Genomic DNA, 72,089 nt, shown 5'->3' on the forward strand with positions numbered 1-72,089 from the left:
GACCAAGAAAGCCTTAGAATGTATGATTTCCAATTTATTTCATTTTATAACAGTGCCATCTACTGGTGAAAACAAGGCATGCCAGGGGAACAGGGATGCCATTGCTGCTTTCTACATGTACTTTCTGAGGGAATAGATTTTGAGATGTCCGTCTATGCAAACTGAAGTGAACTAGTCTGTCTGTAGCAGCTTTTGGCACTGGTCTGTTATGATCTGTCAGAAATACGTAACTGAGCACCATCAACTGAGTGCCATCAAGCAGAGGCTTCTGAGAATGTACGCAGGGAAAACCCTACAAAAGAAAAATATAGTCCCCACCATTTGCATGGTTAGTCATACTTCTTCAGTTCTATGCCAGTGGATTGCTAGCTTGCCCTTCCAGCTTCTTATATGTTAAAAGAATATTACCTTTATCCACTCCACCTAGCACTGGAACAGACTTGACCTGGATAGTCTATGGCAGAGGGATCTTCCAAAAAAGCAACAGTATCACTAGCAGGCTTTATCACAAAGAGGGAACAAAATAGGATTTTAAACTATTATGAGAATTGCTATGCATATATAACCCAGGGTGAAGGGTTAGATACCTGCCCAAAGGGGCTTACAATTTAGGTATTGACACAGACAACAAGGTAGGGGAAGAGAATATAGAGCCATGAGACAACGTGAAGCATATGCAATTGTTTCAGTTATAGCCATAGCTAAGGGCAATTGATAGATTGTGGTCCACTTCCAAGCAGAGGCCACTCAGGACTCTTAAGAATAAAGGGAGCATTGAAAAGTTTTTACCAAATTTTTGACAGACTGGGGAGACAGGAAATCAAGCAAGATATAGTTCATTCTCTGAGGAACACATTCTTTAATCCCACCCTTTCCCTTGTCAGCTCAGGATGGCATGGCTCACTCAGCCCATCTCATTTTATTCTTCACACAAAGTCTGTCGAGATGGGCTGAGTAATGACAATGAGACCAAAGTTAATGAGTTTAATGAGTGGGGGCAATCTGAACCCAAGTCTCCCTGACCTCACCCCACACAGCAGCTCCAGTGTCCCAGGCCCCCAGTATAAAGCCAAGCCTTGCTCTTTATGCTTCCAGGCAAAGCTGAGATGAGGCACCTCTTCTCTGCAATATGTCTGTTGCCATCTTTAGAGTCCTGGATGTGCAGATGTGCGCATTTCAGGGTCTCTCTCATACTTCTCCATCAGGTCTCCTCTCACACAGGTTCTCCCAATTCTGTCAGGACTTAGACATAAAGGCTTCTCATCCACATTTTCCAATGAACTGTTTCCCTCCTGGGTTTCTTCTTCTCACATAAACTGAAACCTTCTCCCTCAGAATCCCTTGCCAGTTTCCAAGCAACAGTTGACAGCTGCTAAGCAACAGCTTGAGAAAATAACTGGGAGAGGGGATGTCTCCGCAGACACGAGTACTGTAAATGGCAGCTTGCTTCAGCAAGGGGTCTCCTGTCAAATATAGCACTGTACCCACCCACCCACACCCTAAAATGATTGCAGGGAACAATTCATGCCCAGAATTATGAACTGAAATTCACCAATATTTCAGCAATTAGTTTGTTTTACTCCCTTTCTAGCCTCTTTGCAAACATGCATGGGATTTAAGTTGGACTTTGAGACTGAGGAAGAAAGTTGTGTCCTGAACATGTACTTTAGATCCAGATTTCACTCTGGGATCACTACATTCAAGAAAGTTGCCACCCTACACGATATACCCAATGAGCTTCTTAAACCAAGGGGCTCACTTTCCTTGGTCCAAAAGTGACTGCATATCCAGTCACTATTTTCTCCTTGTTGCATTGGGGATGCATTGGGATACGAGTGTGTTAATATGGGCAGACTTGCTCCAGTACTGCAGCTTCGTACACTGTGTTCCAAAATGGTCTAGAGCAGGGGTGTCAAACTCATTTCATCCTGGGGGCCACACTGGATTCATGGCACATGCTGAGGGCCGAACTCCAACTTTGGCACACGGAAGTTACCTGAACACAGGAAGTGGTGTCACTTGTGACATCACTTCCTGTTTTTTAAAAAAAGCTGAGGCTTCCCCCACTCTCTGCTACCTCACCCCACACCAGACCCCATTCTACCACCAACCGCCCCCTGCCTCACCCCACACCAGACACTTCTACCATCCCCTGCCTCACCCCACACTAGACCCCATTCTACCACCAACCATCCCCTGCCTCACCCCACACCAGACCCCATTCTACCATCCCCTGCCTCACCCCACACTAGACTCCATTCTACCACCAACCATCCCCTGCCTCACCCCACACCAGACCCCATTCTACCACCAAGCATCCCCTGCCCGCCAGCCAGCCAAGCCTCCCAGTCGCCCCCCAGCCCCCACCTACCTTCCACTAGTCAGGGCCAGAGAAGCCATGCTCAGCGTCTCCCGCTCCCAGACTCCCTCTGGCCATGACCAAAGCCCGGGAGAGCTCTGGCCATGGCTGGAGGGAGAACTGAAGGCTGGAGATGCCGCGCGCAGGTGCTCCAGCTCTCAGTCACCCTTCTGGCCGCAGGCAAGCCCTGCTCGCGCCTGGAGGGAGGATGGAGGACCGGGGACGCTGTGCACAGCTGCTCCAGCACTCAGTCACCACTTCCAGCCGTGGGCGAGGCCTGCTGTGCGGCTGCTCCAGTCCTCGGAACTCTCTCCAGCTGCGGGTGAGCCCTGCTCGCGCCCGGAGGAAGGACCGAGGACTGGGGTCACTGCGCGCGGGTGCTCCAGCCCTCAGTTGCCCCTTCCAGCCACGGGCGAGGCCGGCTCGCAGCCGACCAAGGGCCAGGGATGCTGCGCATGGCTGCTCCAGCCCTGGGAACTCTCTTCGGCTGCAGAGCTATGCTCGCGGTTGGAGTGAGCAGGGGTGGGACAGCCCCAGAACTCCACCAAAGCTCAGGGGCCGCCCAAAATGGCTCTGCAGGCCGGATCCGGCCCGCGGGCCTTATCTTTGACACCCCTGGTCTAGAGTACTTGCGGCTTACAAACAAGCTAGCCACATGAATGTAGGGAAAAGGCAACTTTAAAAAATGTCAGGTTATATGGTAGATTTCCATATGTTTGTGATCAGACAGCTTGTTATTCTTGCTCAGTTTCCAGAACCTTACCACTGTTGTGATCTTTTTCAAAGCTTTTTCAAGAATCAAGAGAGCTCAAAATCCAGTCACATTCTTTTCAGTTAAAAAAAAAAGATTTGATTCCTGAAGAACATGGAGCCTGGGACTGTTGATACAAGCAGCACAACAGGTGCAGGTCCGAGACTGCTTATCCGTGGATTTGGAACCCATGACTTTATATAACCGTGGGTTCTGAACCTGCCGGTTTAGCTGGACTTGGTCCCTCTGACCGTGACTGGAGCAGTGCTCTGGTCGCATCTGGAGGGCTTTCTAAGGGCCAGGAAAGCTGTCTGCAGCCTTCCCAACCCTTAGAAGGCCTTCCAGAGGCCTTAGAACGCCTTCCAATGGTTAGGAAAGCTTCCCCAGCCCTCAGAAGGCTCTCTGGATGCGACTGGAGCACAATTCTGGTTACGTTCGTGTGAATATGGGGCGCCTGACCCACGGATTTCAATATCTGTGGATTCTGGCATCCGCGGGCTTCTGGGAATGGAACCGCCATGGTTGCCAAGGCATTACTGTTATACAAAAATAGTTGCAGGAAATAGATGGAGATGGTCCTATCTGATCATAAATACTCTCATCTTTTCCTTCAAACATGAAGGGGTTTTTTTGTTGGAGGGGTGAGTGTAACTTAGATACGATTTTGTTATAAATGTCTTTAGGTATAATGGTGAAGATTCAGGTATGAATGGCTGGGTAGGAAGGAACTAGATTAGCCACATTCTGTGGCTTGAACAGCTGATGCCTTCATCTATTAGATTTCTGTAAAAGCTCCTCCTTCAAACCTTAAAAAAAATCCCAAAATGCTAAATGGCATTCTTAATTTTTAGGAAGAAGCAGAAATAAGTTCAGGAGAATGAAGACCACAAATGCATTAAAAAACCATTACAACAGAAACAGGATTTTATTTTAGCCGGGTAAGTGAACAGTTAGTACCAATTTTTTTTTAAGTTTTCAAGATAAAGAAATCAAGTACTGTGTTCCAAACAAAGAAACCAATTTATCAGAGAACCTTTGTTCCCCTAAACTTATACTGTCCCTTTGATGGACTCCATACATGATGTGATAGCAGAACTGTCCTTCCAATACCAGTCCACAAAGTAGAGAATAATTTAGCAAAAAAAAAAAAACTACTCTTTGCAGAGTCCTTAATTTTCTAGTTGACCAATGTATTAATTTACTTCCAAAAATTGAGTTATGCATTTTAATACCACTCAGCCACATATTCCTTGTGACAAATACCAATAAGAATTTTAAAAAGTTAGTACATACATACATGCGCACGCACTCCTGAAATTAAAATTGTCATCATTTTTATTTTAAAGAAGTCATTCATACGGTATCACAGCTGTGTTGTACAAGTTCCATTTGTGATTAACCTATCATAACAAACTTTCTTTAAAAATCTAGTTTTCACAACTGCAAATAAAGTGGAAAAATCTGTGTCTGGATTGTACCACATGATTGGAAAAAATGCTCCTATATTTTTTAAGAAAAAGTCCCCATGTATGCAATTTTTCCACTTCTGGAGATTGCTTGTTTTGTTTGGAGAAGCTTTCCATCACGTGAGCCCACCTGCAGTCAGAAGTGGTGCAATTCAGAAACAGAGGCAATATCCAGAAACAGGCTTATCACTTCTTCTGCCATTTTTGTTAGAACCATAATCTTTCCCCACTCAGTAATTAAACATTTTAAGCTCACAGATCTGCAGATAAGTTTCGGATATGCAAGGAACCGCTAACTTGATGTAGGAGTTTCTAGAAGATGCTGGTGTATCAGGAAAGCTTTGGATCTCCTAAGCCAGTTTGTCACATGCGCCAACACACTTCTTACTATTGCAAGTTTGAGTAGTCATAGATAATCAGTTTGGGGAAAATGGGAACATAGCATAATGAAAAGGAAGGCAACAAGATTTCATTACTTTAGTGCTCACACTAAATGCCAGTTTGGCAGTTTCATTTGAAACCAACAGCAAATCATGAAACGTCATGAAAAAGATTTTTTTAAAAAAATCTCCTAGAGCAATTACTAAATGAAGAATTACCACACTAGATCAGTAAACCCCAGAAGAAAAATATTAATAATAATATTAATAATAATAATATTAATAACAATAATAATAATAATAATAATAATAAAACCAGTGTCTCACATCTTAGGTCCTTTTTCCACACCGTATCCACTTTTTAAGACACAATCCATAAAATATGCCGTTTGGCAACATTGCACATTTTTTGTCTTTAAAAAGTTGTATATAGATAAAAATGCCTTTTTTTGAAGATTCCTTGTATGAATTCTGAAGCTGACTTCCAACTCTACAGTTTAAAAAAATCAACTAAAAGGAGTTTGAATTATTATTTACAAATCCAGCAGGTAGAACTTCCATCATGGCTTCTTTCCCATTCTTCTAGCAGCTGTCACTCTCACAGCAGCTTTCATAGGTTTCCAGCTCTTGGGGTCTTCCTCATTAATCATCTGCCATTTTAAGCAATTCTAGAAGGGCCCCTACAGCGCCAAAGTAGCCCTTCAAAATAATTGCAAACAGGAAAAGTTAGTCATTTGAGTTCAGCAACAGTCAAAATGTTCAACAACTTCGACAGATAAGGATACCGAGCACAGAATGGGTTGTTCCTGTTAAGTTCAGCACTTAATTAAAAAAAGAACAATAACTAAGAGATCAGTAAATGATTAAGTACTTCACCTACTCTACACGTACATAGAGTAGTACAGAATTACCAGAACATCTCTTTGATCACATCCCTACATTTGGATGCCGTAAGGATCTTGATCTTCCCCTGGGGGCTGGGGATAAGAATAGGCCCTCAGTTTGGCTGTACTTGTCGTAAGAGGCAACTAAACAGCCACCGGGTAGATGGGACTCGTCAGCCTGGGAAGGCAGCTCATCTGAGGGAAGGAAAACTCTGATCCCAAACCTCCACTGCCTTGTGGCTACATCCAGTTATGGAAAAGGCTTCAGGAGTCAACCTCGAGGCAAAATCCGGAGCCGGAGTCCCTGAGGCAGTTCATGGCTGAACACAGTCACGTTCTGGCAACTCCTGTGACGCCGCTGGAACCAACCGTATTGGCCTCTGTCTTTCCATTGGACCATTTCAGCGACGTGGAGAGGGGGGATTTGCTGCATGGGTAACAGCCTATCCTCCACACCTACTTTACCCAGGCTTCACACACTGGAGAGGACACTCTGTTCCAGAACCACCATTCAGAGCGTGACACCATAGTCTTCTGAGACTGAAGGATGCCAACAAAGGATCTTGATACAGTAGACTTTATTTGGTAGATTAGTTTGAACCCTCTAAACCAGTGTTTCTCAAACTGTGGGTTGGGACCCACTAGGTGGGTCGTGAGACAATTTCAGGTGGGTCCCCATTCATTTCAATCTTTTATTTTTAATATACTAGACTTGATGCTACCATGATATACGACTACATTTGGGGAAATGTTATAGACCTGTACTTTTAACAAACTACTATGTATATTCTTTTAACAATGATAGTAAAGGAAACTTACTCCTGGGTAAGCGTGGGTAGGATTGCAGCCTAGGATAGTTAAAAATTTCCCTGCTTGATGATGTCACTTCCGGTCATGACATCACTTCCAGTGGGTCCCGACAGATTCTCATTCTGTCCTGGTGCTAAATGTATGAGAACCACTGCTCTAAACATCACAATATGAATAGGTAGTGAACTTGCCTGCATTTCACTTCCACAGAAGCGAAAGCAATTACTCCACCTCCAGATTATTTTGGAGAAGGCTGTATTCCATTTTACAAGCCCTACGTAAGTAGAGAAAGGCTTCTGGAAATCGCATCAGTAGCCAGAAAGGTATCTAGCTAAATACTAATATGCCATAATATACCCTAAGGAGTTTTCAGAATTAAGACATATGCTTAACTTTCTGCTCTAGATTGCTTATTATTGTTGTCTCAGCTGCTCCAGGGTCATCGCATAGATTTCAGTTGTCAACATGGAAAGTACTTCAAATCACAGCACATGAAGATTATTACTAAGTGATGAACTGTTTGTCATGCCTCATCATTATTATTTATTTGATTTATACTCTGCCTTTCTCCCCGAAGGGCACCCAAGGCAGTTAACACTCAATTCATGATCCATTAAAAAAACAATATAAAAGTAAGTGATGTAGTGCTCTCTACCTTAACCTACATGGCAAGTTGTTATAGACAAATGATCTACCATGTAGTGGGTTTAGAATGATCTACTACATTTAAAATGATCTGAAATGGCCTCCAAATCACAGCTGGAATACAGATAAACTAAAATCAGAGCTGAATTCTCTTCCTTCCTAGAGAGAACAGTGGTGGACTTCCCCAGCCCCCCTGCCCCAGTAGGGCAGTCCCAGTGGTGGACTTCCCCCTGCCCCCGGCCCCCTGCCCCGGTCCATGATGGTGCCCCCGCGTGCTGTTGCTGCCCCCTGTGTAGAAATCAGCCTCCCCACTCACCTGAGACTCACGGAACCTCGCAAAACCTTTGCCTGTGTCGGGGAAACCTCTTGAAGGTTCCCCAACGCTATTAAGTGTGCTTCCAGGAAACAAGAAGCACAGTATTCAACCCTGTTAGGAGCCTCAGAGAGGCTTCCATGGGGTCCTAGAGGTTCATGCCTGGGACATTTTCCCCGTAGACTGAATGGGAGGTTCACAACTGAGAGAGAATCTTGTATTTTCATTATCTCTGACTACTAAATATTTGCCATTGTTAAAATGGTCCTCTATTTTTTAATCCCACAATACAAAAAAATCATCTATGTAATCTTTTTCTTCAAAACAAATTACAAAAAAAATCTCTTCCTGGAACATCTCATTCTCTCTTATACAGTTTTGTCAGTCAGTCAGTCAGTCAGTCAGTCAGTCAGTCTGTTATATCCTGCCTTTCCAAAAGCTCAAGGCGGTTTACAAAACATAATGCATGAAACACAGCATAAAATGATGATAAAAACCAGTTAAAATATAGATCATTTAAAACCAGCACAGCAGTAATACAGTAATTCTAAAAACCCATAGGTGGTGACAGGTTAAAAAAAGCAATACACAACCAACTAAAAACATGTGAATACACAATAAAAACCAGTTACATAAGACAACCAGGAGTATTCACCCTTACCCATCCCCAAAAGCTGATGTGAATAAAAATGTTTTTAAGCCTCGCCAGAAGCTCTCTATTGAAGGGGAAGATTTTAGATGTTCTGGTAGTGAGTTCAATAAAAGTGGTACCACACATGAAAAGGCCCTGCCTCTTGCTACCACACCCCTCACTTCTCCAGGCAGCAGCACTCTCAACAGAGCTTCCTCTGATGACCTAAGAAAGTGAACAGAATGATATAGGAGTAGGCGGTCCCTCAGATACCATAGTCCCAGGCCATAAAGGACTTTAAAGGCAAGTACCAGCACCCTGAATTGGGCCCAGAAACAAATGGGCAGCCAATGAAGCCACTGGAACACGTTAGTTCAGCTGAGTCAAGCTTCCTGGCCTGGAAACGGACCTTGAGCCAGTCACTATCTCTTGGTCTCACCTACCTCACAGGGCTGTTGTGAGGACAAAAGGAAGGGAAAACAAAAGGAAGGGAAGAATTATGTACACAACCCTGAGCTCCTTGGAGGAAGGGAGGTATAAAAATGTGAAAAATAAATTCAAATGAATTATCTCATTCTGTACTTGAGTTTTGATGTTTCTTGTCACACATGCTTTGGAAGTTGGAGAAGATTTTTGTGCAACCCATGTGGGAATGCACTAGTAGATTAGGAATTCTGATTTTTAAAGGGCAAAGTTAATATTGTGTCTTCTTTTCAATAAACTTTACCTCGTGTTCCAGAAAGAGAGCTTTGAGTTGTCCCTTTGACCAATAGTCCAAGGCATATGCTAGCAATTTCATGGAGACCATGTTGATTCTCAAGAAGTTTCCTACAAACACCACCCTGTCAATGTTCTGCAAAATTTAAGTAAAACAAGTCAATATTTATACCATTAACTAAGTGCCATTTTCAATCAACTTTTTCCATTGCATTCACAGCTACAGTGTTCATTCAGCCCTGACTCTCAATTTTTTTTTTAAAAGAGCATCAGAAAGACAACCCAAAACTCTTATTTAGAGAGGATAATACCCTGAGGTAACATACTTCTGTAAACGAATTTCTGGAAATATGAAGGAATTATATAGTACTACTACCCTTCTATATATTATTTTCAATAGGAGTGTCATTTTTACTTTGCTTTACCTTTAACCTAGAGGTGTATTTCCTAAGCAGTCATTATTGTACCATCATATTACAGACTTTAAAATATATCCACACAAATTACTAGCCTTAAAGATGTTCACAGGTGGAACTTCGTAATTTGCGAGGGTTCCGTTCCTGGAACCCATGTGAATACCAAACTTTGTGTGAAACCAAGTCACGAGAAATTCGGGGTCCACCCAGCTCTGAACATGACCAGAGCCTTGCTCCGGTCGTGTCGGGAGCTGTTCTGAGGCCTGTGGAGGTCATGCGCAGCCTCCATGGGCCTCAAAATAACCTCCGGAGGTCCTAGAAGGGCACTTCTGGTTTTTCGGCAAAAAACAGAAGTGTCTTTCTAGGACCTCCGGAGGCCTTTCTGAGGCCCGTTAAGGCTGTGCGAGGCCTCCATGGGCCTCAGAAAGGCCCCTTCTAGCTCCCCTGCCAGACTATTTTAGCGGGTGTCTCCTGGTTCTAGTATTATGTGAGAGGAAAAAGATATTCCCTATATCAACTATCTATAACGTGCATTATTTTATGTTTCAGTCATGCCCCCTTCAGGTGCCTTTAGTCTTTTCTAAAGAGCCCCCAAAACCTTTCCTCATAACAGAGAGGCTCAGCCCACTAATCAGCTTGCTTTCTTCAGCACCTTTTCCAGTTCCACTACATCTTTTTTGAAATGTGGCAACCAGAACTGGACACAATACTCTTTCATGAATCTGCACTACTACTTAACAAATTTATCTAGGAACAAACATCATTTCATAATTGTTTTTAAACCAATCTGGTCTTGAACCAGGAAGACAGCTTCTTTGTTTTGTTCAGCCTGCATAATTTCCATCAGCATTTAACATGACTGGACTTAACTACCTTTGGAAACAACATGCACACAAGATGTTCAAGATCATACTATTTATAGCAGTAAAAAAACACTTTATTTCAATAGTGCAGTTTTAGCCTCAAAGCTAGCAATCTAATTAACACCCCTGAAGTTGGTGATTTAAAAAAAAAAGTTAATGCTTATTAATCACTGAAAGTTATTTTTACCTACATATCTTCAAGGTGCCAGCATGATAAGGGCCAATGCTAATCAAACATATCTGAATTCCGCCTTGCCTGATAACACAGTGTTCCCCTCCCACCCAATCTTGTTCTCAGTAAAATAAGGAAGCACTCAGAGTACTCAGCATTTACACAGCACTTTTCAGAAGTGTTCATTGCACCTCACACACAATATATCAGCAGGATTTAACAATCCTGTAAATGGGGCTAGAATTATCCTCATCAACCCCACCACAACCACCACGCAGATGAGAAGTTGAGGATAAGAAACAATGGTTGCCAAAGGCCAGGTAACAAATCCAAGATAGGACAGATTGGAGCCGGGACTTTCAGGGTCATAGTTTATGCTCTTCACTATGTACTACACCAGCTTCTCAACACATTTGTTAGGCTAACTGAAATAGAAATTTCTATTTCAAGATTACGTACTTTAAGGATTCCAACCACAGTATAAGCACAGCTAAGTGCTCCTTGATAGTCAAAAGATACACTTCAGTCATATTTTTTCATCTTTTGGAGGGGGAAGGGTAGGAGAAGGGGACAGTTTCTGCCACTTCCTTTGCTTAATAGAGGCAGAATCTCAGTGAAGGAGGATTCTCTGAAGGCAATTAGTGGTACTGGATATCTGTTCTTCTTGGTTCTCCTTTCATGGGAGGCCCCTGCAGCCATCATAGAACAGACTGTGGTTTTGTGTGCGAGTCCTAAACAATCCTCCAATATCATGATTTAGAAGACTGGAAACAAGCAGCAAGTTCACATACTCCCTTTCACACGTTGCTTCACTTTCAGTTTAGCACTAAACACCGTCTGTAACAACATCCAGACTGGTAGACAAACGGTTAGCTCTTGCTCACCAAATCACAACTGGAAACCACAGCCCGGGTTTCCAATTCTGGTTTGGGGGGGCAAGCAGTTAACTACAATTTGCTGATTCAGACAAATCATAGCAAACTGTTGTTAGCACCAAACTGCCAACTGAAAATTCAACCACACGTCTGAGGGGAAGATGATGTGTGTGTGAGCCTTCAGCTCATTCCTAATCTTCCAAACTATGGTTTGGAAGATGGTCTGAATTTAGCCATAATCTTCTGAATTAAAGTCCTCTACAAACTGTGGCTGTGCTCAGAGGACAATCATGATGCAGGTGCAAGTATTTTTTGCTGTCAGAGATAATAACAGAAGCTGCAGTTTGTTGGAAGAAGAGCATTATCAAAATACATCCAGAAACATAACTATTAGTATGTATTCATGTCTTCCTTTCTGAGTTTATGCACACAATTCAATCAACTTAAAAAAAAAAAAACTTTATCACGTCATTAGCAGTGGTGAGTCTCTTCCTATGAAAGGCAGCCTATGATGCTCATGGCAGTTAATTCTCTATGCTTTGATAGCCCTGTACAATGCTGCTTGAACTCCATGCCACAAGGCAACACTGTAAAGAAGCTGAAAGCAAAGAGGACAAAACTATTCATGAGTGAAGAGGCTTTCAATGATAAACCTATGCAAACATTAAGTTTACAACATTCAGGAAAATTAGAAAGCATTCTTGGTCACCAGCGCATTGAAACAAGTATTACAGTTGTTTGGAATCCTGCCCTTTCACCGAACTTCTAAAGCAAAACTAGGTCATGGCAGACAGATAGTTGCTACAGGAAAAACAACCTGCCCCACATCTTGTCCTCCTCTTTCTCCTGACAACGTCTAATAGAAAATGCACAACATGGAGTCCTCTGCAGGCAGCAGCCAATGAAGTGGAGAGAGAAAGGGAAACACACAGCATGGCAACTGTATATCACATGTTGTATTACTAGTTCTTACCAGCGGAAAGCAGGAGGTGGAGAAAACTGCTCTGCAGCAGCCACACATCTCCCACAAAATCTGGTTCTGGTCTCATGTTTAAGCCTCTTATACAGCCTGTGAAACAGATTAGGCTGATGGTGACATGTCCCAAACTACCCACTAATTTTAATGGCTAAACATGGGTTTGAATCTGGTTTTCCCCATGTTCAAGTCTGCAATAGACTGCACTAGCACCTTTTGTAGATGGGGAATTAATAATATACACCTTCAAGCTGCCTGTCAGTGGCCAGCTATAAATGTAATTAAAGCTGTAAATTTTTCTTGTGTGCTATGGCTCAAACATAGCTCAAACAGCCCAATCCTAACCCACTTTCCAGCACCAGAGTAGACACAATGCAGCCCCAAGGTAACTGAACAAATGTAAAAGAACAATTGAGAAGGCCTCCATGACTGCCAACCCCACCACAGAATGCAGCATGTGCCTGGGGCCATAGTTGCATTGGCCCTAGAAAGTTGGTTAGGATTGGGCTGTAAGAGGCATATAGTTCCTCTTCTTGTGGTAGGTGGCCCTGCACCATTTAATGCAGAAATGAATTTAATTAACACCCAAAGATTCCAAAACACTGGATTGGATGACCAACAGTACAGCATAAAGTGATGAAGACACATTCAATCCAATGAGCCAAACATAAAAAGTAATACTATGAAACCCACCAAATGAGTACAGTCTATAGACTCACAATGTTAATACTGGTGGCTTAAGAGATAAGGGTAAATCAGATGGCAACTTTGACAAGAAAGCCCTGAACAAAAACAAGAATCAACAGTGGAGACTCAAGTATAAGATGTTTAGGAGCATGTGGTTTCATACATGGGTAAAATCTCTTGCAAGCAAATGAACAGAGCACATTGAGAATAATCAGCTGTTCACTTTAATCATACAAAAAGAGAATCCACAATACAACTTCAAGATATAAATAAACATACTCTTACCTCATTCAGTGCACACATCCGAGCAATGGAGCCAATGTTGTTGGTGATGGTGACTAAAGTTGCTCTTGCTAGATCCTCTTTACTGATGGAATCTCTCTTTTCCTTGGTCATCATGTGGGCAAAGCTGCATGAAAATACCAGAAGTTGTGATCTTTGTTATGTTTTTCACAAAGGCCAAAGTTTCTAAAAATATGTTTGTAAACAGTTTGTCTGGGATGTATTGTGTGCAAAGTGCTTGATTCAGGTGCTAGATGCAAGGGAGCTTGCTGCGAAATGCTTGATGCAAGACAAGAACACAAACTGGCAGCCCAATCTTAACCAACTTTCCAGCACTGATGCAGCTTCAATGCACCCCTTAGGTAAGGGAACAAACATTCCCTTACCTTGAGGAGGCCTCTGTGACTGCCTACCAACTGCAAAATGCTGTGTGTTGGCACAGCTGCATCAGTGCTGAAAAATAAGTTAGGACTGTGTTGACACAAACCTTCGGTAGTTCACAGTGAGCTAACGTAACTTCTCAACAGAACTATTGCATTTTAAATTGAAAGTTCTTCTTTATGTTGTGTTTACCAGTGAACAAGTATTCTATAAATGGTTCCTATGACACCTGATAGAGAAACATGTTTATTTTGTAATGGAGTGGTGTTGGATATTATACATATACACAATAGTGATGGGAAACCTTTTTTCAAAAGGTAAGATTAAGAGATAAAAGCAACTTGTCCTGAGAGCAGAGATACAACATGTATATATTCACTAACTGAAGTTAATAATACTTAGACCAGGGACATCAAACTTGTTTCATACAGAGGGCTGAAGTTAGCATTTATGGTGCCTCCAAAGGGCTGGAAGTGATATCATTAAGCAGGAAGTGACATCATTAAGCAGATGATGGCCAGAAATAAGCACTTTGTTCTCACTTTGTAACTCATTAGCTGCAAATGACAGAACAGAGAAGGTACAAATCTAGCTCATATTTTCAAGATATAAGAGAACCCAATTACCAAGCTGGGTGAGCCAAATTGTAATGGGGGGCAGATAAATTGCTCCTGGGGGCCACATTCAGCCTGCAGGTCTTATGTTTGACACCCCTGACTTAGGGCCCAATCCTATCCAGTTTTCTAGTGCCAGTGCAGCCATGCCAATGGGTGTGTGCTGCATCCTATGGTAGGGAGGCAGTCAGAGGCCTCCTCAAGGTATGGGAAAATTTGTTCCCTTATCTCGAGGCTGCATTGCAGCTGCACCAGAGCTGGAAAGTTGGATAGGACTGGGCCCTTAGACATTAAGGTCCTACACAAATATAACACTGAATTATAGTTTGTCTGCTGTACCCATTATGCTGACTAAATTAAACACAAGCATATGCAATCTAAACTTCAATGATCATTTATTTTCAGGAAAAATGGTGCAGGGGCTGCAATCTAGAGCAGAGAAGGGGAGTGGGTACTTAACCACTTTCCTACCCACCACATCTGCACTCTAAGAAAACACCCTTCACTAACAGTCGAATCATAACCTGCACCAGCACAGCCAGGCTGCATTAACTGGCATAAATCCAGGAAGCTAGGTGTTACACCAGGAGGGCCAGGAAGGGGTTAGGATATGGTGGAGGATTGTACCCCCCACCTGGGCCTGATCCACTCTCCCATTCTGCCTTCCTCTGCCTGGGCACCTTCTCTCCCCACTACATTTTCAGTTCAAATTTTCAGCCTCCTGAAGAAAACAGAGCGGTTGGGGTTTACTTGCATGTAATGCCCTAAATGCCTAAGCCCTGAAAGACTGCTGTAACCCAAATGTGATACCGTGGTCTGAAATGGTTTTGCAAACTATGGTTACATGCTAAGGCAGTTTCCAATGCCTCTAGTCCAGTGCTTCTCAAACTTTTTAGAGGTCTTAGAAGTTGCTGCCTGGTTTATAAATGCCAAGGGGTACAGCTATAATGGTGATTGGGCAGCAGTGCTCTCCCCCCAACTAGCAGCTTGTTTAATTCTCGATGCACATAGCCTAAACTGCCCTGTCTGTTTCATGAACCACCAAAAACTAGGTCACAGCCCACTGGTGGATCTTGGACCCACAGTTTGGAAATCACTGCTCTAGTCGTTTTGCATGGGTTCACAGGTGACTCTTTCACAGGGCAGGGTGTGCTCAGCAAGCTAAACCATGGTTTTACTATATGTCTGGAACCTTACCAAAGTTTAAACAAAATATGGTTAGTGCTAACAATGGTTTAAGTATTATTTCTCTACTATGCCTAGAGACCTATAAATGTAGTGAGTTATGCCTGGGCCTAACTCTGGCAAGTTGAAAAATGACTTTCAAGATACATGTGATGATTCAGAGCCCAGAACTTTCCAGCATCGATGCAGCTGCAATGCAGCCATGAGGTAAGGGAACATTTGTTCCCTTACCACTGCATCCACTGCAAAATGCAGTGTGTGCCCCATTAGCTCAGCTACATCAGTGCTGAAAATTTGGATAGGATTTGACCCTCAGTTGACTAATTCATGCAGTATCTCTGCTTTCAGGATGATTTTTCAAATCTCATCTTGCAAAAAAGATACTTTTGAGCCCACTGGTCTTATATGCACATATGCACATTCCTCCCCAAAATTTCCATATGTCCATTGCATATGAAAGGAAGTAAAGGACGTTCTTGGCAAAGTAATATCTTACCTGTGACCGTTCATATCACATATATTTGATAGCTTTTAAGGCACCACAGGACACTCACAAAACACATGGTAAGAGACTACCATAGACTACAACCCTAACTGCAGACAACGTCACAAGTTGCAATGTACCTGGATGCTACAGCAGATCCTTGAAGGCCAAACCGTTCATAATCTCCTCCATAGATATCTTTCACCAGTTTATCTACGTTGGTGCTATCTCCTTTAGCTGCCATTTCCAGAGCTTCTTCAAAAGTCTCACAGCCAGTCAACAAACAACACAGGCCCAGGAATGTACCACCACCAAGACTAGGAAGAGGGGAGAAATTATTTCACTCACCACCTTACAACTGCCCAGATTCTCTGAACAAGCCTTAAGTTCCTCTGCATTGCAGCTCCACTACAAATGGATAAAGGTGTGAGTGTGTAGCTCCATCCTGATGTACTCAAATGTGATAGCCAGGGTGATACTCAAGTCATTACTTGGCTGCTTGGAGTTATGCCAGTGAAGACCTTCTATGGTCACACTATAAGCCAGTTCATACAGCCATTCAGTTACCAGTTTTATTTGTGTGGTGAAGGAGCAGGCAGAAATATATGTATGTTATAGACTCAATTTTTGCCATTCTTTCCCTCAATAAAGATAACTATTGTGCAAATCAGGCTAAATTTGCAGATCCACACTTTCACATGTCAGTGTGTGCAATGAATTTGAATATCCATGGGTTCCTGTGAGATGGGCGACCCGTAGCTCTCAGACCCAACCAGAGCTCTGGTCAGCTCCAGAGGCCCATCTGAGAGCCAAAAACAACAACTTCTGGTTTTCAGCTGAAGTACAAGTGGGGCCGCTGTATCGGCTGATCCTGTATCTACGAATCTGGCTCAAAATGGGTCTTGCACTGAGCCAGATTCAGGCCCCACCCGGACCCTCCGAAGCTGAGCTCCAGTCCCTCTAGAGAGCTCACTGAAGTCTGGACAGGTAGCCCACATCCGCCTGCTGCCTCTTTGGGCTTCAGAATGGCGTGTAGAGATAAAAGACACCACTTCTGGTTTCCCAAGGAAAACCAGAAGTGGTATTTTTTCACCTCTGCAGGCCATTCTGAAGCCCAAAGAGGCAGCAGGTGGACAAGTACTGCCTGTCCGGGCTTCAGAAAGTCCTCCAGAGGGGATCGAAGCACAGCTCCAGTCCCCTTGGGAGGGCATAAGGGGTCAAAAAAGGAAAATTCACTTATTCATGACTTTCAGTATCTGTGGCGGGTCCAAGAGCGGATCCCCCGAGGCCCCACCCGTAGTGGTTTTCAGCCCTCAGAAGCACAGCTGCAGGAGTCATGGTTTTCAGCCCTCAGAAGGGCCTCCAGACCCAACCGGAGAGTCCAGGTGGCCCAAAATCCATGCAATCAAACATCCGCAGATTTCAGTATCCATGGGGGTTCCAGAAACGGGACCCATGGGACAATGAGGGCCGACCATCTCTATAATGAAGACACAAATGTTATGCATAAATAAGTGGGGCACATTATTAGCATGACAAGGGGGAAAAGTTGCAAAATGAGAAAGAAATAAACATTACTTGAAATATCCCAAGTAACAAACAATATATCTAAATAAAACTGCTGAATGTGTTTTATTCAGTCTATTTGCTTAAGAGAAACACCTCAATAAGTAAAAATGAGCTTCCAAATTGACTATGCTCCCTGAATAGTGGCTGAAGTAAGTATTGTCAAGTATGGAGCAACACTGTAACATTTAGCAGCACTAGAGAAGTACCACAATTAGCTAGCAGTTTGAAAATATTGTCCTCTGAAATGTAGATTGTATTGAGACAACAGTGCCAAAGAAGGTATGGCCAGTGCCTAATTTCTTTTTTTTTTTTAAAGTCTGGATATCCTGTGGTATGTTCTGAAAGGAAACCCTAATCCTTAACTTTGGTGGTATAAAAGAGGATGCAGTTGAACATTGGAGTGGGAATACTCTGTACCTATTCAGATGGACTTGTGTGTACAGTACCTGCCAGATGTGTGTTTTCCCCCCCCCATCTCCTTACACTACTTTGCATAGAGCTAGCTAATTAAAAATTCAGTCTAATAGACCCTAAAGAAAGATTGTTTCAAATCAATTAGTCAGTGCTGGCCATTGGATTACATTCCCTCTCATCATAATAAAAACTAGTAAATGTTTCACTTGCTTAATAAAACAAGCCTGTGGCTTCCACAGGCAGAAAAAGATACACATCTTTTATGCCTCTGTCAAAGTACTTTAATACAGAGTTTATAAAATAAGGCAAAGTAATACGTTGTTGGTATTGCTAAGCAAAATAACATGATCTTGACTATTTTTAGACACAGATCTCCAGTGGTGTCACTAGGATTTGCATCAACCTGTGCAGGAGGCCAGTGCGTCACACACCCCCATGGACCTCCTCCCATGCAGTGGGTGGGGCAACAACCTGGATGGTGGATGTGGTGATGTACCATCGCTCCGCCCCACAGGTTTTTTTTGGCTATACCTTTTGGTAGAACATAGATATTTCAACACAGTTTGTTTCATTGCATTCTGAATGAAATTACACACCGATTTATATATAACATGATGGTATAAATCCTACAAACTGTGATTTTAGCTATTTTGGTCACTAGTGGTGTCACCCACCTCCCAAGGGTGTCACCTTACTAACACCTTATTCCATGCCTTGTCATAATAACATCTCATTGACTGTTTGAACAATCAGTCTCATTGGTCCATTCTGAACTAAAGAAATGTATGTTGTTACATAAGACACTTGCATTTTTGTTTTCTGTTTTTTTGGCCATAACTTTTGATAGAATGGAGATATTTCATTCTGGTTTTTTTATTGCATTCTGCTGTAAATCACGCATCAAATGGTATATAACGATGGTATTTTCCTAGAAACTGCTATTTTGGTCACTAGTGGTGTCACACACACACCCCCGCACGCATCACCCGGTGCAGCCCATACACCCCTAGTGACACCATTGCAGATCTCTAAGGTCAGCTTACCCACTTGTAGTGACTGACAATTCTATATGTTCTATATGCTAAGTGAGGTAGTCACCTTTTTAGTCACTCCCTAAAAGCTTTCCTTTTCCCTACAACTCATGCATATTAGCCAGTGTGATTCAGTGGATTAGGTTGGAAAAAAACCAGGGTTCAAATCCCAGAGTCAGCCATGGCCCCTATAGACCTTGACTTCCTATTTCAGAGGCCCTTTTCTCTTTGACTCACATCTCCTTGGGAAGGTTAAAACAGATTTTATTGGATTTTAAAGCAGTCCACTGCAACAGGGATTCAGAGGCTCTGATCCAGACAGGATGGCATTTTATCTCTGCAGAGAGAAGTGGTTTTTTTCAGATAGTATATTCACCTGGTCCCCGTAACTCTCTTATAGTTGTCCTTGGAATAGACCGCTAAGATGCTGACCCCGGAGCCTATGTTAACCAGCAACATAGGATACGGATTATCAAGGCAATAAGGCTTTTTCTGGCATCGTTCAGGATCAGAGGGGTTTTCAAAATAATAGCACTCTGGCTGGCCATTGAAACCAACGGAATCCACATAAAGCAGGCCCTGGATCAAGCAGTCCAACTCATCTAGCTTATGGAGCTGTAGGTCAGCAATCTGGAAGAGAAGTTAATAAATGAACACTCATTGATACAACATGAAAACCTAAGAGGGGTCAACATGTTCTGCTGGAGTACTTTGTACTGTTCGAGTTGCACAAGTCATTGCTAAAGTAATAAAAAGCTATTTGCGCAGGAAGTTTCAAGTCAAACTTGTTTACAGCCTGACAACAAACATATCACAAAGTCACCATGTGCTATGCATGTGAGGTTCAGGTCAAGGTCTTCAAAAGACTCTTCACTGCTGCTCTGTTTAGGATCAATAATCCTGGCATTATAATTTTTCAGAGAACTAATGGCATGCTGACGACCCACGTGCACCAGTTCACCACTGGCACATAGTGTTGAAAACATGTCATAAGGCACACCTGTGACATGTACTGCCCAACCAATGCAGGTGCTGGTTCAGCGAAGGCCCATGCTGAGCCAGCATCAGGCAGAGCACAGGTGACTGCGGCCTGGAGCTCCATGTGGCAAAGAAGTAAGTGGGGGCGTGGGGGTAGGTGTTCCGGGGCAGGGGAAGGTGTGGGGGGGAGGGAGTGGGGTGGGAAGGGGTGGGACCAGTGGAGCTCAGTTCTTGGTCCTCTTGGCCAGACACGGAACTCAATTACTCTGTGCTGGCTTAATAGCCGGTGCAGAGTTGAGTAACCCCATTGTAGGGCTACTAACCTTATGCGGGGTAAGGGGACAAATGTCCCCTTCTCCTGAGGAGCCTCTGACAACTGCCCAGTGTGCTCAGGATGCTGCAGTAGTCATTTTGGCACACCATGGCAGCCCAGGATTGGGCTGTAAAAGTGTTCTGAAAGCAAGATGACAGTTCCCGGTGTGTATGCTCATCCCACTCTACTTCTGGTCAAATAGGTTTTTATATTATTTCAAAATTCTGTAGAGCCCGTTTGAATAGCAAGGATAGTGAGATCAATGAAACATATATAAAATAACTATGGAAAGCTATTCCATCTTGAAACCAATTTAAGATCCAAACAAAAGTATTCGTTTCAAAACAAGACTGCAAAGTCCTGCAGGAAATTTCTAGCATGTAGCTGTTGATAATTTAATTATCAACATGTATACAACTGGCAGCACTTCAATACTGAAGAAAGGCTTAAAGTATGACCTTAGACCTGCATAATGCCTAGAAACAGGTCGTACCAGTCCAAGAGAAGAAGAGGTACAAAACTGATAACGCAAGAAGTGTTCAAGTTGCAATGAACTCTTCTATGAGGCAGAACTGAAAAAACTGCACTTCAAAACGTAAGGTGTGCTGGCACATTAGTTAACAACAGCTAAGTTTTAAGAGATCATAATTCAGTTGAGTTACAAGATAGAGTGCCGGTAACATAGATACTGCCAACTTCCTCACAAGAAAAGGGTTTCCAATCCTTTCCTTCCTAGTACGACTACCATGAGACTGGGTCTTGTTCTCTCCTCATGCACCTGAGCACTGCATTTTCGCTTTCTCCTGTCTTCACTTATATATGCCAGTCAAGAGTTGAGCAACTGGAGGTATGCAAGGAGAGAATTCGATCTTCTTTGTTGTTCATGTGAGATGCAGGAATAAGCAGTTTACTGACACAAGAGATAGCAGCTGAGGTATATAATAAGGGGCCTTCTTGGGAATAGAATTTTGCTGAGAAGCAGATAGATGGACTCTGGGGACTGGACTGAATCCCTGGGTTAAAAGTGTATTCATAGCTGTAAAGCTACACAGCTACACCCATATAAAGTGCACTAATGAAACAGTTGAATGAGAGTCAACCTCTCATTTCTCAATTCATTGTATTGCAACACAAATCTTACTAAAACTAATCATTTGGGAGAAGGAACAGATGTATTGCCAGACAAGTTCTCTTTAGATGGCTGCGTGACACATTTGTTTGTATATGTATGTGGTACTACATGCCAATAGAGCATGATGTAGACTAGTCTTGTGGTATTTTAAATGGACAGGTGGCAAGAGGTTTCAGATTCCACAGGGCTCAAGGATGGCCAACATTTTGGTTCATCAGAACAATTCCCATACAAGCTGGATTACTTGGGAGAAGCCTTCCTTTGCCAAAATTCCATGCCTGGCCACTGCTTGCTTAGCAGATTTCTACTGTAAACAAAGGCACATCCTAAGAGCTTCTTGACTGAGAGGGGCGGGGAAACATAGGACATAATCTACACAAAGGAAAAGTCCCTATCCCTAGCTGCTTTCACCAATGCCATGATCAAATCCAATCAAGAGGTGCATGCTGAATAAGATCATGGCCTGCAGAGTAAGTCAAGCATTTGTTTTTCACCCCCTGTAGGGTGTTTTTCAACCTCTGTAGGGTGAAAAACAATAGAAATGCTCATTCCAAACCAGGGATGAGCCATCAAGGGCCATCAAGACACAAAAGAAAGGTCCTCAAGGGGTTCACCCCACAAGAGTCTCTATGCTTCCCTATGAGAATTTAAAATATTAAAAACTGGATCATAGGCTCCTTGTGTTCTTCGTCCAACCATCAACTTTGCTGTAGTCACTCATGAACTTGCCAATAATGTGTCAAGCACTCTCTACCATCTATCCAAAAAACCAGTGTGTCAATGAACATCCAGGATAGGTATCAGACAGTCTTCTGGTCCATCACCCTCTAGGCAGCATCTCAGAGAACCCCTTCCCCACGGAAAGCAACCATGGCAACCATACTTTGCTTCCCTCCTCCAAACTGGCTGCAGCTCAGAATGCCCCTAGCCCATCTGAGTTTGCTTTTCAAACCTTTTTTCTGCCTTGCTCCCTAAGATTGCCAAGTCTGGGCACCTAGGCCCATGATCTCTGCAACGCATCAAACTGCCTCAGCAGATACAGATACGTGGTGGTTTTTCTTCATTTTTTGTTGCTAGGAAATATTGTCTTCCTAAAAAACACAACATTTTAAAGAACAATTATTGTGAAAACCTATTGCTTTGACACAATTCCTAGCCTCCCTTCTGGCAAAAGGCACAACTTCAAACATAAAGAATGTGTGTGCAATTACATCTTCTTTCTCTCCAAATAAGTTATGAAAGAAGAGTTTAAAAAAACAAATTCTAATAACAATTCAACAATTCTGTGCCTTCCATTTGGCATTAAGACAACTTATAATCTTACAAAATGCTTATGATGCTGGTGGTATGGCAAGGCAAGGTGTGTAAGGTGGTACCTATGCACTGTGAGTAAGATTTCCCTAGAAAGCAGAGGAAGGCATAAGGGCTTGGCACGACCCCAATTAACCACTACCTGAGAGCATAAGATGACCTATCTTCCTGTACATCTGTGAATAAAACAAATGTTACAAAGAAACTATTGTATATGGGTCCAGTGATCTCTCCTCCAAATGAAGCCAGAACCTAGGTAGTACTGCATCCCTTGAACTTCTCACTGCTCAGGGAAGGAGGGCATGGTCAGGTAATATAGAAGAATCCTTGGGCAGGTTAATAGCTCAGCGGTAGATCACATACCTTACATGTAAATAGAGCAGATTCAATCCCTGGTACTTCCAGTTAAAAGGAAGTAGGTGATGGGATACACTGCAGTCCAAGGCCCAGGAGAACTACTGCCAGAATAGATAATACTGGGCTAGAAAGACTCATGGTAGGCAGTTTTGTATGATCAATTCTACAATATTTATTGAAAATGACTTATAAAACAGTTCACGGCCTTCTCATACTTCTCTCCTATGAAGCCAGACATACAACTGCCTTAAAATGCAACAATTCATGTGTCATGAAACTAAGCTTTAAAAATCAACAGCATCAACATAATTTTCTACTGCATGCTTTAGACCTAGCCTAGCTTTATGTTTCATTTACAACAATACTGGATAAAGGTGCATTTATGCAGATCTTAACAAGATTTAACCAATACCACACCATAGCAGGACCCAGGTACAGCTTGACCTTCCATACTGCCACTCTTAACAGACTATTTTTTAAAATCCATTTATACCCTGCCATTCCCCCATGATGTGGGCGCCTGAAGCGGCAGGTTTGCTATCAAAACGGAAAGGCTTCAGATAGTAGACATAGTAAAACTATTGTTTTAGTTCTCTGTGTTTTAGTATCCATGTTATAAAAGCAAGTAAATCAACTGTCAAGAAAAAACCCAAAACTTTAGAAGAAGTGGTGAAAGAGGGCCATAAACAAAGTTAACAATGAAGCTAGAAGACTAAAGTTCAGGACTCCCAGAATCCTGCCCCAAGGACTTCAAAATCTTCAACTAGGGCAGAACTTTTACAATCCACGGGAGGATAAACACAAGAGGAAGCAAGAGGATAAGACTGTGATTGCAGGATTGGTCTGTGATTGCAGAAGCAAAGGACGGGCATTCTGGTCCCATCATCTGCTATAAAACCAGTGCACCACCACCAGCCTGGCAAAGGAAGAGCAGCATGTTCCAAAATGGATGTAAATATCTATTAATAACTTGCCTCTGTTTTGACCTCAACAAGTTGATTACCCTCCTCTATCTTTCCTGTTGTTTCCTTCTCCAATATATTGTAGGCCTGGGAGTAGATTCAGTTCAAGTACACATATACGTATCTGCAGATCCTAAATCCATGGCTTCACTTATCCGCAGATCGGGTCTGGGCCTCCCCAGCGTGTGCACACCCGCACGATGCCCCTCTGGAAGCAAGGGGAGCAAAGCCCCTAGAGGGCTTTCCTGGGCCTCCCAATAACTTATAAGACATTAAAAACGTCACTTTCCGTTTCTCTGGGAAACCAGAGTTGCTTTTAAAAAAACAAAAACAAAAAACCTTTAGAGCTCATTCCAAGCTCAGCAGATGCCCTTGGGCTCTGCTGAGCTCAGAGGTCCCTCCAGGGGCGAGGTGGCCTCCCAGGACAGGTATTCACCCATATCCATGGTTTCAGGTATCCGTGGGGGGTTCCAGAACAGAACCCCTGCAGATAAGGGGGCACAACTGTGGTTGAAATATGGATTACATTACACAGTTCAATGGAAGGCAATATAAAATGTGCTTCTCAATAGGAGGATGAGCAGATAGGACCTGTGGCCCCCAGCAGAGTAGCAATGTTTGTATTAAAGAAATGAGTAATTTTCTGCAGACCTTAACATGAGAATAGGCTGCCACAGTTTGACAACAGAGGACCAAACATGCCCCATACTTTCTGTAGCAACAACAAATGTAACTGTTCTGTCGACATTAATCCAGGCCTGAAAAACCTGTGAACCACCAAGCCCACAAAACCCACCTGCGTTTCCTTGTGACTGTGAAAACAAGCAGTTGCCTTGTTGGCAGGCTATAGCTGGTGGCAGCATTCAATGAGGTGTGTGTTAAAAGTTGCTGAGTCCTGCATTTGTGCAATGCCAGTAGATTGGACAACCAACATTCAGATCAGAAGGAAAAAAGTGCTTGGTATGACCCACTGGTTAACATGATACTGCAAGAACAGATCAACTGGCCTCTCCTCTCTCACTATAGCCTACTATAGACAGCTCTTCTCAGTTAATTATTTAAGCTTAAAAACAGGTTTGCTGGTTTGGGGAGACAAAAATAGACAATGACATCATCACTCTGGCTCACACACACTCTCCTCTCCTCGACTGGGCAGTACTACTGTAGGGAGAAACAGCTTCCTAACCAGAGCTATGTGTAATTTCAACATACCGTTCGAAAATCTTCTTCAAATTTGTACGCTCCTCCTCCTGTGGCACAAAGTGTGGTGTGCAAGCTTGAGAAGTTCTTTTCGCTGCCCATCTGTATGAACCTGTGCATAGCACAGCTCGGAAACCGGATGAAGTGAAGGTTCCCTTTGCGTCCACACATGGTCAAGTTTTTCAGTTCAAGGTGGACATCTCGAATTCCAGTTTTACCATAAGCTGTATTGGAAGTCAAATACTTCCTGATGCTTTTGAGGTTCTCCACTTCCTCCTGCTCCTCTTCAGCAGTAATGTCTTTTGGTTCAAAGTACACAAGTTTAACGAGCGTTCCACCAATATCCATGCCAAACCATGGGAATGCTGGAGGTGGGGAGGGGAGGGAACAAACAGAAAACATATGAATGGCTTACTATATGAATGTCTAAAACATGTTACACTTACAAACACTTTTGAAGATGTAGTTTAACTAACAGCCCAATGATAACTAACTTTCCAGCGCCAACACAGAGGTGCCAGTGGGGTGTGCAATGCATCCTGGGGTGGGGTGGAAGCAGCCTTGGAGGCCACCTCAGTTCCCTTGAAGCTGCACTGCAGCTGCATCAGTGCTGGAAAGTTGATAATGACTGGGTTCTAAGGCCATAAAATTAGACTGGTCATCTTCAGTCTTCATTTGAAAGGGCAACATACCTGTCAAGCTAAAAACCCAAATTAGAAAAAGACTCTTTCTTCATTTTAAGTGATGTTTCATGTGGGTGCCATTTCAGTAGGGATGACCAATTAAATAGTGAGACCAGTTTCCCAGGAAGGGGTGAAGTTCCACTTAGATTAATGGTTAAAAAGCAAGGTAATTTTCATTGACTTTTTTCAGTTTCTCCTAAAAGCAATAACAATGTTTATCAACTTAGGTCAAACAGTTAAAAAAAATTAGGGAAGGTTAAGCAAATGTATTTGAATTTACCACTGAATACATGCATATCCAGTGTATAGTTGATTTAACTGTGTCTAACAATAGTAAATCAGTGTAGAACTAATGAGTTAGCCAGAAATAAAAGATATCCCTAGGTTTCTGACATCCCTCCCTGCTGTCATGACCGCCTTCTGTCACATCTACAGGGCTGTGTCAACAAAGTTTGGTTGTTTCCATTCCTCATGACATATGTGTCTTCCTTTTCCATGTCATCTCTCACCCGATCAAAATTTAGATTATAAACTTCATCTTTCTTTTCTGTTAATGTTCCACTGTGAAGTGCCAACACACCCATGAACTAAAATTAAATAAGGCATGTCATGGTATATATGGGGCTTTTCTCAGAAATGCCAGCAATGGGAAACAGTCCCAGTAGCAGTTTCCACTTTAATTTTGTACGAGATGCTCCCATGCTCCTGTCCATGGAAGAAAGGCAATAGGAATGTTTTATGTTATGTGAGAAAGCAAGCAGGGATCTGTGTTCTAAGATGCAGCCCACTCACTATTCCCATTAAAAAATGACGATGCCAACACCACCTTCACAGCTCATGAAACTGTTTTCCCACACCTGCCTTAAATCATGTGTTCTCTCGGAGCACAGATATACAAGTTACACATTTCTTCTTAGAAAACCACCTCAAATCATGGCACAGATCTTACACAAATCTTGATCTTCACATATTATGACTACAATCTTTTATTTGATTCTTACCATTAGTGGATAGAATGAGCGAGGAAAAAAGAAAAAGATGGGGACAAGTTAGCAACACTTCCTGGATTAATCTCTTTCTCTGTGCCCCTCCTCTGGAAAACAACACTCCAAAAATAGTTCCTCTGCTTCTATTTTTGGAACCAACACAACTGCTGCATGGGTGTGAGGAACATCACAGTCCAGAACAGTTGCTCCTAATTTGGCAGGAAACTGAATGGAAATTCAAGCCTCTTATTAGAAGACAAAAATGCCACCGGTACTGTACAGTCCATTCGTATTATTTACTCCCCAGCTGACTTATGAATAGCTATTCAAATGAACTATGATTATTCACTACTCTACCTTAAAACTGAGGGCTATTAAACAATCTATGCAGAAGTTTGTGGCAAGTACACACCCATGCTACTACCCCACAAAATGGCATAGATTTTTAAATGGTGCTCACCACTGATCTGTATACCACAAAAGCATAGATTCCAGGTGGTGGCCACACAGCACACAAATGCTACATGCACCGACCAGGACACAGGAGCATAATGACCTTTCAGCAGTAAATGCACTGCAGCGCATGGAGCAGTGCCACTATGGGGCACTTTTCAGCAGCTTCCACATAGGATGTGGACCCCATTGTTTAAGACCACACATCCTACACCCACTAGTAAGTCCCATTGAACACTGTCAGATTGACTTCTGAGTAAACCTACATACAACCGCAAAGCAACTCAGTCCAGAACAATAAAGCAGTCTGAGCTGCAAAGTATTCATAACCGTCCACTGTGATAGAGATGTAATCTTTTTGCACCATTTGAAGGCAACAACAGAATGGTTTTTCCTTCTTTGTGAGCAAAAAACCGAAGTCTGGCGAAAAACTGAACTCTGCAATTTTAAGCAGGTCATTATGGAGTGCATTCTTCACCTCCCCCCCCCCCCAAAAAAAAGCTCCTTGAAAACTTGTGAAGAGTTCTGGTTGCTCCCAAATCCATTTGCTTTTACAACTGAAAAGATAAGCACCTGATCTCTTGCATCTTTAATTTCCAAGGATCCAACTGCCCTTTCCAGTCCTACTTAAAGAAGCACAGCAGAATTTGTCAACGCACTGAAGAGTGTCGCAAAGCCTTCCCTCCCTTTGCAACACAAAATTCATAGAACAAATACACCCAGCCAGCTTGATTTGTCAACCAAAGACAACATTATCTACGGAAGATAAACCAAGCTGACCGAAACTTCCAGCTACTAAGCATATAATATATGCCACACTTTAGTACACAAAGATCACGAATTACCTTTTCTCATTAAAGAAACAACATGTAGGGACTCCATTTACCATCATAGCAATCACATTTCCACATTAAATTATACTTTTACTTGTTGTAAAGAAGCAGGGAGTGGGAAACTAATCCAGATTCCTTTAAGCATGTTAAACTGGTAATTTTTTTTTTAAGTAAGATTTCACCTATTCCACATAAAGATCAAAAGATCTAGCCATGTGGTCTGAATGGAATCCAGGCTTTGAGCTTAAAAAAAAAGCTCATCAAAGGACAATTTTATAGCCATGGGTTCCTTGCTACTCCCATTTTTGTATGCCCTCCCATACTTGCAACAAACCCTCTGCCATAAGAGGTCCTCCAGAAAAAGCCCCTGCACAGTTTCCCTATCATAAACAACCTATACTGACCAGCTAAAGAATGCCGCCATCGCCTCATAGCCTCACACTGTCAGCGACTGATCACTTGGCTGACCTGTCAGCTCCAAATCTTTGAGGTTCTACAGCATTTACACAAAGCCACCTCTTCACACACTAAAAAGGTACTTTGCTCTATTCCAGTTGCTATTTGTGAAACAGCATCTCCGTACTGTGCAGGACACTAGGAGACAACATGCCGCAGAGAAATGTCAAGAGTAAAGAGCTCATGTCAAGAGCTCATGTGGAGCTCTGAAAAGCAATGTCCTGATAGGCCAGGTGGGTAACATCACCAGTCGAGTGGCTTGCATCTTTACATTGTAAATAAAACCCCAGCAAGTTTCAGGGCAGTACCAACAAGACATTTTTCAATACGCAGACTGAATGCTGTGAAAGCAAGCAGTCCATATCATGTTGTAGCTCACAACACTAATCTCATTATTGACTTACACAAATCCTGTTTTAAGCTACAGAGAACTAATTACATGTCTTTGTCAAGGCAGATGAAACTCGCACTAGTAGTGAACGTACTACACCTACCTAATTATTTGTAGATGGCAGATTATTATATTACAAAACATATTGTTACAAAACAGTAGGGCCTACTTGTAACACAGAGGAAAAGAGTTTTTCTGGCAATGGTTATTCACTAAATGTACAGTGCTAAATGTACAACCAGCATAAGTTAGTGGCATGTAACTACTGTACTAATCAAAATGGCACAACAAAAAGCCAGAATGCCTGAGGTTATGCTCTAACTTGTAGAAATCCATGGCCATAGTTGAGAGATCCATATGCAATCTGGAGGGTGTAACCTTCCACACTTGTCCTTCATTATTCCTCCACCACCCCCATACAATGATGTTTAAATACAGAGGAATTTCAAAACATAGCTTCACTGTTTATTGGGAAAAATGAGAAGGAAAAGAAGTAGGGGACATTTGCTGGAATGAAATATACAAACACACCCAGCTGTGCCCATGTAGCTTTTGTATTCAAAAACCCCAGTTGTCCAGGCACAGTAGGGATTTTCTCAATCATAACCCTGAAGTGAAATGACATCACATTATGAATACACTGCAAAAATGAAAGAAATTTACTCCTTTGTATTTCAAAGGTAACAGCCATAGGATCCACAGCTCTCCAATGAAAACAATCTAGCAAGTCAAGGACCATTGGATGCTTCTTATAAGAAGTGATGAGATGGAAGCAAAAGTGAATTGCACTTCCTTTCCCCACACAGAAGGGGAAATTATTAGGAAGAATATTTATACATTGCTCTTCAATTTTAAAAAAAAATTCATAACGTTTTACGTAGCAAACTAAATAAATGGAGGCCTTTCCCAAAATCTAGAAAAGATGCAGAACAAACACTAGCAATACCCACTGGAATTAATGGTATGCTGGGGTGTAAATACGGCTTTTATTAAGAATCTGCTTTTTTGCTACAGGTGGAAAATGTACATGAGTCTCCTCTGGAAAGTACTGGAAGAGGAAACTCAAGTGACCTGCCACTTACTTAGACTATTTCAAGCAGTTCCAAGAGTTTAGTAGGACACCCCCTCCCATGACTTGTGGGTTTGTTTTCATTGATGGCTGATGTGTTCTATATGCTGCTGTGTGTTCTTTGATTTGGGGTTAACGGAATAAATGACCTGCACTTCTCTTTGCCGCCCCCCTTTCTGAGGCCTGAGATGGACTGCAGGTTACTTGCAAACTTCAACAACAACAAAAAAATGCTGTTAAGTACTATACAGCTTTCAATCATTAATCCAACACAAAGGAATGTGAACTGTGGAGAGGAAGTCATATGACTGACCTATCAAGGGCACAAGAGTTTTAAAATCCGCATGGGGGCAGCAGAGAAATAATAGTACACAAACAAGAAAGAAAGATGGTACTGAAGTCAAGCTAATTGGTTCATGCTGTGTCTATGCCACAGATCTCCATTGTCACATCTGAGTACAGCTTGTTAGCCCATCTTGATCCAATCACTAAATGAGCTGTTTTCCTCCACTGATATCAGGTGGAGGAATACAAGGGGTAACATAAATTGAAGCCAACATGACTACAAATTAGGCTTAAAGGATCTCCTTTATTTGCTTACAACTTTTAGAGAATAAACTCAGGGTTATTTCTGCTTCTCAATGACTTCCCTGTTTGAATCTTTCTATACATCAGATTTCACAACTGAAGAAAACAAGTAAGACAACTTTTTTTTTCTAAGTACGTCTTTTAACAGGAGTAGTACTTGATAAGATGCTAAAAGAAATTGGCACAACCACTGGCACTGCAGTTTGTTCAGACTCCACTTGTTCACCTCTACAGAAAAAAAAGCAGTTTGTACAATTCACATGGGAATGAATAAGACAAAAATATTACAGATGATCAGGATAGGAAGCCAATTAACTCCCTTTCAGAAGAGCTGCTGAAATCTCACCCAAAAACCACCTACTTAACTAGATTTTATAATACTTAATGCAAAGCAGGCAACATACTATCACTGCAATTTTAAAATACGTTGAGTAATTTTAGCAACCAATAACTAGTTTATGATATGCTTTTCTTCCAATATTCAAAAAAGTATCAGATTCATTGGAACCTAAACATTATGGTTTGCTACCATTATTTTAAACACTTTTATATTCCCACTTTGGGTGCTTTCACAACCAATGTAGAGATAGACTAGGCTGATGGATAGTACATCCTCAAGCTACATGGCTAAGACCAGGCTGACCACTCCATTGTAGATGCATGTATTCTACATCCACTATTATACTACAGTTGCTAACAGTTACTGCAAAGCTAGACATCACTTCACAAGCCACAGGCTAAGTTATCCAGCACAGTACCCCAAGCATAGTCATTCTCTATTGTGTTTTGCTTTTTGAATCTCCATCTCTTATCATAGAAATAAGACTAAAACAGCAGGCAGCAATTTTTATGGCCCACTCTTCACAACAAAAGGCATGTATCCATTATTAACAGGCTTGGCTTGGTTGAGCTCCAAAGCATGCTTTTTGGGTGCTCAAAAAAAGCCCTCCTGTCCACCCTGAGCTTCTTACTGGTGTTTGTTGCTTCATATCTGGCCTCCCAACCCAGAAGTACCTGCATGACATCAACACCAGCTACTTCCGTGGTACTTCCAATAGGTAGACTATGCAAAGTGATATGGCAGGGGTCAAACATTGAGAAATGCTGGTTTAGAGTAATGCCCTATCTGGCATTAAATACACTAAATCAAATCAAGGGCCCGGTTTGGTAAGTTATATCCTGGCCTAGTTCTGATTGAGGTGGTCAGTCAATGTCTTGGTTATACCTCAGGTGGGATCTCACATGATAAGAAGCTTTCTCATGCAAAAAAAATTTTTTTTAATTCTACAAAGAGCAAAACAACATCTAGTTCTCTACATATAGTAGTTTGTTTTTTTTAAAGTGGAGAAGGTGCAAGTTCCCACCTGCAATGTGAAGTGATATAGCCAGACACAGGTTTACCATCTCAATGAGAACTAGGTCTAAGCAAACAGAAGTTATCTAAAAGATTACAAGGGTTAGGTAACCTGATACTAACAGCTGGACTATCTAGGGGAAAGTTCATTTATGGATAATGTGAGGTTACCTTTAACACAGCTTCCAATTGGTTGCCCTATAATATAAAACACTAAAAATATAGTGTTTTATATTATATTATAGTGTTTATAGAAATATAAACACTAAAAATTGTGCCTGCTTTAATGAAGAATGTGCTTCTTTTGATATATACAAACACTGGAAAATACCAAAAGAGATTTAAGGATTCTAATCCATCCACTTTAGTGGCTGTGCATGCACAACAAATAGTTTGCTATACAGGAAGTAATTAACGAGGCCTACAAGATGTTGCATATCAGCTGCCAACATGGGCTCTGCCCTACTGTAGAACCCTACAAAGTCAGTTTCAGCACCGTATCATAGTAAAAACATGCTTGCGGGTTTATACTGAATTTGATATGAACATGTATGCTTATGATACAGAAAAACATTATACATATTACAGAACCTAAACATTTGAGTTTTATAAGATAGAGCAGCGGTTCCCAATCTTCTGTGTGCCGTGACCCACCTTGTCCTTTGTGGTGGGTCGTGACATGTGAATGACTTACTGGGAGGTTAAAGGAGGTTCTTCTGGGTCATGCTAGGCTAGCAACCCACTCTACTGGTCTCTGCAGGCTTCAAAATGACCTGCAGAAGCATCAGAAAGACACCTCCAGTTTTCAGAAGCAAACCAGAGGTGACTTTCCGGGGTATCTGCAGGCCGTTCCGAGGTCCACAGAAGGCAGCAGAGCAGAACACCAGCCTGGCGCAAACCAGAAGAGTCTTCCCTTCCTCCCAGCGAGTGGCTTCCAAAATGGCTGATTTGGAGCCAAACCAAAACAAGAGCAGGTGGGACGACCCAGGTCACGACTCCCAATTAGGAAAACCCCAAGAGAGTGGAAAATCACACTAAGATCAGGTCATGAATCCTGGCAGCACACCACTTTAAAGGAACTGCATGTGATTTAGCACATAGCCAAAACTGTGAGAAGTCAGAAATAACATACAAATAGTACATTCTCATGAGAACAGGATGTTTTTCTTTCCAGTCCTGAATTGCTCATATGCTTCACAGGTGCTTAAGATACCACTTTTTGATTCAATAATCCGTAAGAGCTGGTTCACATATGAAAGTATTTACTTGATTTGTCAACACTTAATGACTCCCAGAAGACTGCAAGAATCCACTTCATTGACTAGCATTACAGTACTTCTGAGGTTATGACAGTTTTGTCCATTGTGTTTCATTTGCAATGGGTCATTCACACATGCAAGTGAACCACTGGTGCACATGTGCTGAGCAAGTTAACCTAAACCATTTCACAGAGGATAAGAACATATCCAGTATAGATAAGTTTGGAATATGAGAGAACTTTATTTAAGAAATGTATGTTCTGCCTTTCCTTTGCCAAGGCAAATATCCAAGGCCGCTTACAAGTTTCACAAAAAATAATGAGGCTTACAATAAATAAATCAATAAATGCAACAATTAGTAAAAGCAATTGGGAGAGGTCACCTAAAAAGGAACAGAATAGCAGCAAGCCACACACAGAGGCCAAAGAAGCAACCACAGCACATCCAAATGCATATCACCTGTATACCTGATGAAACAAAAATGTTTTGCACCCTTGCCAAAAAGTCATGAGGGAAGGGGCAGTTCCCAACAGCCCTGGGTTGTCATGCCACTACGGACAAGGCTCTCCCTTTCACTGCCATTCCCTGACCTGAGGGAGAGGAGGCACTTGCAGGATGGCCCCCTCAGATGACTTAACAGGGCTGGCCAGAATGTATGGGGGAAGGTGGTGCCTCGGATAACCTGGTCTCAAACTGTGGAGAGCTTTAAATGCCAAGACCAGCACCCTGAATTGGGCCCAGAACTGAATGGGCAGCCAGTGTAGCCACAGGAGCAACACTCCAATAGAATCAAACCACCTCGTTCCAGTAACCCTACAGGCTGCTGCATTCTACACTAACTTCAGCTTCCGAACTATCTTCAAGGGCAGCCCCACACAGAGTGCATTACAGTAATTTTAATGTTTCCTAGAATACTGAATTGTTTGATGAGACTTATATCCTGCCCCATCCAAAAGGCTTTGACATATTGTTGCTTGTCTCATTATTTGTTCCTATTCAACCATCTAACCCATCACTGTGTTCAGGTGAAGATTCAGGGATACAAACTTTATGGAAAAGCCCACAGAGTAGATTTGACATTTTATATTTAAGACAGCATTTCTGATTGGTCTTAACCCATTTCTTCCCAGTCCACAGGTATACACATTTGATCCCTCTTACGTGTATGCGATGTCGGGCAGAAACAGCTTAAAGGCCATGATGGAACATAGACATAAAAGCAGTCTTTAGGAGTGCTGCATCCAGGATGTTGAGAATTTTATATAGAGAGTTTCACCAGTATCTTGAACATATCGTGTATCCCTGGGAAACCTTACCATCATTATGTTTACTCCCCATTTTGGACGCTGAAGGGAGAAGGGATGGGGCAGGGAAAGACAAATCAGAACTATACAACTGACCTGCAATACCAAACTTTATTATATCATTTGATCTCAAAAAGAAACATTCGTAAGTGCAGATAGCACAGGCTACTTTTCTCTTAAATTAAGTCTGTTTATTCGCCCAGTAACCTCTAGAGGCTGCCAGCCAGTTTCCAAATAAACCTTTAAAAGGAGAGAGTTTGTTTTGATGGGCAAAGTGCACACAGAGAAGTGCTATTGCACACTGCAATGCAACGGGCAGTCCAATGCTAACCAGCACTTGAGCCAGTGCAGGCCCCCTATGCCCGTTCCAAAGTGTGGCAAATGTGCCATAAGGCATGTTTGTGCTGACTTGGGAGTCAGCTGGGCCAGAAAGAAAGCCTGTGCTGGTTCACCAGGACTGGATCCAGCCCCTGCGCCAGCCAGAGAAGATATATTTGCACCAGAGGCACAGAGGGCGGGAGAGGGTATCAGGAGAGTCACCTTGGGGGAGGGGCATTTTTGAGTGGGAGAGCGTGAAGCAGGGGGAAGACTGGGCGCAGGAGGCATGTGGGATCAGCAGTGGCAGCCCGCGCTGTATTCGAACCCCCAGCCCCAGCCCGGGCAGCCTTACACAAGCTGCTCAAATTTATGCCAGCTAAATAGCTAGCACAGATCCAAGTAGCCCAATAGGACAGGCTGGTGCTGTCCCTAGGAAAAACATCCCCTTATTCCAGGGCTTTTCAAACTGGGGCGTCATGACTCCCCAGCCTGTGGGCCCTGGCCTCTGCCCCCTTAAGGTGTGGGGACAACCTGGAGGCAGGGAGGAGGCAGTGACATGATTCCCAGGATCGCGCTGCTCAGGGGGCTGCAGGGGCTTGCTCCCAAGCCTCCTGCAGCCTCCCTGGGGGGTGCGGGGAGCCCGGCGCGACCTTCAGCACGGCTCCCTGCAGCAGTGAAAGTAAAAGTGGAGCAAGATCGAGTGAGATCGCTCCACTTTCACTGTTACGGTGAGCCCTGCTGAAGGTCGCACTAGGCTCCCTGCACCCCCTGGGAGGCTGCAAGAGGCTTGGGCCAACTGCAGTGGCCTACACTGTATCCAGTGCAGGTTAGGAGGCTGCTGCAGGTCACCTTGGAATAAGGCAGTCCCAGCACAGGTTAGGATTGTGTTGCAAGTATGTTAAGAAAACTTAAAGGTACTAATTGAAATCCCAACAGTATACAATGGAGAAGCATGCTCAACTTGTTTTCATAAAAAGTTGACCATTACTGATCCAATGTTTCACTGGACTTCAGATTGGACTTCAATCTGCATCTCTTTATATATTTTTTCTCTAAGGCACATTGTAGGGTGTCCTTGCTTATACTGTACAAGGGAGAAACATGATTTTGCATCCAACTGTTCAAGGGGCTAGCTCATAAACTTTAAAGACCTTTGAACTTCAAGTCTTGTGCTATCAAGACAAGATTTCATTAGTAAGCTGCCTTTGCACAATTAGCACATGCAATTTGCAGTGTGCCCTTTAACATACACAGCTAACAAGCACTTTCAAAAGCCAGTGTTAATAACCACACCAAACCAGAAATACTGCATTATTCACTGTTGTGTTCTACTCAGACCTTCTCAGTGCAAGCTCATTTCCTATACATTTAATTCCTGGTGAACTAAACAAACAGTAAAACAGTAAAATGAGTGCTTTATCCATTGAAGGAGCCCAAGTTTAAAAGTTCCTAAAGTTTACTTCAGCAAAACTTAGAAGTCCTTTTCAGCTGGATTCCAAATAATTTAAGAATTGTGTAACCTTTTTTACATTATTCTTCCCAATTTTGCTTTTCTTTAAAAAAAGAAAACTAAAATACAAAATTTTGTCTTCTTCGAGAAGACTGTGTAAAGCCACAGGGTTTCAAGCTGCAATGCAAAAACCAAAATTACATTTTTTGTAATGCAAAACGTTTTAAAACATCTGGCATTCAAATGCAGACTGCAATTAATATAAGCAGCTAAGATATACAGGTGTGCCCCGGTATCCACTGGAGTTCCGTTCAGGACTCCCTGTGGATACTGGGGATGCCTTTAGAAAGATGGGGAAGTTTTTAAAAATCTTGGTAAAACAAAAAATTTTTGAAAATGTTCCCCTTTTAAAAGGTGTCCCTGATATCCATGGTATCCGTGGTTAACTGAAACCATGGATACAGGGGCATGTCTGTATTGGTCTTTTACATTCACTGCAGACAAGATATTTAAGTTAGTGTTTCTATTTTTCTTAAACACAATTGTTGCATGACCAACAATTCTGCAAAACAGGAGTTTCCTTTCAGCTTTGCTTTCTGGTCCCAGGTTTGAAGCTTGCAAGTAGGAACTACAGAAATTAAATGAATGCACTGCACATAACTAATTTTGCTAGAGACCGTGAAACCCGCTGATATCTGAAAAGCCTAAACTGCTATACAATGAGGGTGCAGACAGGACAGAATTTTCATTCATAAATAACTCGCATCCATTCTATTGCTTAGTACCAGAATAACTCAAGCATACCAAAAATGCCTCTGACAATGCTCACTACTCCAGAAGACATAGAAAACTTTTGCATCTGACTGATCTCAGGCATACTTTCCTATTTCAGAATAAACAGCATCTTTGAAAATGCTGCTTTTTGTTCTTCCCCTAATAACTCTTTTGTCAGGCTAAGCTGACAATCCTAAACAGATTTACAGCAAAACCCTATGCATGTCTACCAAGGAGAAGTAAATCCCATTTGGGACTTACTCCCAGGTAAGTGTTTCTAGAACTGCAGCTTTACAGTGCAATTCTATGCATGCCTACTAAGAAGTAAGACCACTGAGTTTAATGGGACTTACTTTGAAATAAGTGTGTATAGATTGCAGTTTTAGTGAATAAGCCAAACTTATTCATGCTTAGGCTCAAGCTGCATACTTCAAAAAAATACTTGCGTAGCATATGACTGAACCAATTTCAAGTCATGTTGCAGGCCTAATCACAAAACATCTTATCAAATTCCAGTATCATAATGGTTAAGGGCAGATTATCCATATTCAAACAAGTGCCATTTTTAATATTTAACTCTGCAGCCATATCCATAAACACATCCATGTGCAAAGCAGAATTGAAACTACAATCTCTTAAATCCAGTGCACCACCCTGACACTACCTGTGAGCAGTTACCAAGTGTGTTAAGGGTTATTTTATCCTTTGCTTCTCTTCAGGGTACTTCAAAATGCTGCTTAAAGTTGGTTACAAGAAGCGATCTCACACTAGCTTGGTCTCATTGTGCATAATGATGACACTACATAATGAGATAATAATACACTCCAAGTATTTGTTTTCAAAGGGTGCATGTACACACCAGAAAGCTGATTTGTCCAGAAAGCTGGTTTACCTTTCTTAGAGCATATCAAAGAGACAGTGGAATTACAATCTACATGACAGCTCAAATGCAATTAATCCTAAACATACTAGAAAGCAAGAAGTTCCCCTGAACTCAGTACATCTGACTTCTAAGGTTGCAATCCTATCCACACTTTCCTGGGAGTAAGCCACATTGACTATAATGGGACTTACTTCGGAGAAGGCATGCATAGGATTGGCTCTAAGCATGGTCAGGGGCAGAGAGTCAATCTAACTGTTCCAAAAATTTCCAAAATCCACTTTTTTGTGCACAGCTACAAACAATACTACCCATTTCTTGTTCATGTAACAGAGGATGCTGAACTTTGAAGTCTGCTATGCAAGAAAGGTGTGTATATTTCAAAAACAAATGTGCATGAACGCAAGACATGGGATGATCAGAAGGGCAATACCTTTTCAAAATGAGAAAAGTTCAGATTAGTGTTATCTCTGCAATGTAAATTCCAAAGGGAAAAAAGAGTTCTTAGAATCACAAGGATGGGAGGGATCCAGCTAAGCATCAAGTAGCATCTCCAACCCAAAGGCAAAGACCTTTACACATTCACCCCATGAACCTCAATGCCAGATCAAACATCTCATTCCCTCAAAGCTTTAGTTACCAAGGAGGAGAAAGGAGAGAAAGAAGCAGATGAGTGACAAGCTGAAAACTGCCCTTACTTCACTGTCAATGTCATTTACTTACAATGTTTCTCATCAATTATGAGCTTCATTTTGCCTTATTAAAAGGGCACAGGAGCAGGTTCCCTGGACAATGACAATCCAAGCCTGTGTGCCTTTTTGCATCCCCACTCACTGGCCTCAGCTTTCAAACAAGGTCACATTTATGCAACCTGCAAATTGGGAAACCTCTTCTGTTCAGCGCTCTGCACACAGTAGTGTAGAAAGCAAGACAAACCCACTCCCTCCCAGGCCCCTCATTGGTCGACAGGGGGACCAGCCTACATGGGATCAGAGGGTGTGTTCCCCCAGAATGTGCCCCCATTGGCTGGCCCGAGACGCTATTTAATGAACTGATTGTTGTGCAGTAGGGCAAGACGCTGTCGCGCGCTCCAAGCCACTGGGCAGAGGCAAGGAGGACTCGTTTGGAGGCGAAGCAAGATAGGCAAGGATGGGCAGATGTCTTCCTGTCATGCAATCCGTAGGCGCTCTCTTCATTCTGGCTACTAAAATTACACCTGTCTTTTTGCTTTTTTTTGTATCTTCTCTTCTTCAACCTAAAAAAAAACCGCACTGCTGTCCAAGCCCTGCTTCTCATCACGTGAGGATGCGTTGCACGCTGACAGCACATACGTGAATGAGCCTGCAAGCCAGCTATGGTGGGCTGCAGCAGGCAAGGCACCTACCTGCGACCCCAGCGGTTTCCCTCCAGCCTCCTTTCAGAGATGGCTCAGGTCAGGGGACAATCCTATGCATGCTTACCTGGGAGTAAGCCCCACTGACTATAATGGGACTTACTTCTGAGTAGGCATGCATAGGATTGGGCTCTAGGGGTACAACCCTATGCATGCTTACCTGGGAGTAAGCTCCATTGACTATAATGGGACTTACCTCTGAGTAGACGTGCCTAGGGGACAACCCTAGGCATGTTTACCAGGGAGTAAGCCCCAATGACTATAATGGGACTTACTTCTGAGTAGACACGCCTAGGCTTGGGCTGCGAGCAACCGGGGCTGGCGCGGGGAAGGAGAAGGAAGCACAGCGGGGCCTGCCTGCCTGCTCCTGCTGGCGCAGCTCCCCCCACCGTGCAGGCGATGCAAGCCGCCCACCCGCCCGACTTACGCGGCCTGTGCCTTCTGCCCGAGTCCATCCTCCGGCGCGTCCTGCATTTCTTGGCCGGGGAGCCGTGGCTGGGCACGGGCAGGTCCTGGCGCAGGAGCAGCGGGTGGGGCGCCTCTCCATTGCTGGGCAGCGGGTGGAAGCCGTTGTGCAGCGCCCCGTTGTGCAGCGAGCAGGTGGGGGTGGCCGGGGCCGCCGCGGCCGAGGAGACGCCGGCCTGGCTTCGGAGCCTCTCCCCCATGGCGCCGGAGGAGGCGGCGGCGGGCGCTCGTCCTTTGTCCTCCCCCGCAGCGCGCTAGCCAGCCGGGCGGGCGGAGACTCAGTGCTGGCCGCTCATGTTCTCAGCCGCCCGCTCGCGCCCGGGATGCGCCTCCACCCTCCGGGGCAGCACCAAGCGCAGGCGTCCTGCCCGCCGCAGGAGGAGGGGAAGGGGCGGTGGCAGCCGCAGAGTTCCCGGCTCCTTCCCTCCCTCCCTCTTTCCTTCCCTCCCTCTTAGAGCCCAGTTCTGTGCGTGTCTACTCAGAAGTAAGCCCCATTATAGTCAAAGGGGCTTACTCCCAGGTTAGGATTGTAAACCACACAGCCCGATCCTAAGCGGGTCTACTCAAAAGCAAGTCCCATTATTTTCAAAGGGGCTTGCTCCCAGGAAATTGTAACCTTAGAGCCCAGACCTATGCATGTCTGCTCAGAAGTAAGCTCCATTATAGTCAAAGGGGCTTACTCCTAGGTTAGGATTGCAAGCCATACAGCCCGATTCTACGCGGGTCTACTCAAAAGTAAGTCCCATTATGTTCAGTGGGGCTTGCTCCCAGGAAAGTGTGCATAGGATTGTAGCCTCTGTCCGGCAGGGACCCCACCACCTCTCCCTGCACAGCTCCCAAGGAGAAGCCAAACTACCGATGCCCCAGGATGGGATTCCTTTCTCTGGGCCCTGGAGCAGCAGCAGCTGGGTTGTCTGCACCATCTTATGGAGTGATTGATAAGGAGTTTAGTTTCTCCCAAGTGCAGATGGTGGCCCCTTGCATTCTCTGATGCTGTGCCTTATTAACTTTTGGCTTTGGAGCAGCAGTGAACATGTGCCACACGGCCCCCAAACAGGGTGACCTGATGTCATAACCGCAAAAGAAGACCAGGCACCCCAAAATGTAAGACATCCAAGAAAAATGTAGGATATGGCAAAATAAAAGCTAAGAACACTCATTTATATTGATATCATGTGGTTAATCTAAACACAATATTGCTTATGATTAAATTTAAAACTATATTACTTATAATCTATTACATATAATTTATTCATTAGAAGAAGGCTCAACGCTGCCTGCTCACAAAGGAGGACATATAAGTTCTTTTCCAGGACACAAGACTAAAAAAAAGAGGGCATATCCTGGAAAAAGAGGACTTCTGCTCCCAAAGGCTCACAGTCCAACAGGGATGGCTACATAGATAGCCTGGAGAAAAAAGGACGGACTCAAAATAATGATTCCTTTCTGCTCATCAACACATTCTTGTCCCAATATTATTCCTATTCTTTCTCACTCTCCTTACCCTCATCCCATGCAAATTTCTGACAGGTTGGTTATCATGGTAAAATTCTTCTTGCCAGTTGGCAAGATAATACAATTGACCAATCGATCCCGAGGGACTTCATCCCAGTTTAGGTTGCAATCCTAAACGCACTTTCCTGGGAGTAAGCCTGCCTGAAACAGTGGAACTTATTTGGGAGTAAATGTGCATAGGAGTGTGCTTTTAGTTTACTAGGCTATGTAAGCTGTCTCTTCCCAGCCCTGAAATTTAGACCAGTTTTCTTCTGAACACTTTTGACACCACTGTGTACCCACGCAAAGGTGGGCTTGCTGTATGCATGGCACATTTCTTGCTGTATGCATGGCACAGCTCTAGCACAATCGATGACATACACAGCACAGTTGTAATATCAAAAAGGGGGTTCCTTACTTTGAATGGGTTTCTTCCCTTCAATTCTCTGCTGTGGTAGGCCACTACGGGCCCAATCCTATCCAATTTTCCAGTGCCGGTGCAGCCATACCAATGGGGAGTGCTCTGCATCCTGTGGTGGAGAGGCAGTCACAGAGGCTTCCTCAAGGTATGGGTACACTTGTTCCCTTACCTCAGGGCTGCATTGTGGCTACACTGGAGCTGGAAAATTGGATAGGATTGGGCCCTACTAGAGTATCCAAACATGGTACAAAATTCCTCCATCCAAGTGTCTTCTGCAGTATAACAACATAAGAAGAGCCTTGCTGGATCAGACCAAGGGCCCATCTAGTCCAGCTTCCAGTATCTCAAAACAGCCCACCAGGTGCATTTGGGAGCACATAAGACAAGATAACTGTACCCTGTTGCCACTCTCTTGTTTCTGGCATTCAGAGATAGGCTACCTTTAGAATCCAGAGGCTGCATATGGCTATCATGGCTTATAACCTGTGATGGATTTTTTTTCTCCATAAATCTGTTTTAGTCACCTTTGAAAGACATCTATGCCAGATGCCATAACAACATCTTGTGGCAGGCAGTTCCACAGATTAATTATGTGCTGAGTAAAAAAAAAAAAATTTCCTTTTGCTGTTCTGACTCTCCTGCCAGTTAATTTTAGTGGATATCCCTGGTACTGGTGCTGTGCATGCTGGAATCCTACTGTCCACTTTTTATGTGAGGAAAAGTCCTCCTTTTTATGAGGAAAATTAGTAGGCTACCTCAGAATGCCAGGTGCAAGGGAGTGGCAACAGGACACAGGTATCTTGTTGTTTTGTGTGTTCCCTCTGGTGGGCCACTGTGAGATACAGAAAGCTGAACTAGATTGGTTTGATTCAGCAGGGTTCTTAACATCCTTATATTAACTCTATCCCTAGTCACTTGGTTTAAATACCACTTTAAAGTTATATTTAAACGCTGAAGTTAGAGATGATTTAATTGTTCTTCTCTCTCACATGACTATGCCAGGACTGATCAGAATGTTGGATGGGCAATGAGAGGCGATGTGCATCAAAATGCTCCTCACTAGTTGGGTGTCCAAGTAAACTGATGGTGTCATTAAAACTGGTCTATGGATAGAAAGATTCCTTTTTCACTAATCAGCATGCCCTCAAAAAGAAGGAAAATCCATCTTTTCAGCCACCCTGATTTTGAGGGTGGTTAATAATAGGATGGTTATTAGGATGGTGAAAGAACATATTCAGTGTTAGGAAATAAACTATTCCAAGCTGAGTGAACTTTTATTATCGTTAGTATGTTGGCTGGCTGTGTCCTTGTTAGGTATATTGCTGGTTAGTAGCCCAGAACAGTCAGTTGATGGGAGCTATTGGTTAGGAGGAGATAGCTGGAAATCTCTCTGTTTCTGAAGGAGATATCAAGGTGACATCTCTGTTAATGATGGGAGGGAACAGAAACTCAGTTTTGAAGGAATGAAAACAGAAGCAAAGAGTGCAGCCTTACAAAGACAAAGCCCAAAGCTGTCATATGTTCCCAATGTAGCATTGTTGAGATGAGAGATAGTGACCAGAGTCTGATTAAAGACTTTTCTACACATGCCTCACTCATTTCCATTGGATATTACTAGAAGATCCTGGTAGATTCCATTCCCCCCATTTGTAATATTTATGGTTAGAAGTTTTGGAAAACTGTGTTATTTATTTTACTCAGAAGTAAACTCATTGTGTTCACTAAGACTTAGACCGTAATCCTATCCTACTCACCAGAAACAAACACCTCTATTTATGGTTCATGTCTAATTATGTTGTGCTTCTGCAGGGGTGCCTGTTACCTGTATGCCTGTGTCTGTATTTCTACACTGTTTTTGGTTCTGTGTTTCCAGTAGGTCAGGGTGACCTTCAGTACATGTGATTTAATCCCTTTTAAGTTTCTTAGCTTCCCCTTGAAGTCTTGTTTTTGTCCTCTGCTGACCATCTTCAAACAAATGCAGAAACAAGTCTTTTAAGTGAAATGTCATTAATTTTTGAAACATGTACTATCTATGCACTGGCTTATTTACAGAGACAGTGACCCACCAGCCAGGGAAGCACTCGTCCCTGGCCCCTTAAGGGGTAGGAAGGGGGATGGCAGTGATGTGATCCCCAGGATTGCACCGCTGCTGAGGACAGAAGGAGGGTTACTTACATGAACCCAGTGCTGGGGGGGGATGGGGAGCCCCACGGACACCTCCACAGGGCTCCCAAAGCCTCAGCAAAAATCAAGATTGGAACCCACTTCCAGTTTCACAATTGAAAACTGGAAGAGGGTTCCGATTGTGATTTTTATTCATTTTGAGGCTTGGGGAGTCCTGCGGAGACATCTGTAGAACTCCCCACACACCCCCAGAGGCCAGCACTGTGTTTAGTAAATAAATAAAAAACAACCCTTCTATCCCTGGCAGCTGCACAATCCTGGGGATTGCTTAGAGTCCATCACCCTGCCCCAGAGAAGACTTAGGTGATTCCCAGCTTCTAAGCAGAACCACTTTGGTTCTGGGAACCACTTCGTTTGGTAATTTGAAGGGAAAAAAAAATCCAAAACCACAGCCTGGTAATTCAGTTTATATCAGTCTTCAGAAGAAGTGCAGGAGGAGTTGAGCAAACATATGCTGCACTTCTAAATGCACTTACTAGTGAATAAGCCCCACAGTGAGAACACAATGAGGTCACAGTGAGACTTACCATACTCTGAAGTACACAAGTATATAGAATTGTGATGCTAATTGGATTAGTCTCACTAAGTGGTATACACTGATTTCAGAACACACTCAGGGCTAAAGAAACAAAGAAACAATAATGGCTCTGTGAGGTCATAAGGGTTGGTGTCACTGTGCGGCAATGCAGCCTGCCTCTACTGTGCACTGGTGCCCTTTTAGGTGAGGAAAGGCTGTTCCTCTGTGATGTGCCTTGCAGGACTTGGGGTGTGAATTGTCTATAGCAGTGGGAGGAAGGTAGTCCTTTACTCTATTTCTCTTTCACATTGTCAAGAAATGTGCATCAAAGATGGCTAAGAGGGATTAAAAGTTTTTATGAAAAGGTTCACCCAAAACATAACTTTGAGTTTCCTTTTAACTTGGGCTGATTATGCTTGTTTAAAATAAGAACATTCTTTGGTCTTCACCCGGTCCACAGGTGTACACATTTGGTCCCGGATACATATAAGCAACGTTGTGCAGAAATGGCTTACTTAAGCTATGAAACTGGCTGCTCAGTTGGGTGTTGTGTTGTGCTATACATTGGGAGAGACTAGCAGCATGTTGTACTATCATACAATGTAGCAGATTAGCATGTTTGAAAGCACCAAGAGCAGGAAGGAAAGAGGGACTTGTCTATTAACTTTAAAAAGTTAACCTGAATATACCCCAGGGATGGGAAGGTCCAGCACAGCTTGACTTGAGTCGACTCTCGAATCCTCTGTGACTCGAAAAAGAGTCATAATGGGTGCACTTTCCAAGTCTCCAAGTCGCCCCTTCACAATTCTAAAGAACACAAGTCGAGTCACCCCCCCACCCCTTTAAAAAACCCATACATTTGTGCTGAACTTCTCTTTAAACACTCCTCGGCTGTCCCCACCCATCTGTAAACAGGGCAGAGGGGCAGAAGGGGTGGGAGAGTTTGCGGGAGAGCCAAGAGAAAAGCAGCAAGAGGAAGGAGGGTCATGCGCAGCAGCTGTAAGGTTTACCAGGATGACCCAATCCTTGGCAGCTCTACTCAGAAGTTGTCCCACTGCAGTTGGTCATTCAATGAGGCTTCCTGCGCCCAAGTAACAATGGAACCATGCCATGCGGTGGAAGTCATGATCACTATGAACTGCCTCCCCCCCCCTTTCCCTGCCTCCCTCCCTCCCTGGGCTACTGCAGCCAATTGTAAGGCGAGAACCCCCTTGGCTTCTTCTTCTGCCCTCTCTCAGCCAAAGAAAATACCAAACCTCCCATTCTGCGTCCAATGATAATCAAATGCAGATTTCTTGACATTGAAAGGCAGGATCTTTATAGGATTGCAAATAGAGTTAAGTCTGGAGATTCCTATATTGTATGGTCAAGTAGCCTCATATCTTTACTCACTGCACACTTATCAAAAAAGGAGACCTTTCTCCCTTGCTAGATTTAATGTGCTCCCATCTGCTGTCCTTTTTGGGAAATTTCACAAAATAGCTCATGCTGAAAGGCGATGTCCTTGTGGGCTGGGTTGTATTGAGACCATTGTCCATTCTATTATTTGTTGCCCCTTCTACACTGAGATCCGTCAAAGATATCTGAATCCTATACTGAGAACAGATGTGGCAAAAATACACTACCTCCTAGCTGATTCTTCTGCAGAAATAACAGATACTGTGGCAACTTTCCTATAGCAGCTCACTGAGCTGCGTAATCCAGAAGTTGATTTGTTATCTGGCTGACCAAATGTATATAGTTGTAGATTTGTTTGTTTTATATGCCAATAAAGGATTCTATTCTATTCTTCTGATCATCCATTCCTTCCTTCCTATCAGAGAGCCTGTTCTTGCCTCCCCCCTCCCACTCGGCTGCAAAAGGAAACATTAACCCTTCCCTGCCTCCCACTTGGAACCTCCCTGCTGCTCACCTGGTAGGAATGAGGGCACCACAAGGTTTTTCACGCCACGAAAACAGTAAGCAAGCACATCCAGACACAGGCAGACTTGAGTCAGCATGTGTGGGGACGAGTGCTGAGTCAGCGAGCCCCTGACTTGAGTGTTTTTCCAAGTCTTCCACATGTGCGACTCACAAGTCAATGAGTCAGCAAAAATGCGCATTTTCCGAGTCATCCAAGTCTAATTCCCAATCCTGAATACCCCCATTTTCCAAAGGTCCAGCAAAAGAGAATATTTCTGGTAGAGTCTCTGGAAAATTGCAAGTGTCTGGAAATTTCTGGAATTTGAAAGTCTGGAATTTGAAAGTTGAAATTTGAAAGTCTCTGGAAAATTGCAAGTCTCTGGAAAATTGCAAGGATTTGCAATTGCAGCTCAATCCTGTACTTCCATCGCCCAGGGCTGCAGCGGTGCTGAAATGGCTCCTGGTTTATCCCATGGGGCTGGGAAGCAGCGCTGGGGCTACTTGGGGTAAGGGAACTTTTACTCCCGTGTAATGTCCAGACAGTCCCAATAGGTCTCCTCAGATCTGTACCCACTATTGCCTGCCACCATCTCTGCCTCCCTCCCACCCCCGCTCCACCTTCCCCTTGCCCTCCCCCTGCCCCCACTCTTGAGAAGTTTGAGTACCAGTGCCCTAGACTGTCCTCTCTTAACCCCCCCTTAAGAAGGTCCCCCTCTTAACCCAGGAGGGAGGTTTTCCCAAGACAGCCTCTTAGAGCTCTCTAGGTTTGGGTGATGACCATTCTCAGTTTACCCAGTAAAAAGGATGAAACAGGTAGGAGGGAAATGAGTGCCAGTTGCTGCTCTCAACTTGCCCTCCATCCACACTTACAGTACCTAATTCAAAAGTTACTCACATATTAAACATTTTTTCCTTTTCTGTACAAAAAGAGAGAATCTGTGTGAGCCACCTGGGTGATTTGTAGGCAATCCACAGGAAAGTCTATGAGGAAAAAAATAAATTCCTGGTTGGGGCTACTGTCTGTGTGGAGTTTATACGTTCTCCCCACATCTGCGTGAGTTTTCTCCAGTCTGGGAAGCTCACATTCATTTCAGTGTTTAATATTAAAAGTGTTTGGGGTCTTCATTTAGAAGTTTTGGTGATGTTTTAGTGAAATATGCTGTAGGAATGTGACTCATGTTTACATATACCAATTAACCTATAGTAAAATGGGTTTTGTTATAAGTCATTTCACTTCAAGTTGCAGTTTCCAAGAATCAACTGACAGCTTTAAGTGAGGACTTTTTTCAACAAAAAACTTTGTAAAGCAGCTGAAATAGCAAAAGAAATTAAAAGAAGAGTAAGAAGCTTTTCCCCCAGGGCCAACATTTTACATAAGAACAGCCCCACTGGATCAGGCCATAGGCCCATCTAGTCCAGCTTCCTGTATCTCACAGCAGCCCACCAAATGCCCCAGGGAGCACACCAGATAACAAGAGATCTGCAACCTGGTGCCCTCCTTTGCATCTGGCATTTTGCCATAGCCCATTTCTAAAATCAGGAGGTTGCACATACGCATCATCTTGTCCATGCCAACCTTTTTCCCTAGCTGCAGCTTTATCCAACTATACCTGAATTACTGCAAGTTTCCCTCTTAACAGGTAAAAGTACTAGGACAGTCCATTAAGCTCAGGGCACAACAGCAGAACACTAGATACTCCCCTTAGAAGTAGCAGTTGCCAATGTGGTTAAGTGTATGTTTCAGATTTTGCAACTGGCCCTGCTCCTGATAGTATTTAGCACCAGGTTGTGACTCTGTTTGGTGGATCCCAGGGTTGCACTCCCCCATACCCATTTTTTTTTTTTTGGAGGAGGAAAGAATCTTCAACAGTCCTATACTGCACAGTTTCCAATACAGCTTGAAAGTAGCAGTGGAACTGTGCAATTAAAGGGAGTTCAGTCATTCTGTCCCCACACCACCTCCAAGTGGGATGGGGCAGGACAGGCACACCCTCACTTCTAAGCATGCCGTGGGCAGAGCAGTCAGACAGTATCAGCCCACAATGACTGACAGTGTCCAAACTTCTTTACTTGTGCCTTTATGAATTTCAGGCCTTCACAGATTTTTCATGCTCTAGTCCAGGGGTGCCCAAACCACGGCCCTGGGGCCACTTGCGGCCCTCGAGGCCTCTCAATGCGGCCCTCGGGGAGCCTCCAGTCTCCAATGAGCCTCTGGCCCTCCAGAGATTTGTTGGAGCCCACACTGACCCGGCACAACTGCTCTCAGTATGAGGGCAACTGTTTGACCTCTAGTGTGAGCTGTGAGATGAGGGCTCCCTCCACTGTTTGTTGTTTCATATCTGTGATGCAGTAGCAGCAGCAAAGGAAAGGCCAGCCTTGCTTTGTGCAAGGCCTTTTATAGGCCTTGAGCTACTGCAAGACCTTAATTCATTCATATAAGTTCATCTTTAATATATTCATTTATGTAAACTTATGTAAATTTATTCAAATTTTAAATGTAAATTAATTATTTTTCCCCCGGCCCCCGACACAATGTCAGAGAGCTGACGTGGCCCTCCTGCCAAAAAACTTTGGACACCCCTGCTCTAGCCCATGGGTCTCCAAACCCCGGCCCAGGGGCCAGATGCGGCTCACAGCCAACCTCAATCCATCCCATGGCCAGCCTCTTGTCCCCTGAAAGCTTCTGGCCCACTTGGCCAAACATGACTTGAACTGTGTTCTGGTTGCATCTGGAGGGTGTTCTAAGGGCCGGAGAGTTTGAATGAATGAGCCCATTGATTCATTTATTCACTCATCTAAGTTGCATCTCTAATTTATTTATATAAATTTTACATTTAATTTTTTTTCTGGCCCTCAGCACCGTGCCAGGTATTTTATGCGGCCCTCTGGCCAAAATGTTGGGAGACCCCTGCTCTAGTCTATACATATTTACTCTATTTAAAGTCTGTAGGACTATTTAAAGTCCCACAGAATTCAGTGGCATTTACTCCTAAAAAAATGTTCATTATTGCATAGGACTATAGCCTAAAACACATAATAACAGTATTGTTACTGAAGTCACATTAACAAGAGTTCACACAAAACAACACATGCTGAAGTCCTTTCAGGCTTGAGACCTCAAAAATGTCAATCAACCAGATGATGATGATGGTAATAACGTTATTTCAAGTAAAGTTATTTCACCATATTCTTCCACATTTTAAAAAGGTAGTGGAAGAGGAGGAGGTTGTCTACCCATGCATTGTTTGTGGCTGAAGGACCTCGGGCTAAAAGCTAGGTCCAAACAGGCATAACAGGTGCAACATATACTTGAAGCACATTATCCAGGAACTTAGGTCATTCTTATGCAATTCCAGCTACAGAAGGGGAGGGGGGAAGGGAGTGAGAGTGGACTCCATGTTTTGGAAAGCATCATGTTTTGGAAAGCAATGTTAATGAGTAATACTTATGCACCTTCTCAAATGACAGAGAAAGCATTATGCTAGAGCAAAGGGCAGTATAAGAAGAATCTGTCACAGCTGCTAGCAAATGAATGCTCTAAGAATTACTGCACCATTCCTTTCTGTTTTTAGTCTCTTTGTACATCATGGTGATCTCACAGTACTTGTACAATTAACTTTTTTTTTTAAACATGTGACTGATGGCATTTTGTAGCAGGGATTCTGCACCCTTAACAACTGCATGACAGGAAGACATTTAATGGGTGAAGCACTTTTGACATCAAAACTAGTGGTTGAGAAATGTTGAAATTTTGCCTCTCTCATGATGTTAAACATACTTTTTTGGCAGTGTTTTTGAGATCCCTCTGATGGCACATTGCTATGGCTTTGCTCCCCTTCTTTTCAGTTGCCTTTATGTTATGGGTAAATGCCAGGTGAACCATGTCACAGTTGTTCAAATGTCTGTCCCATTGCTTCTCATTCTCCAGAATTTGAACATCACCACTCTTTATAAAAGTGTAATCTCGAAACAGCTGAATAAACCAGTCTCCTTGAGAGTGAACAGGATGTGTGGCATAAGAATAGGACTGCTATATACTGGTGAGAAACCACTGGTGAGATAGTAGATCATGTTCCACTACCCAATTTTTGGTACATCATCGACTTGTCTGTTCATTGCTACGATCTCTGCAAAGAATGAACAGAATAGGTGAGCTGTGGTCTGATACAGCAGTGTCCATCATATGTTAAGCAAGCATGTGTACTCAGGCTAATTTAACAAAGTTTAATTATGCCTGTTAGGGGAATCCAAGCATTTGAAAATCCTATCTGTGGCTTATGGTTACCCACTCAATGGTCCTTCATGGAAAACTAGTGCCTGATTGAGCCTTATGATGCTAGAAAAACCACCACAGACACCAGCAGGACTGAAATCAATCCATCACTGATAGACACATCACTGATAGACACATTTTTGGACATTTATCATCTTATCACTCTTGTATGAAGGAGCCAGGATGGTATGGTTCAGGAGATTTGACTTAAGACCTGGAAGATCCAGGATCAAATCCCTGCTAAACCATGAAATTTCCTGGGTGATTTTTGACCAGTCACACCTACCTCACAGGGTTGTTGTGAGGACAAAAGGAGGGGAGCAACTATATATACCACCCTGAGCTCATTGGAGGAAGGTTGGTATAAAAACATGACAAATAAACATGAATCTGTATACAATCTGTTTACATGTGATAGTTTTTATATGTATCTAGTGTATTCCTTCTGTTTTGCTGCACTGTGCCTTAATGGACTGAAAATCTTAGTTTCTGACAATTGTTCTTCATATATTGCTTGAGATTGGGATTGGATGCTGTGAATAGTATGGCAGAAGTCAGGCACAGACACAATGCTTGCACAGTTATCTGGGGTGGACAAAAAAAGGATTATCTTATTTCAGGCTTCCTTTACAGGAGGAATCACTGGAGGTGTGTGGTCTTTGTAATATTTGCTTTACTTACAAAGCTACAGGTTTGAGCGTTGGTTGGTTGCTTGCATGCTCACACAGGTAGAATCAGCTACATGGGTGTTCTAAGCACGTCAAGCTGCCAACAATCTTTATCTTGGCTTCCAATCCAGTCTCTCCCAGATTAAATTCTAATTCTCTCCATCTCTTTCAGAATCTGCCAGCACACCCTGCCCTTTTTCTCCTTAACTCAGAGAGGGAGAAAACATCTTAAGCCTCAGTTCCTCCTTTCAGGTAGATGCACTTGAAGGCATTTGGGGGGGGGGAATTCCCATTCAAGGGGTTTCTTGGTCTACTGACATTTGTTAACACCATACCCTTGGAGTTCTCACACACAAACATGAAACAATATTCAGCTCTCTCGGGTTGCTTTTTAATGAACGAGTGATCCCTTTATGAATCTAAGGGCACAATCCTAACCAGGTTTACTCAGAGGTAAGTCCTATTTTGTTCAGTGGGGCTTACTCTCAGGAAAGTGTGGTTAGGATTGCAGCCTAAGAGAAATAAAGGCAAAAATAAAGCTTTCCTGCCTTCTAATCTGGAGGCAATTCTTGCTTGCCACAAACAACCAGGCCAGTGATAATTGCAAGCCTATTATAGCCACAAAGCTGAATTTTTAAACTGTGATATTGGAGTTGTTTTAGTCTTTCCCTTTAGCTTCATCATTCATTTTATGGTTTTCAGTAATCTGCTTTTACTTAATTGATATTTTATAATGTATTTTAGAAAGGTTCAAAGAAGCCTGAGAAATAATTCAATAAAGCCAAGTTCTGGATGACAAGTGACACACGTTATAAAATAAAGCCAGAAGCCCTTTCTACATCAGGGGCCATATTTGTATTGTTTTTTTCTTAAACATTTTGTCACATATCCATTTAGCATGAGCTAATTTGGCTGTTCACCACCAAAAGTCCCAGCCAGAAGGTTCTGGAGCGGGACATTCTGTTTGCAGTCCTTGATTGCCATGAGTCAGGGAGAGCTTCTGCGTCACCACTTGTTTGATTTTTCTCCTGCCAACCAGACAGAGTTCATGGGGGCTGGAGGAGGAGGAACTTCCTGAAATGAGAAATTTTCCATTTAATGCCAGTGATTCTCCTCTCATTGCATCAGTATTACAACAATGTATTACAACAATGCTGTTCATGCTTCCATTCCTTCAATGGGGTCAGAATGTAGATGAGGAAACACCATCAAACTGAAGCTGAGTTTCTAATAGGTTTATTTTAGACTGCATAACAAAAGCCACTTCCCCTCACTGCTACCATGACACTAGCCCTGATCAAGCAATTATTTTGTGAGAGAGAACCTCAGCCATGGGGAAGTTGCTAATCGCTTCCCCTCTTCTTAGGTCAGCTAACAGACCAGGAAGAGAAAGAAAGAACACCACACTAGTCAGGCCTGCTTTTGCCTCTCTAACAGCAGCTTGATGCTCAGAAATCAGCAGGTAAATCTTTTCACAGAATGGAGATAAACAATTAACTGCTGCTAATGTCTTCACTAGACTTTTGAGAGTTCACTGGACTGCAAGGAGATCAAATCAGTCAATCCTACAGGAAATCAACCCTGACTGTTCATTGGAAGGACAGATGCTGAAGCTGAAATACTTTGGTCATCTCTTGAGAAGGGAGAACTCTTTAGAAAAGACCCTGATGCTGGGAAAAGAAGGGGAGAGCAGAGGATGAGATGGTTAGTGTCATGGAGGTAATTAACATGAATTTGGACAAACTCCAGAAGATAGTGGTAGACTGGGGGGGGGGGGGCTGGTGTGCTGTGGTCCATGGGGTCATGAAGAGTCGGACACTACTTAACGACTGAACAACAACAAAATGTCTTCACAGCAAGCTGCTGTGAACTGGTGACAGTGGCCTCCTGAAAGTTTAAGAACATAAGAACAGCCCCACTGGATCAGGCCATAGGCCCATCTAGTCCAGCTTCCTGTATCTCACAGCGGCCCACCAAATGCCCCAGGGAGCACACCAGATAACAAAAGTTTGGCAACCTTTTCCCACACTCATGTACTTAATTGCTTGCTAAACTCAACTAGCCTTTATATCAAGTATCCTCTGTGGTATTTAATTTCATTCCAGAGGAAAATTGTTCAAAGAAAATGTTCTTTAATGTGAACTAGCAGGAGAGCACATACTGTTCAAAGAAGGGAGGAAAAAGAGGTTTGGGCGGATTTAGAGGTACAAAATGGTTGGACTTTGGCAGTAATATAAAATAGCCTGGCACTTGTTTTCTTTCAGTTTTGCAGGACTACATTGTACCTATTTTAAGGAAGACTGTAAAAACTGTTCCTGCTCCTGGAATGGGTGTGTGTGGCTAGTCTCCAGTGCCATGAATGACAATCATTTGCATGTTTTTCCAAATGTTATAGCACATACAATTTATCATACCAAAAAAAAGGGACGGACACACACACACAAACTTATATATATCGAAGTCTCATGACAAATAATTCAGAAACTATCAATAGTAATAAGAACATAAGAACAGCCCCACTGGATCAGGCTATAGGCCCATCTAGTCCAGCTTCCTGTATCTCACAGCAGCCAACCAAATGCCCCAGGGAGCACACCAGATAACAAGAGACCTCATTCTGGCACCCTCCCTTGCATCTGGCATTCTGACATAGCCCGTTTCTAAAATCAGGAGGTTGTACATGCACATCATGGCTTGTAACCCGTAATGGATTTTTCCTCCAGAAACTTGTCCAATCCCCTTTTAAAGGCGTCCAGGCCAGTCGCCATCACCACATCCTGTGGCAAGGAGTTCCACAGACCAACCGCACTCTGAGTAAAGAAATATTTTCTTTTGTCTGTTCTAACTCTCCCAACACTCAATTTTAGTGGATGTCCCCTGGTTCTGGTGTTATGTGAGAGTGTAAAGAGCATCTCCCTATCCACTCTGTCCATCCCCTGCACAATTTTGTATGTCTCAATCATGTCCCCCCTCAGGCGCCTCTTTTCTAGGCTGAAGAGGCCCAAACGCCGTAGCCTTTCCTCATAAGGAAGGTGCCCCAGCCCCATAATCATCTTAGTCGCTCTCTTTTGCACCTTTTCCATTTCCACTATGTCTTTTTGGAGATGTGGCGACCAGAACTGGACACAATACTCCAGGTGTGGCCTTACCATAGATTTGTACAACGGCATTATAATATTAGCCGTTTTGTTCTCAATACCTTTCCTAATGATCCCAAGCATAGAATTGGCCTTCTTCACTGCCGCCCACACAAATGAAAGCACCCACACAAAAAATTCTTAAAATATACTGGCTCTACTTATATCAGTACATCCAGAGGTACAATCTGATTTGTAGATTTGTTCCAAGATCTTACAAACTTATCATTTCTACCCAACATTGCATAAATGCAACAGGAATCAAATGTGTACACCTGTGGGCCAGGGAATAATGGGTTAACTAAAAAAATAAAAACCTTCAAAAACTGTAGCAAGCCTGATGCACAAGCATCATATCACTGCATGAAAAGATGGAGGGGTGTATGAGTATGGCTCCCTGAAATGATTAATTATGACATGTACTTTATACAGAGCAATTATTCAAAATTATGTTTTTAGTGGAAAGTTTCCCAAAATTTTTGCAAGATCACAACACTGAAATCCAAACTGCATTATCACTAGGCATAACAGTGATCCATTAAAAAGCAGAATGAAGACATAGGGTGCAATCCTGACCAACTTTCTAGCACTGACATAGCTGTGCCAATGTGGCATGCACTACAGCCTGTAGTGGGGAGGCAGTCAAGGGGGCCTCCTCAAGGTAAGGGCATGTTTGTTATCTTACCTTGGGGCTGCATTGCGGCTAAGTCAGTGCTAGAAAGTTGGTTAGGATTGCACCCATACTCTGTAAAATACACTAGTTCCAGTGATTGGCAGAGTAATCAGTTCACCCCCTCATCTCTGAACTCCTTCCAGGTGTATTCCTTTTATTTGCCCAGGTCTTGCAACTGAATCCTGGCATTTTTATCTGCTAGTCTGCCAAGTGTTTTATCTTTTTACTGGTGATTTTAATTATATTTTATTGTATGCTGCTCTGAGAGCTTCAGCTGAAGAGCAGCTAATGAATATCTAAACAAATACAAACAAATGAATAAAAGAATGACGTAAAGAAGCCTCAGAAGGATCATGGCTCATGTAGTAAATGATTTAGTACCTTTCTATGAGAGAATCTGAATGAGACAACCCATTGGAGAGATCCATCAAATTACACTGTCCATTATAGCAAAGTCCCAAACCTGTTGGTACCACAGACTGTAAATGGACCTCGATTCTTTTAGTGTCTGGCAATTTTCAGATGGATGGCATCTAGAAGAGAAACAGCAACTTCCTTATGAGAGAGGAAGAGTTGTAGAGCAGTGGTAAACCACATATTTTGCATGAAGAAAGTTCAAGGTTCAATTCCTGGCATCACCGAGTAGGGTGGGTGGCCAGCCATGCAGCATTTGGACAATGTCTTATGTCTTCTCCACTCATTGATTGTTGTACCTCCGATCTGACAGCAGAGGAACTCTCTCCATAAACTGTTATTTGCACTTTTCCAAATACTGAACAAGAAGATACAGATGAAGACAGTACAGGTCCAGCCTATTTATACACAGATTTTTAATACAATGATTTGACTCAGCATGAATGGTCCCTGCAAATGAGAAGGAATGTGCTGATCTCTGGAGAAGGGGAAAATGCACCCCTTTAAAATCAGTTTAAAAAACTGAACAGTCCTTTAACAATAGCCCCCTTCATGAGAGACAGAGAGGGCAGCTGGCTGATAATCCATCAATCCTTCTTTCTCCAGTGGACTCCTCCCTTCCCCCTGAGCACCTGAAAGAAAGGTGATCACTTTGCATTGATGAAGGGAGGGGCTGAGTGAAGCACCTTTGTAGGTGCTTCCAGGACAACTGATTGATGGATTGTCTTCTTAATTACTCATCTTACATCAAAAAGGTCAGCAACCTGTTTTTAAATCACTGGAGCAAAGAAACTTTGTTTCTTGAGTGGATTTGCTATAGTTTGTTTTTTGCCATCCAGGTGAGTGCTTGGAATAGAAACCAGAGGAATAATGAGGCTCAACCTGTATATAATTAATAGCTTTTTGAAAGATCTTTTGAGTAATACTGGTGTCAAAACATTGCACGGTTATACAATATGGGTTTACTTCAAGTTACATCTTCTTTAAGGTTCAACACTTTAATTTGTGATGTAATAATCACTTTATGATGTATTAACCAGCTTGTGAGGTGGTCTGGTCTGGTATAACCATGCTTAGGATTCTACTGCACAGCTGTCAAACATTTTGGGTAAACATTCAGTCTCACTGTATGCCAAACATCTAGGGCAACCATTTTCATCTCATGGCACACTGACAAGGCACTAAAATTGTCAAAGCACATCATTGGTTTTTTGACAATTGACAAGGTACACCATGCTACTGGTGGTGGTCTCACACCCTCTATGGTTATACTAATAAAGTTACCCTCAAACTCCCGCAGCACACCTGCGGACCATTTGCGGCACACCAACGCGCCATGGCACACTGGCTGAAAATTGCTGTTCTAGGGATAATTACCTCTAGTAACAGAAGCCCTACTCCTACGTTCCATCCATGCATAGAGAAAATTTGGCATGGAGGAGTGGAATCATGCCTACTGGCCCTACCCTCCAGTCTCTGCACTCTATGCTGAGAATGGGTTCTGCACACTTATAACTGGTTGCCCATAGAGCCTGAATGCATGATCATGAACTCCTTAGGCACATGGACTGCTACTGAATGCACATAGGCTGCTACTGAGGTCTACCAGTATGATCCTGCTCAGCCCTCTACACCAGAGGTTCTCAAACTGGTGGGTTGTGACTCACCAGCCTGAAAGCCCAATCCTGAGCTCCTAGGGCGCATGGCTGCAACAGCACCAAAAATGGCTGCCACTACACCCTGTGCTCCCATGGCAGCCGCGGGCGGCACCTTGGGAGAAGGGGGACTTTCGTCCCCTTCCCCCAGGTAAGCAGAGTAGCCCCGCAATTGGCTACTTTTTTTTTTTTTTACTTTTTCCAGACTTTTGGAGGCTTGGGAAGCCTTGCAGAGGAGTCTACAGGCTCCCGGGACCCTCCCTGTAAGCAGAAACCCTCCTCGTCCCTGGCAGCAGTGCAATCCTGTGGATTGTGTTGCCATCTTCCCCCCTCCCCTGCAATAATTAACCTACGTTTTCAAACTCCCTGACAATTTGAAAACTGCTGCTCTACACATGCACTGAATACATGTAGATTACAGTATGTGGCAACTGGCTAGAGAGGCTAAATGCAAGGCTGCCTGTATGATGCGATTCCACAATTGTGCAGAAAATGCACAGAAAGTAGTACTTTCTGTTGAAGAAGAATTCAACTTCTTGAGAGTCTCAGGGCCCAATCCTATTCAACTTTCCAGCACTGGTGCAGCTGCAATGCAGACCCAAGGTAAGAGAGTAAATGTTCCCTCACTTTGAGGAGGCCTCTGTGACTGCTTCCCCACCACAGGATGCAGTGACAGCCCCACTGGCAGGGCTGCACCGGCACTGGAAAATTGGATAGGATTGGGCCCTCAGTTTACATTTTACAATAGAAAGAGAAGTTTCTTTTGCTAAGGTTTGCAAAGAGATGTCCGAAAGTATAGTATTCCTTATAAAATAGCAGCAACCAGAGAATTTGATGAACAATATTTCCAGTGGCTGGGGACAGAACTTCAAGTATCCTGCCTCGGTCTATTCCCCTTCTCATGACTATCAAAACCAGAATAAATGAGGCAAAATAAGATAAATTATTCAAATGAACATGATTTGCATAATATTTACAGACAGAAGGACTGGGATTTCTTGCAGCAGAATTTTGAATGCCTTGGTAAAGAACACTAGCATTTTTTAATAAGTGCGGAGTACACATAAAATGACTTGGTTATGTCTACAGTGAGAAGTTACCAGTGGAGTCAAGCCGGTGGAGCCACCGGTGGAGCCTGACAACCTCAAGTGTACTGCCAGTGTGAGCCATGGGACCAAAGTGAGATGCTATATGCGAAATAAAAGGAAAAAAATGTGTTTAACAGCATTATCTGATGAAATTTCCTTTGGAGTGTTCGGACTGTGTAGCTGTTTTATATAAGGAGTTCCTAAAACCTTCTACTCATCTCTGCAAGCCCTCATAACAATTCAAAGCAAAACAAAAAATCTGCTGGGAACATTAATAAATCTTCACACCTCATCCTTCTAGCACAGGGGTGTCCAAACTTTTTGGCAGGAGGGCCACCCCATCTCTCTGACACTGTGTCGGGGACTAGGAAAAAATAATTAATTTACAGTTCAAATGTGAATAAATTTACATAAATTTGCATAAATGAATATATTAGAGATGGAACTTATATGAACGAATGAGGGTCTTGCAGTAGTTCAAGGCCTATAAAAGGTCTTGCACAAAGTAAGGCTAACCGTTCCTTCACTGTTGCTGCAGCATCACAGACGTGAAACAGCAAGTAGTGGAGGGGGCCCTCATCCCGCAGCTGTCATGCTGAGAGCAGTTGCGTCAAGCCAACACGGGCTCTAGCAAGTCTCCAGAGGACCAGAAGCTCATTGGAGACTGGGGGCTCCCTGTGGGCCAGATTGGGAGTCCCTGAGAGCTGCAAGTGGCCCCCAGGCTGGGATTTGGGCACTCCTGTTCTAGCGCCAAAGGAGGCCTTTGGAGCACCATAGCAGGCCTTTTAATTATCAGTGTAACTCTGATTCATCCCAGGCAAAGACTTCCCCTTTTTCCCATACTGAGATTATCAATGATATGCATCAGACAATTAAAAGAATGTTCTGGGGTTAAAAGTCTCTCTTTTGCAACATTCTTGCATTAAGGCTTGGACAGGTTGGTGTCCACAGTCCCTGGATGCAAGGGAACACCCCCCCCACACACACACACTTTGGCTTTCCCTCTTCCACCTTCAATGCTGAAATTCCTGGTGGCAATGTTCAAAGTTGTTTTAGACATTTGGTGGTTATACCATCCACCTAAGCCTAAAAACAAAACACAAAAGCTGGTAAACAGGTTCAGCTTGTATAGCACCTCTGTGTTGCAGCCCGCATCTCCAACATCTGCATTTACCTTAGCTAATAGTTCAGAGATGTCGATAAACAGCCGTTTGTCATCTGAGGTAGCCTGGTAAATTTATCCACCAGGTTGTGCTAATACCTTGAGTGATATCTGATCACATAGACAAGCCTCTCATCACCACAGGAGTTACTATCAGTATTGCAGGTAATAACTGCAAAGGTTTCTTAAGAAATGTAATCCATTATTACTTAATTAAAACAAAGCCTACCTTTCCCAAATGCTGGAGGCAGGTTACAAAACACTCTAGTATCAGATAAGGACAGCAAAGGTAGAATAGCCTTCCAAGGCATACCAAAAGTGACCCTCAAAAATTCACCTAAAATTTCAATCTTGAAGATTATATAAGGCATAACCAAGGGAAAAGGTGGATCGCTTGCAGATAAGAGCTTTTGCACAGATTACAAGTCATGGCAGCAAAGGATTTGTGACTATGTATACTGAACAGAGAACTTCAGCCAGTCCTGGTTCATGTTGCTTGCAAACAGCACACATAGATAAATGTGTGTAGACAATGTCAATAGAAGGAGAGCATTTCAAGTTCTAGTTTAAATAAAGTCAAAGAAGTTTTATTCAGGGGGAAAAGAAAGCAAATGGACAGAACACATTGTTTTTCCAAGCGGTCTCCAACCCTGCTCCTTTCTTGCCTTCCCTGGAATGCTAGGAACGACCATATTATTCTTCAGAAAAAGAAACACTGCCAGGTTTGGAGTCGTCACTTGTCTTTGTTAATTAATTCCCTGAGAGTATGAGTCAACTAGACAAAAACTAAGCTATTGCTTCTAATTTTGTACTAACTGTGATCAGCCTGGCCTATATTCACTTTCTAAGGTTCTAAGGTTTCTAAGGTTCAACTATCTTGAGTTTACTGGCCTCCATATGCAAAGTGCCCAAACTCAGAGAGTCAGCAAAGCACCCAGTCCTTAATGGGCAGAAATGTACTTTTCATTTCAGTTGCTTGTCCCTGTATTTGCATGAGTCCCTGCTCAGCACATAGCTGAGGAGTGGGGGATTACCCCAATCTTGCAATGAACTTCAAGGGTGCCTCTGCACCACAGTGCAGTGAATGTGGGTTAGTACCCATCCACCTTCTGAGCTTGGAACTGAGTGTGCACGTGCAGGAGATTGTCCCTGATCTTATTCTGTAATTTAGAAGCACTCTGAACAGATTTAAAGCCAAATGTGTTCTTGAAGCTAAGGCCAGGCACAATATGCAGACCTCTGAAAGCGGAGATTATCATTATTTTCATGGGACATTGGAATTTTAATCAGAGAACAGTCTCAGGGTGAGAATCTAGAAGTCTACACTTGATCCCAAGATCCCGATGTTGACAACCTCAAGCACACTGCCAGTGTGAGCCATGGGACCAAAGTGAGATGCTATATATGAAATAAAAGAAGAAAAAAATGTGTTTAACACCAGTATCTGATGAAATTTCCTCTGGAGTGTTTGGACTGTGTAGCTGTCTTACATAAGGAGTGCTTAAAATTCCATGAGCCGATGCAGCAATGCCAAAAAGGAGTGTGCTGCATCGTATGCTGGGAAGGCAACCCAAAGACAAATGGAACATAAGCAAAAATATATATTTTATTTTTTTAAAATAATTTTTCCTTACCTCCTAATAAGCACAGAATTAACGCTAACCCCTTATCTTTTCCACGGCATGCATGCTTTAATTACAGAAAGATATTCACAAAATGGACCAATTCTAAACTGGTAATACTCATGGCCCAATCCAAACCAACATCGTGACTGAAGTCTATTATTTTTGCCTACAGAACAAGCTTGTTCACTGTAATTACCTGGGGGACGTCCAGCTGTTCAAACAATTTTACAAAAGGTTATATCAGCTTGGCAAACAGAATGAACAGTGAAGTTGGCCTTTAAAGGAGAGTAATTCAGTTATTAAATATTAGGGATAGGAAAAAGGATTGCAGTAACTCAAACATTACCATCAGCTTCAAGCCTGGTATTTGAAATTTCCACATGATGTTCCTATGATATTGTCTTTTCTTTCCCTGGTCTCCTATGGCCCCACTTTAGCTGTCATGTTCATGTAGAGAGCCCAAAGCTGATTGCTTGAGTCAATATGCTGATATCCAAATGTTCCAGTTCCATCAAGCAGTAAATGAGCAAAATGCTTAGCCACCAATAAGGGTGTTTGTTGCCAGTGTGGCAGAACAACCATAAAACTTCAAATTAAAATGAGCAACTAAAAAGATGCAGATCACAAAAGTCAACTGTAAATTATAGACACTTTAATGGTGCAATCCTATACTTCTGAAATGCCAGTCTCATTTGCATATGCCCTGAGATGCTGGCACAATTATAGTCCCACCATCATAGTCTCAGTTCCTCCAATGAATGTGCCACACAAGTGCAGATGCACCTCTGACACTGGTAGAACTATCAGCACAAACCCCCAAATGGGGTGGAGACATGGAAGGCGCATGGGCAGGATCAAGAGTTGTGTATGTGTATGCCATATCCTAAATGCCCTCCAGATGACAGATGTGCTCCAAATATCTGCAAAATGTTACACAGACAATAGAGCTGGCGTGGAAATTTGAAAAGCCATCAGAAACAATGGGGAAGGCTAAATCACCAGAAAAATCTCATCATTTATTCCCCCATTTTCTGATGGCAGACCATAGGATACAAACTAAACTTCACAGTCAATTATAACACACTCACTCCTGTCAGGAAACCAGATGACAGGGCACATAGCATGGAGATATAACTCTTTGGCCTCAGATCGTGCACAGAGCACACTCACACGGGAACGGTAGTGATGGGAACTATGAAAGGCACTTTGTACAAGCTGCTGCTCCCACATGTTTAGCAAGACATTTTGTTAACACTTATCTTCTTTGGATTCTTATTGCAGGAACTCTGCCTCAGGAGGATTCCATGCGCAAACACCCAAGTGGAACCTTCACTCCACCACCCCAACAGGAAGAGCAAGGACAACGCACCCCACATACATAAGCAACCTTGGAAGGCCACTACACCTTAATCTTGCATAGTTGTCTTAAATATGCCCTTCATCAAATACTGAACCTTCACTATTGTCAAACTTGTCTTTGCTATGAATTTGTCTATGCTATCCACCCCTTCCTTTTGCAATGGCTAACAGCAGTGAATGTGTGCTCTCTCTGTGGTTGAACACCAGATATTCCAAATATTGCCGCTGCTGGTTGAACACTTATTCCTCACAGAGCTCCACTGCAACCTTCATCAGGAAGGGAAAGATAATGCCTGGAGCATGCTCTCACCTCAACAAGTCACTGCTTCATGCACACCCAGGTAGCACCACTTACTTTCACCCGCACCAAGCATGCCTTCTGATCAAGGGACCGTGTGTGGCTGATGGTGCTGTACATGTCTTGCCATGCTCCATGTGTCTTTCTTTGCTCTCCAGAGGCTACTGTCGAACAGGGGAAGAAGGCATGGGATGCTCCACATGGTTGGTCATGCAGATAACAAGGGAAGCCTGCAGCATGCCTGGAAGCAGTGAGCACTGTGATCCCAGTTGTTCCTCTGTGGGGCCTACTTGTTCAAGACAGCCCCTGTTACTTTGCAAACTCCATGACAGCCAGTGAACGAAGTGGTGTTACTAGATGTCACCTCACTGTCAGGTAACTTGCAAAAAGACAAGCACTATGCTGGGAGCAGTTGGCTGGCAACCCCAATTGTCTGTTTTTCTTATAGATACTGCTTTGCCTTTGAGACTCTGCAATAAAAACTTTGATCTTATCACACCTGTTGCCACTTCTCCCCACCCTAGTTGTTTCCAACCTCAGCTGGTGGCAGGGTGGGCCCCTACAGGGCAGGGAAGGGCTTATCTGCTCCCAAGGCTCAGCGCTTGCATTGCCTCTCTCTGACTTCCTGGGCTCCAGTGCCCACAAATCACTTCCTATACACATTTACCTAATGCCCCACTGAACACAATGGGACTTATTTCTGAATAGCTGTGCATAGAATTGCACTGTAAGCAACAAGACTGATCCTTACAACAACCTTTCATTGTTTGCAATAATCCTACTTATACCGTGACAACAGCCTTGGTTCAAGATTTCCATCAAATTTTACATTTACCCATGATTTCCCTTCACTCCTCTTCATGGGCCAGCATGTACAGGGGTCTACAACAGCAGAACAGAGTTCACAAGGAGACCTGCTGCAAGACTGGCAAAGGTAGGTGCAATGGCAGTGGGTGGAATGAGGTGGGTAGGGTCAGGCAGGGGGAGGAATGAGGATGTTTGCAGGTGGGGCAGAGAGTGAGATGGACCAGAGATGGTACCTGTGGCACTCTAGTGTGCTGACACCGTAACACCATTCATGTCTCTTACTATGGCCATTAGACACTTCAACCTTACACCTTCTAAACAGCAAGCATAGATCTGAGGAGTCCCATGGCATTGGTGGAGGTTTTCCCTAGGGCAAGTGAACAAAAGTTCACACTCTGGTGTAGCGGTATGGCAAAAGGGGGTTTCAGTAAGACTGGGTTGTTAGATTCATACTTTTTACATTGTGAGCCTGATGATAGGGAGTTGAAAAAAAAATTGTACCACACCGAGCACACATTGTGTGTTTTATAAATAAAAACCTATGGTTCCAGCAATCTACAAAAGCTTCATGTGGACTGGAAAACTACAGCATTGCATAACTGGAATGCTTTTTGCTTGAACCATCAGTTAAAGATGTTCCTTTTGTGGGCACACACATTCATTCTGTGTGAATACCAAGGAACTAGAGTCATCTAAGCCTAGCCTGGGCCACTCTCTCTGCTAGTGGAATGAACCAGAGGCTTGAGCCCCTGGAGTTTGGGGGAGCTCAGTGCTTGCAAGAGCTGGAGAGTTAGTCTGTAGGACTTCAGCTTCACCTTTGTTGAAGGACTGGCTATTTAAAAGGGGTGGTGGAGGCTACTGGAGGACAGTTTGCCCTGAGGACTTGTACACCCACCTGTTTTGATGTGTTTAGAGGCAGGGTGGTGTAGTGGTTAGGGAGGTGGACTTAGACCTGGAAGATCCAGGTTCAAATCTCCCCTCAGCCATGAAGCTTCCTGGGTGACCTTGGGCTAGTCACTTTCTCTCAGCCTCACCTACCTCACAGGGTTGTTGTGAGGACAAAAGAAGGGGAGCAGATGTGTACACTGACCTGTGGTATAAAAATGTGAAAAATAAAATGTGAAATTTTTCTGGGAACTATGCCCTGTCCATGTCCTTCCATGGAGTGTTAAGGCCTTGAGAGGATAGGATACACAAGAAAAAATTGGAAACATGTATTTCTGACTCACTGGGGGATTGTTTGATCAGTGAACTGGGAGTGTCTAAGATTGGTCGGAGAGACCCAGGACCATGACATAGACCTTGGAAAGAGACAATTTGGTAGCTTAAATGTAGCTGGCTTTATAAGCAAGTTCTGTAGCTGGCTAGGAATGGGAGACTTGGGGGTTTCTAAGAACTGCGCAGTGTTTGCTTTGGGGGGAACCAATGCTGCTTTTGCTAAGACCATCTGTTGGGTGTTTGCCTGCTTACCCATGCTCAACTTGTAGATTTGTAAATAAACCCAAATTGCAAAGATACCATGAATGTCCATTGCTCTGTCCTCACGAGGAACTCTCCAGATAGCAATTGCCCCTGAACTTCTTGCCACTCAAGGAAGCAGGGAATTCTAAACATGTCTGAACTCTTTATCTAGATCACAGGTGCCCAAACTCCCCTGGCCCACTTTTGGCCCGCGAAGACTCCCAATCCAGCCTGCAGGGAGCCCCCAGTCTCTAATGAGCTCTGGCCCTCTGGAGACTTGCTGGAGCCTGCACTGGCAGGATGTAACTGCTCTCAGCGTGATGGTCAACTGCTCAAACTCTTGTGTGAGTCCTGGGACAAGGGCTCACTCCACTGTTTGCTGTTTCATGTCTGTGATGCAGCAGTGGCAGCAAAGGAAAGGTCAGCCTTGCTTTGTGCAAGGTCTTTTATAGGCCATGAGCTATTGCAAGACCTTCATTCATTCATATAAGTTCCATCTCTAATGTATTCATTTATGTAAATTTATTCAAATTTGAAATGTAAATTAACTCTTTTTTTCCTGGCCTTCCTGCCAAAAAGTTTGGACACCCCTGATCTAGATATACACCACTTCTTACAGTGCAATACTATGCACACGTACCTGAGAGTAAGCCCCATTAAACACAACAGTACTTACTTCTGAATAAGCATGCACAAGATTGTGCTGTTACTCTGACTGCAAGCAACTCATGGTTAAATAGCTCTAGAAATTGCTCAAGCAGAAGAAAAATGTCTGAATGTCCCTCCTCCAAAAACCAAAACACTCCTTGCATGTAGAAAGCCAGCCTGCCAGAGAAGGGTTTACTCTACCCTTTCTGGCATGTTTACTGTGTACACAGAGCTTTCTCAAACACACAGACTTCCCACAGGATGAACAATAGTATTTAGATAGCACATCTGAGTATTCAGAGTATTCTTAACATAATCTTTATAACAACCCTGTGGTCTGTATTGATATTTTCATATTGCACATCGTTGTTGGCAACCTTCAGTCTCGAGAGACTATGGTATCGCGCTCTGAAAGGTGGTTTTGGAACATCGTCTAGTGTGGCTGAAAAGGCCAATTCGGGAGTGACAATCCCTTCCACACTGGGAGCAAGTGCAGTCTGTCCCTGGTCTGTCTCCCTGGCTATGGGCCTTCCTTCTTTGCCTCTTTGCCTCAGACTGTTGGCCAAGTGTCTCTTCAAACTGGGAAAGGCCATGCTGCACAACCTGCCTCCAAGCAGGCCGCTCAGAGGTCAGGGTTTCCCACTTGTTGAGGTCCACTCCTAAGGCCTTCAGATTCCTCTTGCAGATGTCCTTGTATCGCAGCTGTGGTCTACCTGTAGGGCGCTTTCCTTGCATGAGTTCTCCATAGAGGAGATCCTATGGGATCCGGCCATCATCCATTCTCACGACATGACCGAACCAACGCAGGCGTCTCTGTTTCAGCAGTGCATACATGCTAGGGATTCCAGCTTGTTCCAGGACTGTGTTGTTAGGAACTTTGTCCTGCCAGGTGATGCCGAGAATGCGTCGGAGGCAGTGCATGTGGAAAGCGTTCAGTTTCCTCTCCTGTTGTGAGTGAAGAGTCCATGACTCGCTGCAGAACAGAAGTGTACTCAGGACGCAAGCTCTGTAGACCTGGATCTTGGTATTAAGACTGAGAGAGTGGATTGCCAGTGATCCAATAATAAATTTGTGGCAGCAATTCAGTGTGAACTGGGAAGTTAGTTCCACCAGCTCTGAAGAAATGGAAGTTTTTCCAAGACTGTAGCACTTGATTGTCATGCTGGAGCTCTAGTGTGCCTGAAAAGAATGTCTTTGACTTGGAAGAGCTCCTAATCTCGACTGTATAAAAGAATTAGCTGTTTTCCTCAAAGGCATGCAAAAGGCATTTTGCACATGTTCAGAGGTGCCCGTTGTTTCAGCCTTGCCCCCAGCTGAGCAGAGCCTTGGGGGGCCGGCCTTGCCCCCAGCTGAGCAGAGCCTTAGGGGCCACTTACACAAGGCTGGGCTGTACCTTTCAAAACCTGGCCTCCCCTCTTGTACTACCCCACCTCTACCTAGACCTGTCTCTCCTCTTTAGCTGGGGGGCAACATCTCCCCCCCTTCCGCAGCACCAAGGTCTATGGCCACCGCCTCCCCTGGACCGTGAACTCCTGGGCTGGAGCACAGCCCTCCACCAGCAAGGCTCGCAGAGCAGAGGCGGCCACGGGGTGTCCTGCTCGTGGCGACCCCCCCCCCCCCGTGAGGACAAAGGGAGCTTCCAAGCGGGCAGCGCAGCCCTCGGCTCGCCTCCTGCTGCCTCCCCTTCCAGCCTGGTAGGCAGCCCGCCAGCTCCTCAGCCTTCCCACACTGCGCGCCTGACTCAACTCATCTTGAGGTTACTTGAGGTCACCCCCTCCCCTCCCCCCTCATTAGCATTGGCCTCAGTTCAGTCGTCGCTCACCCGGCTTCCGAACTCCTCCCCCCTCACCAGGAATGGCCGCGGAGCCTATCGGGACTTGTAGTCTTGTCTACTACCACACTGCTTCTCAAACTTTTAGCACAGGGACCCACTTTTTAGAATGAGAATCTGCCAGGACCCACCGGAAGTGATGTCATGACCAGAAGTGACATCATCAAGCAGGACAATTTTTAACAATCCTAGGCTGCAATCCTCACCACACTTACCCAGGAGTAAGTCCCATTGACTATAATTGTTAGAAGCATATAAATAGAAGCGCATTAAAAGCACATTATGTGTAACATTTCCCCAAATGCAGTCACATGTCATGGGAGTATCAAGTCTGCTATATTGATAATATTTGATAATGATAATAATTGGGACCACAAATTGGCTCGTGACCCACCTTGAAGGTCCCGACCGACAGTTTGAGAAACACTGCTTTAAATAGTGTGGTAAGTGGAAGCCACTGCCGTGTGGCTATATCCAGTTATGGAAAAGGCTTCAGGAGACAACCTTGAGGCAAAATCTGGAGCCGGAGTCCCTGAGGCAGTTCGCGGCTGTACAAGTCACACTCTGGCAACTCCTGCGACGCTGCTGGAACCAACCGTATTGGCTTCTGCCTTTCCATTGGACCATCTCAACGGCGTGGAGAGGGGGGATTTGCTGCATGGGTAACAGTCTATCCTCCATATCTACCTTACCCAGGCTTCATGCACTGGAGGGGACACTGTTCCAGAACCACCATTCAGAGTGCGATACCATAGTCTTCCGAGACTGAAGGATGCTAACAACCTGGAAAAGATGCCTCTCTCAACAGAAGGGGGGGGCATGCATATGAAACAATCCAAATGATTGTCTAGTGCAGAGGTTTCCAAACTTTTTAGAGGCCCTAGGCTAGAGGCTGCTGCTTGATGTATAAATGCCAAGGGGGTGGCTATAATGGTGATTGGGCAGCAGTCATTAACAGCTTTTTATTCTTTTATGCACACAGTTTAATCTGCCCTTTTGTGACCCAACAAAAAGTGGGTCACGACTGGTGAGTCCCAGACCCACAATTTGGGAACCATTGGTCTAGCATAGTTTGTGCTAGACCTAGTGATGGGTTGCAACCTGATTTTTGGGTGGGTCTCTAAAGGATGATGGAAAAATCAGATACCTAAGGCTGCAATCCTAACCACACTTTCCTCAGAGTAAGCCCCTTTGAACAATATAGGAATTACTTCTGAGTAGACCTGGTTAGGCTACTCTAATTGCTTCAAGCCCTGAGGCTATTAAAACATAAATTAGACATTGTAGGTGCTAATTACCCAGTAAAGAGCTCAGCTCCTGCAGTTTACAAGATAGCTGCAAACTGCCCTGCAAGGAGCTGAGCTTCTGCAGTTTTGCAAGCATGTATAAATATAGGGAGATAAATCTTTGAGGGTCTTTTTATGGTTATTATTACTTATAAATAAAATATTTCTTTCTAGATCTCCTTTTTTTTTAAAGGTCTGGTAAAAGTTCTTTTAAAAGATCTGGTGAAGGTGTTGGACTAGGTGACCTTTTACGTTCCTTCCAACTCTATGATTCTAGAAACCTAGGTGGGTCTCGATACAGTGCCATTTTAAAAAGTGGGTCCTGGTGCTAAAAAGTTTGGGAACCACTGGACTCTGGCATATCCCAGAGGGCACCAGGATGAGGTCTCTTGTTATCTGGTGTGCTCCCTGGGGCATTTGGTGGGCCGCTGTGAGATACAGGAAGCTGGACTAGATGGGCCTATGGCCTGATCCAGTGGGGCTGTTCTTATGTTCTTATCCCTGCTAACTGGGCAAAGAGGCACTTATTTCAAGTGGCGCTGCTCCTCTTATACAGTATTGGGGGGGGGGGGAGAGCAACTGTTCCATTTTCAAAGTCCATTTATGTAAATGGATTTAGGGGTGCCTGAGGATATGTAAGAGCTGGAAAGAAAACAGAGGCGCAAAGCATTGGTTTGTTTTAATGAGTCCTGGCGTCACCCGCCCTGCCCCCCGGAAGCCACAAATCCGCTTGTTAGAAACAGAGACCAGGATGAAGGTGTCTTGTTGTCCTGTGTGCACCTGAAACATCTGTGGGCCACTGTGAGATGCAGGAGGCTGGACCAGCTGGGCCTTTCGCTGATCCAGCGGGGTTCTTCTGATGTGAACCCTCAATGTAACAATCGGAGACCCTGCTGCGGCGCCAAAAACTACACCTCCCAGCATGCTCTTTGCTCCCACAAGCCCGTGCGGCCCAACGGCGTCGCCCATTAGTCAGATTTGAAAAGAACCCGCGGCTCGAATACCTTTCGCTAGGACTGGGGCGTCAGGACCGGCAGGGGCCGCTTCGAGGCGCAGGTGGGAGCGGCGCTTCCAGGTGTCCTTCGGGGGCGGCAGGCGCTCCGGGCTCGTTTAGCTCGGGCGGGGAAGAGCCGGCGCGCCTGTGGGTTCGAGGCTCTCCGCTGGATCTTCGCCGCCCTCGCTGGCCGGCGGGTGTGTGGCTGAGGCCCGGCCCGGCCCAAGGAAGCAGCTGCCGCCCTCCAGCTCCTCTCCACAGGCCTTCGAGACGTCTGCAGCCTGGTTCTCTGCCGCCCTGGGTGGTAGCAGGCAGGTCAGAGTTTGCCATGCAATCCCATATCAGATCAGTGTTTTCATACTGTGGGTTGGGACCCACTAGGTGGGCTGTGAGCCAGTTTCGGGTGGGTTGCATAGCACCTACCTCAGCCACCACTGGCAATCTTCTTTACTTCCTCTTCTACCGCTTTGGGTGTTCAGGGAGGTACAAAGTTCTGGTTCTTGCACTTCTAGTGGCCTCTTCCAGTGATATTTGATATTGTTGCAATATGTTTGTTGCACTGTGTGTGTTTGTGTGTACATACATGCATGTATATATACAATGCATATATATAGTGTGTATTTGTTTATATATATATATTTACATAGGTGTGTATATACATATATATGTGTGTGTGTGTATGTATGAATATATATGTATATACATGCACCTATATACACATACACACACCTACATACATACACACACCTATATATGTGTGTAATATGAGGGTAATGGAGGGTATGGTATCAGAGTGGGATATAGTCTTACAAGACTGAAGGTTGCCAACAACAACAGAAGTGTGTGTGTGTGCTCACGCACACACACAAATATAGCAGCCCTGTACCCTGTATGTTCAACTCTGTATTGTTAATGGTTGGTTGATATATTGCAACCGTTGACAATTCAGGGCTGAAAATACAGGGTAGGAAGCCGCTTGGCAGTGTGGGCTCCTGATTGGAGAGAGGCATGGTGGTTTGCCCTGAATAGGTGGGAAGATGGGACATTGGAAGGGAGGGATCTGTGGCTGGAGAAGGATCCAGGTCTATGTTCTGCTTTGATGTCCGAGCTGGAATGTTTGAATTCTGAACTATGCAAAATCAACGCAAGTGTGCTACATAATTGGTTGATCACAGCTTAGGTTTGAAGCCTAAATTGATGACAACACCTCCAGGTTAATGACATCACTTCCAGTGGGTCCTGACAGATTGTCATTCTAAGTGTGTTCTGGTGCTAAAAGGCTTGAGGACCACTGCTTGTATCTGTTTTGTCAGAAGCAAGTGTGCCGCTCTGTTACTTTGTCCCCTGTAAGAGGGCCTAGGATTCAGTTTATTATTGAAGGGTCCAACACTTCATGATCATCACAACCTTTATTGGCATATAACAAATAAACAAGGTAAAACACAGAAATTATTACAATCACTAAGAAGGTAAACATAATGTGGCAGGGAGGAGGAGGAGGAAATCTGAAAAAATAAAGGAGGAAAAAATGAAGAGACAATTTTTAGGAAGGGGGGAAAATTTTAATAATTTGGGATAGAAAATGAGCAACTGCTATAGTAATGTTTTCTTGATTATCACTAAGCAGAACAAAGAGGGGATCAATAAATGGACCGGCAGGATGACATGAAAAGGGCTCCAAATACAGCTTTCGGAGTGTACAGTGCGCTGGGTAATAGATCAAAATATGCTCAAGTGTGTCTGGTTCAAGATGACAAAAGGCGCATAATCTGAGGTTCCGAGAAAGATGGAAAAATCTGCCAAGGTGATAGGAAGAAGGGAAAATGTTGAAACGCGCAAGCATTAAAGCCCTTTGAAGGGAGGGATTTATTAGGGTAACAAAATATTTAGATGACTGACCTGTAAGGGACAGTGACCAAAAAAAGAGAACATACTGGATTAAGATCAGCGGAAAGAGAGGCAAATTCAGCTTCCCAGAGCCTAGTTCTAATAAGCTTGTAAGCACTGTTGACATCGAGATCCGCTAAAGATTCCGAAGAAAGATCTAGGGAATTCAATTTAGAGTCAAATTTTAGAAACCAGCTGGACAAAAAAAGGGTCTCTTAGCAGGTCATTAAGAAGGGAATCTGGTGGAAGTGACAGATGGAAGCGGAGCCAAAATTTAAACGTTAAAGCCCATGCAGTAGTTGAAGGAAGATGAACTCCTAACTCAAGAGTCACCGTTGCTAACCTGATGGAGTTTGGGACTCCAAGAATCCTCCTAAAAACTTCATTGTCGGTGTTCAGTCAGGAGGACTGCACTGTCAGCTATATTGCTGCTGATGTTAATTTATTGTTGCACTTCTGTTGGACATTTAGCTTCACATAAGAGTTGTTGG

The 72,089-nt window shown here is 43.7% G+C and overlaps 1 protein-coding gene and 1 pseudogene across 2 annotated transcripts; both read right to left on the reverse strand.

Moving 5' to 3' along the window:
• Positions 1 to 4,016: 4,016 nt before the first annotated feature.
• Positions 4,017 to 40,176, reverse strand: PANK1 (pantothenate kinase 1). Of its 2 annotated transcripts, none has more exons than XM_066619397.1 (7): positions 39,777 to 40,176; positions 25,171 to 25,523; positions 19,282 to 19,535; positions 16,032 to 16,208; positions 13,231 to 13,354; positions 8,967 to 9,092; positions 4,017 to 5,655 (listed from the first exon to the last, which is right to left on the reverse strand). In XM_066619397.1, exons 1-7 carry the CDS (start codon positions 40,012 to 40,014, stop codon positions 5,599 to 5,601), a joined length of 1,329 nt encoding a protein of 442 aa, XP_066475494.1. In that variant the 5' UTR covers positions 40,015 to 40,176; the 3' UTR covers positions 4,017 to 5,598. The 2 variants fall into 2 exon arrangements, with proteins under 2 accessions (XP_066475494.1, XP_066475495.1); XM_066619398.1 differs by lacking the exon at positions 39,777 to 40,176 and adding an exon at positions 38,680 to 38,843.
• An 18,856-nt stretch (positions 40,177 to 59,032) lies between these two features.
• Positions 59,033 to 72,089, reverse strand: part of LOC136645182 (uncharacterized) — a 16,574-nt pseudogene continuing 3,517 nt past the window's right edge.

This window comes from Tiliqua scincoides, chromosome 3, assembly GCF_035046505.1.
Source record: "Tiliqua scincoides isolate rTilSci1 chromosome 3, rTilSci1.hap2, whole genome shotgun sequence".
NCBI lineage: Eukaryota > Metazoa > Chordata > Lepidosauria > Squamata > Scincidae > Tiliqua > Tiliqua scincoides.

Bases quoted from the DNA above. Each gene is read 5' to 3' on its own strand.
- PANK1 (XM_066619397.1), bottom strand. From the start codon at position 40,014: ATGGGGGAGAGGCTCCGAAGCCAGGCCGGCGTCTCCTCGGCCGCGGCG. The intron at 19,536-25,170 runs GTATGTTGAAAT...CTTCTCTTCCAG, and splicing joins TTGAAGAAGATTTTCGAACG to ATTGCTGACCTACAGCTCCA. The intron at 13,355-16,031 runs GTACATTGCAAC...ATTTTCATGCAG, and splicing joins GGATCTGCTGTAGCATCCAG to CTTTGCCCACATGATGACCA.